This window comes from Cryptomeria japonica, chromosome 10 (assembly GCF_030272615.1).
Source record: "Cryptomeria japonica chromosome 10, Sugi_1.0, whole genome shotgun sequence".
Taxonomy (NCBI): Eukaryota; Viridiplantae; Streptophyta; class Pinopsida; order Cupressales; family Cupressaceae; genus Cryptomeria; species Cryptomeria japonica.
The window spans coordinates 99,066,318-99,138,406 of NC_081414.1; the positions used below are offsets into that span (position 1 = coordinate 99,066,318).

The 72,089-nt window shown below is 36.9% G+C and overlaps 1 protein-coding gene across 1 annotated transcript; it reads left to right on the plus strand.

Annotated features, from left to right (window-relative positions):
- Positions 1-26,812: 26,812 nt before the first annotated feature.
- LOC131060674 (dirigent protein 1) lies at positions 26,813-27,346 on the plus strand. The gene has a single exon (XM_059212238.1). The coding sequence runs from the start codon at positions 26,813-26,815 to the stop codon at positions 27,344-27,346; it is 534 nt and encodes a 177-aa protein (XP_059068221.1).
- The last annotated feature ends 44,743 nt before the right edge of the window (positions 27,347-72,089 follow it).

The window sequence follows — 72,089 nt, forward strand, 5'->3', positions numbered from 1 at the left end:
TCAATCATGACCATTGAGCACACTACATTAAATGCAATAGTCTTGATCCAATCTCCATCGTCCATTTTCCACCGATTTCATAGCGGCTGATAACCCATCATACGTTATCACCGTTTACAGACTTCACACATTCCTGAGGTAGATAGGAACAATCTCCTTCATGCAAGATCCTTCATGCGCACAAGGCTTACGTGGCAACACAATCTATTCTTCATTACCATGCTAACTCATCACACAAAGTCACCGATTGAGCCACACAAGCTTGAAGACTTCAACCAAAAACCTTGAAGTTAAGACTACCAACCGACAGTCATACAACGCTTCCATGTGTCGGTTCCCATAACCATATGTCGGTTCACCTTGAACAAGCACACCACTTCACTTTGGCACAAGTGTCAGTTCACAGTGCTATACCAGTTCTCTTCTTTTCATCATATTGACATCAATGACAACACACAATGTCATTATGTCCTCATACCAGTTCACATAATGCCAACAGTCTCCCCCTTTGGCATTGAAGGCAATATACAAAGATATCACTCCGCTTCACATCTTCTCCCCCAATTTCTGCACATATATTCTCTACTTCACATCTTCTCCCCCATTGACAACAATGCCAAAGTGGAGGCACAAGCTTCCCTGTTCCATTATGCTTCTCCCCTTGAGGAGTAGCATTCTTCAGCACATCAATCCAAAATAAATTTGACTATGCAATACCTGGCTGATGTGGAGCATATGCTTTTAGTTTACCTCCTGAAGGGGAAACACCCCTAATTCACCTCTTAAGTACATAAATATAGCCTTTGGGAGGGACTTGGTGAATATGTCTGCTAACTACTCCTTACTGGAAACATGTTCCAGTGCAATCTCTTTATTCTGAACCTTTTCCCTCATGAAATGATACTTAAGCTCAAAGTGCTTGGTTCTAGAATGTAAAATCGGATTCTTGGAGATATTAATTGCACTAGTATTGTCACAAAATATACTTACCGGTTCAGATATAGGAACTTTGAAGCCATTTAATACATACTTCATCCAAATCATCTGTGTGCAGTTCATGAAAGCTGCAACATACTCTGCTTCTTACTCATCCATGAGACCAGTCTACCCCCAAGAAAGAATGCACCATCGGTTGTGCTCTTCCGGTCATCTACATTACCAACCCAATCAGCATCTGTGAACACTTTGAGGTTAAAATCATTATTGTATGGATACCATAACCCATAGGCAATAGTTCCTTTCAGATACCTAAGAATCCGCTTGACTGCAACCAAGTGGGATTCTCTTGGACTTTTCTAGAACCTTGTCGTAATGCCAACTGCATGTGCAATATCCAGTCCGCTATGCACTACATAATGCAATTTACCAATCATTGATCGGTATTCCTTCTCATCAACCAATGCTGAGTCATCTTCTTTAGATAGTTTACAACTGGTCACCATCAGAGTACCAACCAGTTTGCTATCTTCCATGCCAAAGGTCTTGAACACCTCTTTGACATACTTGGACTGAGTGATAAAAATTCCTTGTTTAATCTACTGGATCTACAATCCAATGAAGAATTTAATCTCCCCTATGAGTGACATTTCAAACTCTTTCTTCATCTCATCTGCAAACTCATGGCTCATCTTGTCATCAACAAATACCTCACAGATCAGGATCTGATCTCCTTCACACTTAAAGTAGATATTGCTATCTTAACTTGTTCTCTCAAATCCAATCTTCACAAGATGGGAATGTAGCATACCATGCTCTAAGTGCCTACTTTAGACCATATAAGGCTTTATGTAGCCTACATACCATGTCACTATCTTCAGATAGGGAAAACCCATCTGGTTGCTCTATATATACTTCCTCTTCAAGTAAACCATTTAGGAATGCAAATTTTACTGATAACTTGATGATGAACCACTAGTACCAAACCGGTACTGAGAGGGGGGGGTGAATCAGTACAAACACAAATACAGTCCAAAACCAGTTTGATAGCAAATACTCCAAACGACTGACATACAGGGATACCTTTTCCACACAGACTGCAACTGATAAAGCCAAGAGTGTCTAAAACAAGCATTGACCGGTTGATCACTTAGCTTTTCACTTAACTCAAAACAACACTACCATTTCACTTTTATGCATGAACAGGTAAACTATCATCTGATCATTACAACAGTTAGTTCAGTATGTTTAATAGACAGGCATAAAACACAGAACCATCATATGCTCAATAGGTAATAACAAAGCATCACAAGATAGAAGCATCACACATGACACACATATTTTTCACATGGAAACCCAACTAGGAAAAACCACGGTGGGGATGAATACCCACAAGTTTCTTTTGAACTCTTTTGAAGTCCGCTTTGTTAGGAGCCTTGTCTGGTTAAAGACATTACAATAGGTTCTGCTAGGAACCGATCTTGTTAGGGATCACCCGGTTAAGGGATGGCTATAATACCTGGCTAAGGGTTAAACCCAGTAGGGTCACCTTGTTAGAGGATTTCAAGAACTCAATAGCTAAAGGATCTCCAGAGCTCTATAGCTTCTCAGAACTCATTAACCTCAAGTTACCCGGTTAAGGGATTTGAATCAAGCTTGTTAAGACCACCCTGTTAAGGGATTTTGAATCAAGCCAGTTAAGGCTACCCTATTAGGGGATTTTACAACTGTTGAAGTGGTTAGAGATCAACAGGAATTGCAATGATCAGTTAACAACACTCAATGCTAATGCAGATCCATTTAGGCTCCTCTTCTCCTTCTGCACATTCACTTTGCAAGTATCTCTTCTCTCCTTTGGTCTGGCAAGAATCACATATCACTTCCCTTGGATACACATTCCAAATTTTGCCAACAATCCTAGAAAGAAACACAACATCGACCTTATAGGAAACAGACAGGTCAGTAGCAAAAACTCTAAACCCTAAACCTGTTAGGTTAAGCAATTCAAGTGGTTCCATCTTGACCATTGAATCATACTGCATTAAATGCAACTATCTTGAATCGATCTCAAGACATTCTCCATCATCCATTTTCCACCGATTTCATGGCGGCTAATAACCCATCACGCGTTATCACCATTTGATAGACTTCGCACATTCCCGAGGTAGATAGGAATAGTCTTCATGCAAGATCCTTCACATGCACAGAGCTTACGTGGCAACATGATTTGTCCTCCATTATACTGCTAACTCATCACACGAAGATCACCGACTTGAGGTACTCCAATTGGAAATCCTGAAGTGGAAGCTACCTACCAATCGGTAGTCATACATTGCTTCCATGTGCTGGTTCCCATAACTACATGTTGGTTCACCTTGACATGCCAGTTCACCTTGAACAAATATACCGCTTCACTTTGACATATAAACCAGTTCATACATATGCTAGTTCCTCTCTCTTTTCGCCTATCACATGTGTCGGTTCACACCATGTCACATATTGACATCAATGACAACATACAATATCATTATGTGTTCATGCTGGTTCACATAATGCCAACAATCTCCCCCTTTGGCATTGATGGCAATATATGAAGATATCTCTCCACTTCACATCTTCTCCCCCATTTGCTACAGATATCTCTCTCCACTTCACATCTTCTCCCCCATTTGTTGCAAATATCTTTTTCGCTTCACTCCTTCTCCCCCTTTGACAACAATGCCAAAGTGGAGGCACAAGCATCTCTGGTCCATTATGCTGCTCCCCCTGAGGAGTAGCATCCTTCAACACATCAATCAACAAAAATTTGACTTCGCAATTCCTAACTGATGTGGAACAATTACTTTTAGTTCACCTCCTAAAGGGGCAACACCCCTAATTCATGTCTTAAGTGCACAAATGTAGTCTTTGGGAGAGGCTTGGTGAATATGTCTACTAACTGCTCCTTACTGGACACATGCTCCAGTGCAATCTCTTTATTCTGAACCTTTTCCCTCAAGAAATGATACTTAAGCTCAAAATGCTTGGTTCTAGAATGTAAAACCAGATTCTTTGATATATTGATAGCACTTGTGTTATCACATAATATACTTACCGGTTCAGATACAGGGATCTTGAAGCCTTCAAGTACATGCTTAAATTGTCTGAGTGCAGTTCATGAAAGCTACAACATACTCTGCTTCCGCTGTAGACTGAGAGATACAACTTTTCTTTTTACTCATCCATGAGACCAGTCTACCACCAAGAAAGAATGCACCACTGGTTGTGCTTTTCCGGTCATCCACATTACCTGCCCAATCAACATCTTTGAACACTTTCAGATTGAAATCATTGTTGTATGGGTACCACAATCCATAGTCAACTGTTCCCTTTAGATACCTAAGAATCTGCTTGACTGCAATCAATTGGGATTCTCTTGGACTCTTCTGGAACCTTGCAGTAATGCCAACTGCATGTGCAATATCCGTCTGTTGTGCACTACATAATGTAACTTACCAATCATTGATCGGTATTCCTTCTCATCAACCAGTGCGGAATCATCCTCTTTTGTCAATTTGCAACCGGTCACCATTGGTGTACCAACCGGTTTGCTATCTTCCATGCCAAAAGTCTTCAACACCTCTTTGACATATTTGGACTGAGTGATAAAGATTCCATCTTCCATCTACTGGATATGCAGTCCAATGAAGAACTTAATCTCTCCTATGAGTGACATCTTAAACTCTTTCTTCATCCCATCAACAAACTCATGACTCATCTTGTCATCTCCTCCAAAGATAATGTCATCAACAAAAACCTCACAGATCAAGATCTGATCTCCTTTAGCCTTCAAGTAGATATTGCTAGCTTCACTTGTTCTCTCAAATTCAATCTTCACAAGATGGGAATTTAGGCACTCATACCATTCCCTAGGTGCTTGCTTTAGACCATATAAGACTTTATGTAGCCTGCACACCATATCACTGTCTTCAGATAGGGAAAACCCATCCGGTTTCTCTATATATACCTCCTCTTCAAGTACACCATTTAGGAATGCAGATTTTACATCCATCTGATATACTTTGAACCTTTTAAAAGCTGCATATGCAAGAAGCCTACGAACTCCTTCCAATCTGGCTATAGGAGAAAAGGTTTCTCCATAGTCTTCTCCTTCTTCTTGAACATATCCTTTGCACACCAATCTAGCTTTATTCCTTATCACTGTGCCATCCTCATTCAACTTGTTTCTGAACACCCATTTGGTGCCAATGATATTTTTATGCTCTGGTCTGGGTACCAAGGACCATGTATCATTTTTCTCTATCTGGTCAAGTTCCTCTTCCATTGCCTTGATCCAGTCTTCATCTTTATGAGCCTCTTTGAATGATTTAGGCTTGAATTCAGAGATCATACATGAGTTTTCTTTGATCTTTCTTCTTGTAAGGATTCCTACATCCTTATCTCCTATGATCTGCTTAGGATCATGATTCAGCTTGACATACCAAGGAATGGTCTTAACTGGTTCTTCTTGCTTTTCTTCTTCATCCTCATCTTCATCAGTATCAGCATTCACCGGTTCAGGAACATTGTTATTGGTACTTGGTTGACTAACAACCGGTTCCTAGAAGGTTGCAACTGGTTCATTTACAGCTTGCTCACTACTAGTTTCCTCAGCTTTCTCAGAGGATTCATCGACTCTTACATTGATACTTTCCATAATTCTCTGAGTTCTATTGTTATAGCACTTGAAGGCTTTACTCTTGGTGGAATATCCTAGAAATATTCCCTCATCACATTTAGCTTCAAATTTTCCCTGATGTTCACTCCTCTTGATGTAACATTTGCTACCAAATACCTTAAAGTAGCTAACCACAGGTGTCTTACCGGTCCAATACTCATAAGGAGTTTTGTCCTTACCTTTTTTGATGAGTACCCGGTTCATAGTGTAGACTGCAGTGCTCACCGCTTCTCTCCAAAAGGTGTGAGCTACCTTTCCTTGAATCAACATGGTTCTAGCTGCTTCAACCATAGTCCAGTTATTCCTCTCTGCTAGGCCATTCTACTGTGGAGTCCGGGGGGCAGACAACTATCTCTTGATGCCAAATTCTTCATAATACTTGTTGAATTCACTGGAAGTGAATTCCCCTCCTTGATCAGTTCTGAGACGCTTGATCATTTTACCGCTTTCCTTCTCCACTAATGCTCTGAAAGCTTTGAATTTCCCAAAAGCTTTAGACTTGTCTTTCAAGAATGTGACCCACATCATTCTTGAGCAGTCATCAGTGAGGATCATGAAGTACCTATCACCATGCACACTTCTAGTTTTCATAGGGCCACACAAATCAGTATGTACAAGACCAAGCAAGTTGTCAGCAGTGAAAGATTTACCTTTAAAAGTTGAGGAAGACATTTTCCCCAATTGACACTCTCTACACAAGGTATTATCTAGTTTGTTTAGCACCGAAAACCCTCTAACTACCTTGATCTTACAAGCCTTTACAATGTTATCAAAGTTTATATGACAGAGTCTCCTATGCCATATCCAACTATCATCAAGCTTAGTCATAAGACAGGTACTTACATTTGCATTCAACTGAAATAAGTTACCTTTGGTCTACATGTCGATGGCCACCAATTTACCATCTTTTCCTTTGATTTTGCAAACTCCATTCTTGAGTTGTAGAGTGAGGCCACTGTCATTTAGCTGGGCAACACTTAGAAGGTTGTGTTTGAGACCATCAACCCAGTACACATTGTTAGCACTACTCTTTCCATTCAAAGAGATGGACCCTCTGCCTTTGACCATGCATGGTGCATCATTTCCAAAGCGAACCACACCACCATCATACTCCTCTAAGGATAGAAACTATTGGTATTTTGGTATGGTTTTGTCATTGATGTCAACACTTGCTAAGTACACCTACTTTGGAGATCCAGCAACATTCACCAGCAAACAGTAAACTGTGCAAATAGTTATTGGTATATGGTTAACTAGCAAGATATAATGTTCACTGGTACCTGCATTGACATGGAAGACACTTGGTAATGTCGAAGACATAATGTGGACACTTTACTTTGAAGTAATAATCATTGGTATATTCTCATTTGCATATTTGCTTTTACCGGCAAATAGGTCCAGGTTATGTAGGGTTACACAGGCAGGTTTATCTTTTCCAGATTAGCATGGCACACTATGGAGATGATTTATTATTGTTGTAAATGCATTAAGCCGACATGTTCAATCGGTTATTGCATCGGATATTGTATTGATTGTAAAATATTTTTATTGTAATATCTTGTAGAGTTGACCTACTAAATTGATCTTAGGGTATGGTATAAATGTAAGATCTTATTTGTAAGATCAAGTGTGGAATGCAAAAAAAATATAAGGAAGGGTATATGCGAGATCAAGCAAGGATATACACGAAGACATCATTTGAAGGTGAATTTAGGTTTTTGTAGAAGCATATCAGCATTACACCGGTACTGAATCCAGCATATGAAGATGCTATTTTGTGCAGTACATTCTCATTGGATTTAACCATCCAACTATAGTCAGTGTGACTCCCATTTGTGATTGAGCAGTGAGCTCTAGGCTGTTGGCCTTTCTGCATGTGCAGACCCCTCTTTGTACACTTACTATCTGTAGTAGTATCATCTCATTGTGGGTAAGGTTTCCCACCATGGTTTTTCCCCTTACAGGGTTTCCACGTACAAATATTGGTGTCATGTGTTGTGGATGACTTTGTGCTTATGTTTCATGCATTAATTCTTATCGGTACAACAATTTTCTATTAACATTGTCTACTGACATACTTAATTAATTTACCGGTATCAAGCATTAAGTTGGTTAATAAGTTTTTGGTTTGAATTTATTAAACAACTGATTCACCCCCCCCCCCTCTCAGTTGTCTCCGGGACCTATAGAAACTTGCTCTGGTCACCAGTCATATGGTGAGAACAGCCATTGTCAATGATCCACTCATTTGAATTATCAAACTGGGAGACAAGAGCCTTCTTGTCTGCCACATCTTCCTTTACAGCAACAAACACAATGTCTTCATTCTCTTCATCTTCTGATTCCTCATCTGTGACACCTTCATCAACTGCCACAAAATAGTTTCTCCGATTTCCTCCTTTGAATTTCTTGAACCTTTCCAATTTATCCTTGTTGTCGCTATTAGGATAGTTCAAAGCAATATGTCCTATCTGGTTACAGGAAAACATTTCAAAGGGAGCTTACCTTTGTATTTACCAGTTCCTTTTGGAAATTTCTTGGCAAGAAGAGCTTCAAATTCCATCAGAAACTCCTCATCATTCATTTCTCTACTCTGACTATGTTCCCCACTAGTGCTAGCCTCTTTTCCTTTTCTAGATGGTATACCAGAGGCTTTAAAAGCTGATTCTATCTTTTGAACACTACCATCAAAACTATTCAGCTCATAGGCTATCAACTTGGCTATAATGGAGTCCAAGGACACCTTAGACTTGTCTATTGATCTCAGCTCCTGAATAGTAGCAACCCTTATTGCATAGATCGGCAACAGGGATCTCAGGACTTTGCTTACCACAGTGGAATCTTCTATTTTACCACCTGCACTCTTGATTTCTCCAACAACCATTTTGATTCTTATTCGATACTGTTGAATGGTCTCTCCTTCAACCATCTGCATGTCTTCAAACTTCCCTCTTAGGCTTTCTTCCTTAGCCTGTTTTACATGCTAATCACCACCATAGATATTTTCAAGAGCATCCCATACCTCTTTGGGATTTGCCTTGTCCTGAACATCAATAAACTCAATGTCAGATAGACTACTAATGAGGGCTTCCATGACTTGCCCATTTTCTTGTATCTCTCTCTTTTGGTCATCGGTGAGATTACCAGTAGGAACAACATATAAATTTTCAACATAACTCTAGTGTTGAACACCCATGCTTCTAATGAATATCTTCATCTTGTCTTTCCATATACCAAAATTTTCCCTGTTAAACTTTGGACCTTCCCTCTTCATCATTAGATTGGGATCTTTTCCTCAAGCGGTTAAGCTTACAACATAGAGGACCTAGAGGTGCTCTGATACCAATTTATAACTTAATGATGAGCCACTAGTACCAAACCGGTATTGAGAGGGGGGGTGAATCAATACAAACACAAATATAGTCCAAAACCGGTTTGACAACAAATGCTCCAAATGACTGACAAATAGGGATACCTTTTCCACATAGACTATAACGGGTAAAGCCAAGAGTGTCTAAAACAAGCATTGACCGGTTGATCACTTAGCTTTTCACTTAACTCAAAACAACACTACCATTTCACTTTTATGCATGAACAGGTAAACTATCATCTGATCATTAAAACAGTTAGTTCAATATGTCTTATAGACAAGCATAAAACACAGAACCATCATATTCTCAACAGGTAATAACAAAGCATCACAAGATAGAAGAATCACACATGACACACATATTTTTCACATGGAAACCCAACTGGGAAAAACCACGGTGGGGATGAATACCCACAAGTTGCTTTTGAACTCTTTTGAAGTCCACTTTGTTAGGAGCCTTGTCCGATTAAAGACATTACAATAGGTTCTTCTAGGAACTGATCCTATTAGGGATCACCTAATTAAGGGATGGCTATAATACCCAGTTAAGGGTTAAACCCGGTAGGGTCACCTTGTTAGAGGATTTCAAGAACCCAATAGCTAAAGGATCTCCAGAGCTCTACAGCTTCTCCGAACTCATTAACCTCGAGTTACCCAGTTTAGGGATTTGAATCAAGCCTGTTAAGACCACCCTATTAAGGGATTTTGAATCAAGCCAATTAAGGCTACCCTGTTAGGGGATTTTACAACTGTTGAAGTGGTTAGAGATCAACAGGAATTACAATGATCTGTTAATAGCACTCAATGCTAATGCAGATCCGTTTAGGCTCCTCTTCTCTCCTTTGGTCTGGCAAGAATCACATATCACTTCCCTTGGATACACATTCACAACTTTTTCCAACAACCCTAGAAAGAAACACAACATCGACCTTATAGGAAATAGACAGGTCCATAGAAAAAACCCTAAACCCTAAACCTATTAGGTTAAGCAATTCAAGTGATTCCATCCTGACCATTGAATCATACAGCATTAAATGCAACAGTCTTGAATCGATCTCAAGACATTCTCCATCGTCCATTTTCCACCGATTTCATGGTGGCTGATAACCCATCACACATTAGCACCATTTGACAGACTTCGCACATTCCCGAAGTAGATAGGAATAATCTTCTTCATGCAAGATCCTTCACACGCACAGAGCTTACATGGCAACACGATCTGTCCTCCATTATACTACTAACTCATCACACGAAGATCACCGACTTGATGTACTCCAACCGAAAATCCTGAAGTGGAAGCTACCTACCAATCGGTAGTCATACAATGCTTCCATGTGCCGGTTCCCGTAACTACATGCCGGTTCACCTTGACATGCCAGTTCACCTTGAATAAATATACTGCTTCACTTTGGCATATAAACCGGTTCATACATATGCCGGTTCCTCTCTCTTTTCGCCTATCACATGTGCCGGTTCACACCATGTCACATATTGACATCAATGACAACATACAATATCATTATGTCTTCATGTCGGTTCACATAATGCCAACATTTACATCCATTTGATATACTTTGAAACCTTTAAAAGCTGCATATGCAAGAAGCATATAGACTCCTTCCAATCTGGCTGCAGGAGCAAAGGTTTCTCCATAGTCTTCTCCTTCTTCTTGAGCATATCCTTTACACACCAATCTGGCTTTGTTCCTAGTCACTATGCCATCTTCATTCAGTTTATTTCTGAAAACCCATTTGGTACCAATGACATTTTTATGCTCCAGTCTGGGTACTAAAGACCATGTACCATTTTTCTCTATCTGGTCAAGTTCCTCTTCCATTGCCTTCATCTAGTCTTCATCTTTATGGGCCTCTTTGACTGATTTAGGCTCAAATTCAGAGACCATACATGAGTTTTCTCTGACCTTTCTTCTTGTAAGGATTCCTGCATCCTTATCTCCTATGATTTGTTTAGGATCATGATTCAGCTTGACATACTGAGGAAAGGTCTTAATGGATTCCTCTTTCTTTTCTTCTTCATCCTCATCTCCATCAGTATCAGCATCTACATCTACTGGTGTAGGAACACTATTACTGGTACTTGGTTGATTGAGAACCGGTTCCCAGAAAGTTACAACTAGTTCATTTACCGCTTGCTTACTGCCGGTTTCCTCAGTTTTCTTAGAGGTTTCATCAACTCTTACATTGATGCTTTCCATAATTCTCTGAGTCCTATTGTTGAAACACTTGAGAGCTTTGCTCTTGGTGGAATATCCTAGGAATATTCCCTCATCACATTTCACATCAAATTTGCTCTGGTGTTCACTCCTCTTGATGTAACATTTGCTACCAAACACTCTAAAGTAGCTAACCATGGGTGTCTTACCGGTCCAATACTCATAAGGGGTTTTATCCTTACCTTTCTTGATGAGTACTTGGTTCATTGTATAGACTGCAGTGCTCGCCGCTTCTCTCCAAAAGGTGTGAGCTACCTTTCCTTGAATCAACATGGTTCTAGCTACTTCAACCATAGTCTAGTTATTCCTCTTTGCTAGGCCATTTTGTTGTGGAGTCTAGGGGGCAGATAGTTTGCTCTTGATGTCATGTTCTTCACAGTACTTGTTGAATTCACTGGAAGTGAATTCCCTTCCTTGATTAGTTCTCAAGCACTTGATCCTTTTACCGCTTTCCTTCTCCACTAATGCTCTGAAAGCTTTGAACTTTATAGAAGCTTCAGACTTATCTTTCAAGAATGTGACCCACATCATTCTTAAGTAGTCATCAGTGAGAATCATGAAGTACCTATCACCCTGCACACTCCTAGTTTTCATAGGACCACACAAGTCAATATGCACAAGATCAAGTAGATTGTCAGCAGTGAAAGATTTACCTTTGAAGGTTGAGGAAGACATTTTCCCCAATTGACATTGTTTGCACAAGGTATTATCCGGTTTGCTTAGCACTAGCAATCCTCTAACTACCTTGATCTTACTATCCTTCACAATGTTATCAAAGTTTACATGGCAGAGTCTCCTATGCCATATCCAACTATCATCAAATTTAGCCATTAGACATGTACTTATATTTGCATTCAACTAAAATAAATTACCTTTGGTTTGCATGCCGGTGGCCACCAATTCAACATTCTTTCCTTTGATTCTGCAAACTGCATTCTTGAATTCTAGAGTGAGGCCACTGTTATTGAACTGGGAAACACTTAGAAGGTTGTGTATGAGACCATCAACCCAATACACATTGTCAGCACTACTCTTTCCATTCAGAGAGATAGACCCTCTGCCTTTGACCATGCATGGTGCATCATTTCCAAAGTGAACCACACCACCATTATACTCTTCCAAGGATAGAAACTTGCTCCGGTCACCAGTCATATGGTGAGAACAACCACTATCAATGATCCACTCACTGGAATTATCAAACTGGGAGACAAGAGCCTTCTTGTCTGACATATCTTCCTTGACAACAACAAACACAATATCTTCATTTTCTTCATCCTCTGACTCCTCATCTATGACACCTTCATCAACTGCCCCTAAATAGTTTCTCCGGTTTCCTCCTTTGAATTTGTTGAACCTTTCGGATTTGTCCTTGTTGTTGCCATTAGGATAGTTTATAGCAATATGTCCTATTTGGTTACAAGAAAAGCATTTCAAAGGAAGCTTACCTTTGTATTTTCCTGTTCCTTTAGGAAGTTTCCTAGCAAGGAGAGCTTCAAATGCCATCAGAATCTCCTCATCATCCATTTCTCTGCACTGTCTTGGTTAACCACTAGTGCTAGCTTCTTTTCCTTTTCTAGATGGTACAACAGAAGCTTTAAAAGCTGATTTAGTCTTTTGAACATTGCCATCAAAACTATTTAGCTCATAGATTGTCAACTTTGCAATGATGGAGTCTAGGGATACCTTAGTCTTGTCTATTGATCTCAGCTCCTGAATAGCAGCAACCCTTATTGCATAGACCGACAATAGGGATCTCAGGACTTTGCTTACCATAGTGGAATCTTCTATTTTACCACCTGCACTCTTGATATCTCCAACAACGGTTTTGATTCTCATTCCATACTGTTGAATGGTATCACCTTCAACCATCCGCATATCTTCAAACTTCCCTCTAAGTCTTTCTTCCTTAGCTTGTTTTACATGCTCATCATCGCCATAGATATTTTCAAGAGTATCCCATACCTCTTTGGAATTTACCTTATCTTGGACATCAATAAACTTAATGTCAAATAAACTACTAATTAGGGCTTCCATGACTTGCCCATTCTCCTGCATCTCTCTCTTTTGGTCATCGGTGAGAGTACCGGTAGGGGCAACATAGGCATTCTCAACATAGCTCCAGTGCTGAGCACCCATGCTTCTAATGTATATCTTCATTCTGTCTTTCCATATACTAAAATTCTCTCTATTAAACTTTGGACCTTCCCTCTTCATCATTAGACTAGGATATTTACCTCAGGCAGTTAAGCTTATAGCACAGAGGACCTGGAGGATGCTTTGATACCAATTGATAACACAATGATGAATGAGTAGTACCCAACCGGTATTGAGAGGGGGGGGGTGAATCAGTACAGACAAAAACACACTCTTGAATCGGTTTGTCTGTAGACACTGTGCATTGATAGACAAACAGTGAAACCGGTCCTCAAACAGAGTACAACTGGTAAAACCCAGAATAACTGAGACAAGCATAAACCGGTTGACACTTATCTTCTCATACAATCTAACACTTCATTTCCTTTTCACCCTAATGCATGAATAGGTAATCTACCATCAAAGATATACATATGAGCAACTAGATCAACAAGATTCACCGTTTGACAAAAAACAACAAAGCATCACATGAAGAAGACATCACACATGATGCACATATTTTTCACGTGGAAACCCAACAGGGAAAAACCACGGTGGGGATGAATACCCACAAGCTTGTTTTTGAACTCTTCAGAAGTCCACTCTGTTGGGAGCCTTGTCTGGTTAAAGACTGATACAATAGGTTCTATTAGGAATCGATCCTGTTAGGGATCACCTCGTTAAGGGATGGCTAGAATACCCGGTTAAGGGTTAAACCCTGTTAAAGGTTACCTTGTTAGAGGATTTCAAGAACTCAATGGTTTTGAGTCACCCTGTTAAAGGATTTATAGCAAACCTGTTAAAGCTACCCTATTAAGGGATTTCTCAACTGTTGAAGTGGTTAGAGATCAACAGGTATTACAATGATCTAGTAACAACATTCAATGCCAATGTAGATCCGATTAAGCTCCTCTTCACCTTTTGCACTTACACTCTGCAGGTATCACTGCTCTCCTTTGGTCTGGCAAGAATCACGGATCTCTTCTCTTGGATACACACACACAACTTTTGCCAACAACCTCAAAAAGAATCACAACATCGACCTTATAGGAAAACAGATAGGTCGGTAGCATAAACCCTAAACCCTAAAACCTGTTATGTTAAGGAGTTTAAACGATTCAATCCCGACCGTTGAGCACACTACATTAAATGTAACAGTCTTGATCCAATCTCCATCATCTATTTTCCACCGATTTCATAGCGGCTGATAATCCATCATACGTTATCACCGTTTACAGACTTCACACATTCCCAAGGTAGATGGGAACAATCTCCTTTATGCAAGATCCTTCACGTACACAAGGCTTACATGGCAACATGATCTGTTCTTTGTTACCATGCTAACTCATCACACAAAGTCACCGGTTGAGCCACACAGGCTTGAAGACTTCAACCGGAAACCTTGAAGTTAAGACTACCAACTGGTAGTCATACAATGCTTCCATGTGCCGGTTCCCATAACCATATGCCGGTTCGCCTTGAAAAAGCACACTGCTTCACTTTGGCACAAATGCTGGTTCACAGTGTTATACTGGTTCTCTTCTTTTCATCATATTGACATCAATGACAACACACAATGTCATTATGTCCTCATACCGGTTCACATAATGCCCACACAAACTACTTGGGTTAAGTGGTTACACTTAAGAGAACATTGTTACAACATGACACACCACATGTCAATAGGGATGAGTCCTTTCCGAGCCTTGTATGGCTATGAGGCCACAAGCTTTGGGGAACTAATAACCCAAGAAAGCAAGGTACCAAAAGCACAAGACTTTGTTCAACAGAGTAGGGACATCATGAATACCTTGAAAGAGAATTTACAACAAGCCCAAAATCAGCAAAAGATCTATGCAGATAGGAAGCATACAGAATGGACATTCGAGATAGGAGATCTAGTGTTTCTAAGACTACAACCATATAAGCAATCTTCCCTCAAGAAGAATGGGGCTGAAAAATTGAAACCCCGGTTCTATGGGCCCTACAAGGTAATTCGAAGGATTGGAGAAGTAGCTTATGAGATCGAACTTCCCAAAAGAAGTAAAATACATAATGTGTTCCATGTCTCCCGACTTAAGAGGGTTCTCGAACAACACTTGGTTCCATGCAGTGAACTACCCCCCCTAGATGACGAAGGGAAACTCATGTTGTACCCGAAGATCATTCTAGATACGCAGAAAAAAGAGCTCAGGAACCGGACCATTACCGAATACCTGATAAAATGGAGGAATCTTCCAAATGAGGATGCTACTTGGGAAAAAGAGGAAGATCTAAAAATGCTTGAGGACAAGCAAATTTGAGACAGAGGGACTGTGATAACCCTACCTCACTATCCGATGTAAGCCTTATAATGATATAATAAATTAAAAGATAATTATTAAAATGATGTAATATATTAATATATTATGGAATTAAAATGATGTAAGACACTTATCAAAATGATGGAATTTATTAATTAAGCTTGAGGAAGAGAACCTTGTTGCCCTGATGAAAAATATTGATATCTTTTGTCTAGCATCTGGTAGTAAACTTGCTTTAGACAAATCCAATCTTCTTGGTTGGGAGGACAACCCTCCAGGCTGGCTTACAAAATTCTCTCTCAATTGGTTGGGCCCAACATAGATTGTAAAATATCTATGTATTCCCTTCTCCGTCCTCCCAAATTTAAAAGAAATGTGGGAATGGGTAAGGAACAAGATAGATAAGAAACTCTCCATGTGGAATAAGAATTTTCTCTCCTTGGTTGGAAGATTCCAGGTCTGTCAAAAAATATTGGCCTCTTATAATATCTATTTCTCATCAGCCTAGCTATTTAAGAACTACCAATTTAATCATGTCCAAAAGCAGATTAGGGAATTCTTATGGTCAGATGGCAAGGGTACTAAGAAACAACATGCAATCAAGTGGGAGTGGTGCACTATGAATAAACTATTTGGTGGGATGGGGTTGAAAGACTTAAAGCTACAAGGCATTGCTCTTGCTTCCAAGTGGATCCTTAAAGCCATGGAAGGTAATGAGCCATGGAAAGTGCTTATAAGGAATAATATTATATGCTCTATCCCTAAGAAAGCTAAGAAATGGAAGGACCTCCCAATACTTGATAGTCTTTGGGTCAGTTTGAGGTAGCTCTGGCTGGGTCTACTATCTTCAAGTCCCTATGGAAGGCCTGGGAACATGCGAGACACTTGATGAATATCAAAATTGATGGCACTAAACAGGGGAATATTGTTGATGATAGAACAATATGGTGGAACTTATTTCATAATGGGAAGTCATTGGCCACTCTCCAAGGCTGATCTGCATTGAAATGGCATAATAGGGGTATAAAAAACTTTGAACAACTATTTACAAATAATCAACTCAGATCGTGGGAGGAGCAGCAACTCACCTTTTCTATCCCGAAATCCCAAAATGGGACATATAACGTTCTTAGAATGACATTATCCTCTGCTCTTCCCCCTCCCACTCCCCTCTCCCTCACCCCCCCATGACTGCACTATACTGGATTGATGGCACACCTCTCCCTTCCTTAAAAGCCAAATGCATATACTCTACACTCACTAAGTCCGATACCATTTTTTTGCACCTTAATAAATGTTGGGACCTAAACTTGGAACCGAAGACATGGAAAGATTGTCTGAGTAGGTTTTGGATGGCCCATAATGAACCAAAAAAACAATTCTTTGGCTGGTGCCTACTGCTAAATAAACTCCCCATAAAAAATAAGAAAGGCGCTTTAATAAGTTGTAGAATATGCAAAGTGCCTGAATCTGTAAAACATATCTTCTTTGAATGCCATTTTGCTAAAGAAATATGGAGACTATTTGGTTTTAACTTAGTATCTGTTTCTCTTGATTACATAGATTTTATTCTAGGCTATATCAAGGGTTGTAGGAGAATTGCAAATGTCTTTTGGTCTTGTTTTTATTTGGAAGTTCTTTGGCTCATATGGAAGTATTGCAATGATGACATCTTTAATAGCAATACCAGGCAACTCACTGAGTCTCTTAGGAGACTCATTGCTCATTCTATTTCCATGCAGGTCATTATTGTCCTTAAACTTGACTCAGACAAGTTTGACAGGTGGATCAAGGAGGGGGCCACTATGGTGTACATCTATAAACTATCACACGGATTCATATGGGAGAGGGATGAACCAAGCAAAGTAGATTTTGAACAAGCCTCGATGGCCTTCATGAGGAAAATGGATCGTAGACATATGCATATGGAGATCATTCAGGAGGAGGCTGACCTGATCAATGAGCGCACATCCCATCCCCATAAGAAAGATATACTTGATGGTCGGGTGGAAGTGTGGCAGGAAGGAAGTATGGGCTGGGTGGCATTGCTCCCTCCATTGGGAAACAACAGCTGACCAGATGCTGAAATCTTAATTCCCTAGCTGATGCTTAGTATATTTTAATGTTAATTTGTCTATAAGTATGTATATCAATTGTAATCATCCTTGATTTTGGAGGTGCCCGTTAACTGTGTATTTTGTATATGCACCTCCTATTGGTGCCCCGGCTAATGCTGAACTCAGTCTTTTTGCTGATGCTATGTTATGCTTTTTTGATATCTAATCCAAAAAATTGATGGAATTAAAATGTTAAATAATATTAATATATTATTTACAAGGAATAAATTATTACATTTTAAGATGGGGAAGTACATTAATATATTTAAATATATTAGAGAGGGGAATAAATTATTATATTTAAAGTTGGGAAAATTACATAGATATATTTAAATATATTAAAATAGGCAATGGTTTACGAGAAGGTCACGTGGACCCCCCTCCCCCCCCCTGTGGGAAATGGTGGGATAGAAGATGCAACATAGGTTGCGACTACCATCACACCCTTTCCCTCGAAAGAGAAGTGGTGTGATGGTAGCCGCAGCCTAGGCCACGACCCGTCACACCCCTTCCCACATAAGGGACCTCGTGAAGGGTCATGTCTATCCCCCCAGGGTATAAAACCCATACAACCATAGAACCAGAGGGTACGGAAGAGGATAGAAAGGCTGCTACGTGGTAAGAAGGAAGGTAAGAAAGCTACGACAACAAGTTATAGTAAGTTTGTATTAATATTTTATTATATATGTTAATAAATATATATAAAGAGCATGATATTACATATGTTGATGAATATTAATAAATATATATAATGAACATGATATTACATATATTGATGAATAATGAATACTTTAAAACATATATTAATGAATATAGTAATGAACAGTTTAATACATATATTAATGAATATAGTAATGAACAGTTTAATACATATATTAATGAATATAGTAATGAACAGTCTAAAACATATATGAATATAGTAATGAACAATTTAATACATACGTTAATGAATGATTTTCAGATGCTAATGAATATGTATAGACATATGTTAAGAAATACATATCAATGAATAGTTAGGAATATAAATTAATAAATGTGAATATTTGATAATGGACATTTTCTGAATATATGTTATGGAATACATGTCGAGTTAGGAATATGTAAATGTGAATGGAAATTAGTAATCAATTATGAAAATGTAATATAAATGTGATTATATGATGGAGGCTTAGGGAGGAAACTCCCTTAACCTAATGGAGGGATTATGATAATCCTTGGTAGGCAGTATATACTAAATGTCTATATGCATATATATGGCTTGGTTGACTAAGTTCATCCAAGAAGAGACGGATCTGGTTAGTCCCCTCTGGTAGACTTGGATGATGAGATGCATCATCCAAGGAAAGGAATTGACATATGTTCATTCCTTGGATGGCTTAATTACACCCAAGACATGAATCGAATTAACCTTCAATTTCTTGGATGGCTTGGGTGTAAGAAATTACATCCAAGATAGGAATCGAATTAACCTTCGATTTCTTGGATGGCTTGGAACCAAGATGGGTTCCAAGAAGGCGAGTTTCACAACTGCCTAAGGACATGTCCCAGTACTCCACTTGTATCCTTTTTATTAAATAAGAATTGAGATTAGCATTAATTGAGTAATTCAATTTTATTGCAAATTAGATTAGCTATATATATGTATATTTGTTGTATCTCTAACAATTTGTTTTGCAGGACAGTGGTCTCTAACTAGTAGGGACATTATAGTGGTATAAGAGCATAATCCTGCCAACCTGTGGGAAGGATTCTTAGTTTATGATCATATATCAGAGAAATAAAGGCGCGAAAGCAATGGCCGATAAATTCGCCAAACAACATCAGACGTTCATGGAGCAAACCAATGAGAAATTCGAAAGAATGAGCCAATTGATCCTCCAATGTACAAATAGAAACAATAGAGATATTCCAAACCCTAGAAGAGAGACACACTCTAATCACGCCAATAACGAACGATCTCCTCAAAGTTCTAGATTAACAATCCCCAAATTTCTTCCTAGAGAGGAACAAATAGAGAATTTATTGTAATCAAGATCTAATTATTTAAATAACTTTATGTTTGAACAATAACAAAAATAAGACTAGAGGATAAAATTTTAAGCACAAGTTCTCTATATTTTGTAATTATACCAAGAACACATTATGACATCATGGGTATCTCTTGTTTGAGAATCGAGCTAGTATGAGAATAATAAGATACACAATTTAAGTAAATTGAAGCCATGACATTAATAATATCATCACCCCTAATATTATGAAATATGTATCATTACATGAATATGTGAGCTATCTATAACTTCCATCTTTTTGTTTAGGTTTAAAGACTTTAAGGACATGGAAGTTGCTTTGTATTAAGATTTTTTTTCATGCTTTATTTGTAGTTACACTTATCTTAAATCTTGGTCAGAAGTTGAACCATATACTCTATTCCTATTATTTTTAGTAAATCATGAAGATGGTTCCTTGTATTCATCATTTTGGATTTGAATTTGTAATATAGAAAAACTTGAATTTTCTCTAGGATAAAAATCTTCAAAGATAACACCAACTCAATAAAAGTGTAGAAAAAAACTATTTTTTTAGAAATTGATTAAATAATAAATAAACACTCATTTCAATATCATACATTAGATGATGTGTATAAAAGTATCATTTGATGGATGATAATTTATATTACTCTCATCTCTTAACTAGATTATGATAATTATGGTTAGGGTTGACTCTAAAGTAGTGTGTCCATCTTGTGGAACATTTTGATTTTTACTTGAAATTGTATTTGTTTTTAATGGTGATCTAATTTTAGAGGAGTTCTAAATAAGAGGGTTTGATTTATGAAGGCTAGATAGAACCCCTTATATAGAAACCCCTAGGCTTAAATGAAACTCCTAAAGGAGTCTCCTCCACACCCATCAAAATGTTGACAAAAAAATTATTTTCTTCACCTTTTGGGGAACCAAAGCAAATCATTTAGAAATGTTATTTTGTAAGCATGTAGCCCTTAGTATTAGCTTTATAAAAATAAAATATGTGAAATATTTTCTTCAATATCATTTTATTTATTTATAATGATTGTAGGTCTATTATGAAAAAATAAAGACACATATTCAAGGCTTTTTTACGAGGTGAAAAAAATGGAGGCTCTTGCAGTGTCTGTTTTGAAAAAGATTCCCACTCTCCCAACATTTACTATCTTTTCTTTTGTTTGTGTCTTTGTCCTTTCACCTAATGCCCTTTGGTTTTGTACCAACTATGACTCCCTCTACCCCTGGGATACCCTTTTCAATTAGGTTTGGGCTTAATTCCTCTACGAATCCTATGAGTTTGGTGGTGATGATGCTTTCACACTAACTGCAAATGGTGTAAGGGATTTTCCCTCTATGAAGCCTTCTTCTTTTGGTTGACTTTATGGGTCTTTGGTGTTGGAATCAATGAACACTGAGAGGGGGGGGGGGGGTGAATCAGCATTATGCAATTAACAACTTTCTTAACATGATTCTTAAACCACCAGATACAAATGAATAAAAGCAAAGTGCATAAACTAAATGTAAACAAGCACAAAACCATAACACCATAATTTTTATGTGGAAACCCAGAAAGGGAAAAACCATGATGGGTTTGAGACCCACAATATTATAATACTGTGATCAAGAGTATAATAATATTACAAGAGGAGAATGCACATGCATTCAGGCACAATGCCTAGAGCTCACCGCTCAATTACAAAAGAGGGATACAACCCAAGAGGACTCACTATCCTACAAATGATTACAAATGATAACAAAATGTCTGAACTGATGAGTAGCATCTAAAAATGCCAAAATGCAGTTCCGATTAAGTGCAAAAGTTCTTCTTCCATTGTTCTATCGCACTACCTTGTTCTTCACTGCTTTGTCAAATACCAAAGCACCAATCCAATGATGGTGCACATTAAACTGCGCACAAACGCTCATACAACCTTCGTACACTCACATATCTTTACAAAATGCTCAAATGAATTGGTCTTATATATCTACACCATTAAATTAAATCCATTCCATGTCGGCCTGAAAATTGCATAACACACAACATGAAACGTGTAATAATAAGTCGGCTCAATCCAATTACAAATCCATATGCGGACCTAAAATTTTTTTGGCTCAATCACCTTGAACTCAAAAACAATCATTGAAATTATCCCAAAGATTCTGCATAATACGTTACACCAAAATAACTCTATTCTTCTGGATACGGGATCATCAATCTTGCACAAGAATCAATACCGGAGACTAGGATTGTGAAATAAGCTGTCTTGAACATCCAATCACCTAACTCTTCCATCGCAACCAAAACTATGCAAATGGAACTTATTTTTGCTCAATGTACTCATACTCAGCCGCATACTGTATTCCACCTTCTAGACTTAAGCAAAATGAGAATCAAAACTTCCGGTAGAACAATTTTACATATACTGGATGTGATATTTGAGTTGAGTTGCCATGAATGACAACCCCAGAACATTCCTCATGCACTAATCGCTATCGGTACAATGTCTCTTGCCAACATTTGGTTGGTCTTGTGGGTATTGGGCCTCCCCCTCTAAGGACTTTTTCTACTACTGGTGGGAAAAAATTTGCTTGTGTTGCCAGTTTTGTTTCTCTTCATCCTTCCAAGGGGAAATTTCATCCTCTTACTTGTGCCAATACCTCCCCTATTGTGGTCTGTAGCCAAGATGATGTGGAAAATGTAATTTCTACCAACACTGTGGCTTGGTGTGTAGATTTGTTGGTCTTTGGCATGCTCTCATAGATCTTCATCAATGGGTGATGGATTCTTGGAAGCCCGTAGTTGCTGGTAACATTGAGTGTTTGCCTTGTGCTAAAGGTTATTTTATTGTTGTTTTTGTTTCTTTTACTACCCATGATTTGGTGTTGAGCAAGGTGTGGGCTTGAGTTGTTCACTCCCTCTTAATCAAACCTTGGACAAATGCCTCCAACTTTCTTACTAAACCATTCAGTGTGTGTCTGGTGTAGGTTCATCTTCCCAATCTTCCCCTTCATTTTGGAGAATGTTTTGAAGCCATTGGCAACTCTATCAGCTGCTTCTTGAAGGTTGATGAGACCAGCTCCTCCATGGGTCTTTTTACCTTTGTGCACATTCTAATCAATATTGACATCTCCATACCTCTTCCTAGGGATTTGGATCTCATGGTTGGGGATAGGCCATGGACTCAATCACTGGATTATGAGGGTCTCCCCTTTTGATATCATCATTGCTTCTCTATCGATCACTTGGCCACAATTTGTTATCTCTCATGTCATAAAGGTGTTGCCACTTGGTGGAAGGACTTGATTGTCTTGGCTTCTGATTCATCCTCTGATGATTGCTTACAAGTTGATGATGATGACTCCCAAGATGGTGTTCCACCTCTTGTTGCTGGTGTGGCCTCTTCAAGTCGTATGGATACTAATTTTCCTCTTGCTACTGATGTGTCCCCCTTTGGCCCCATGGACCCTACCCCGCCCATGGCTCTTGGTTTTCTCTAACCCAAGTTGGTGGATAACATATTAATTGCTTAGCATTATGCTCCTTTTGCTGAGATTCTCACTAAGAGGATATCCCCTCCTGCTCCCATTTTTTTTAGGGTGTTCCAAATGATAGTATTGTCTGGATTGTTGTTCGTCAATGGAGGAAAGATTGTTTTTTCTTCTCTTCCCAAACTCTTCCTCAAGTTTTGGGTGAAATTTCTACCCACCCTTGATACGGGTTGCTAGTTTTTTTGCTAGTGTGATGTAAGTGGTTTGATATGGCTTGTGTTGTCAACTTGGTCTATTCTTGACTTGTTGTAAGCAACCTTTTTGGCTTGTCTTTGTATAGGGTTAGCATTCTTGTTTTGCTGCTTATTATAATAAAAACTAACATTATAATATAAGACTTAAAAACCACAATCCACTCCACATAGATGTTTAAGTTTCGATAAAAAACATAATTTTAGTGCATATCATAAGATAAATATGTTACATAAAATTATAGGTCTAAATTTTTCGTTAGTAATAATTCAAAAAATAATAATAAATAAAACATTTAATAAGAAATAACTAAAAAGTATCCACGTAGCAAATATTGGAGTTAATTATCTAATGCCCATAAGATATATATATTTTTTTGTTTATGGTGTAGTTATGCATAATAGACTAATACTACAGAATAAAAAATAATACGTAAGTTAAAAATTGATTTAAAAAATTATAGACATAAAATTAAAATATATATTTTTAAAATCATAGCTTAAATCTACATAGAGAATGCCACAACTTATAAGTTTATATCATTACATTCTTGACCATTTTTTTCCATTATAATTGACTACCTCTTAGCCAATGTTGATAGACCTAAAGGTTCCACAAAATTTCTTGGAACATTTGTCACCCATCTCGACATTAGAGTAACATCAGTATAATGAAGTTTATAAGTCCAAAGAACTTATATTTGTATGATGTGAATGGTCAAAGAAATTAATGGCTTAATAACTTTGAAGATTCTTCCTTGCATTGTATAATCTTTTGTTTGCCACATTAAAAAAAAACAATTTGATTAGGGGAAAGGAACTAGTAGTTGTGCACCCGAACTTCGCGCTTCTCAAAATCCTACTTGGAAATTTCAAATCACTCTAATTTTTTTACAGCAGCTTACTTGGTAAGTCCCCTGCTTATAACTAAGGTTTCAGGGCCACATCATCAAATATGATGCCACATCAGCATGCTTTTTGCCAAGGTGTCCAAATCAGCCCCCCAAAAAAGTGAGACCAATAGACATGCAAAAGAGACCCCAATAGTTGTGCAGCTGACATGTCATCACTTAATTAGTTACTTTTTATAATATTAGTACATTTCTTAACAACTATTGGTACATTTCCTAACAACTGTTGGTACATTTCCTAACAAAAATTGATATTTTTTGTTTCAAACAATAGGTTTTATTTGTTCAATTTTTGAAACAAAAGGTATCAACAACCCTCCCAACAATTCGTACATGCTCAACTACTTGGTCCTTTCCCCTAGGTATTGTCAAAATCAAATACCCTTCATTTTTCAAAGCATCTAGAATGCTCTCATTTGTGAAAGCATCCTTTTTCAAGTGGTAAGTGAACACAACTTTTGGTGGTCTCCTGAAAAATCACGAGGTATAGTTTGAAGTATTTAATGTGTGAAAGTGACGAGACCTTCAAGCATTTAGCTCACCAACCAAATGATTAATGGCTTTAAATGGTAGAACATTACATTCCAATGGTGGTGTATTGGTGTTATATAAATATTTCATTATAGGCAATATAAATTTAGGTGTTAAATAAATGTCATTATTGATTGTTTGATAAATGTTGTTAGGTGTAGAAGTTGAGAAAATGAAGAAAATAGTATGGAAATAAGAATAAAAATGAATCTAACTTCAAAATTTTATTGGAAAATTATAAACATATGTGAATCTAGTGTGCATATGATATGGTCATGAAATGTTTAATTTTGTTCTAATTTTTTCTGCTTGTTCTAGTGGATTCTTCTTATTAATTTGGTTGATTTGTAAATGAGGAATGAAGGGTTGAGATTGATTTGAAATGAATAACTTAGATTGATTGTGAGGAAAAATTAAATTAAAATTTAAGAGAAATGTGAAATTAAATGATGGCAGTGGGTGTGTGAGTGTTGAGATTTATTTTGCTTAAATATATGGTTGAGATTAAAAATTGATTTGGATTTTGATAGATAGTTATTGGAAATGAATGGTTAAGATTTGGGATTGAATTCACTTAAGATTGATGATTTGGATATAATAGACATTAATTTTGTGTAAATGGATAGTTGAGATTAAAACTCAACTTGAATTTGGATAGATGGTAGATGGGTATGAATGGCTAAGATCTAAGATTGACTTCATTTAAGATTGATGATTAGGTGTATATGGATACACTTGTAATTAATGTTGCTTCTAGAAGTTCTAAGTGTGACATCTTGTACTTGCTCCAATAGACTTTTCTTATTAATTTGGGTGAGGTGTAAAGATTAATTTATAAATGAAGAATGAAGAGTTAGATTGATTTGAAATGAATGATTAGGATAAGGTAAGAAAAACTTTTACTTATTTATTCTGATGGAGGGTTTTAAGTCAAATCCTCAATGCTAGAGCATGAGCTATAGTCTAAACCTCTTCAACTAAGAGCCAAGGATTTGAGGGTATCCATTCCACCAAAGTTGCTCAAGGCACACTCTTGACCTCATCCCCTATAATGACGAGACCTTGCACTCAGCAAGACTTGGTTCTTGGTGGCATAACCATTCAACTTCACCAACAAACCAAGGGCCCATTATTTTTTCATTTTTAATTTGACATTAGGAGAAAGGAGGAATTGCATGTTGGCATCCGGTGTATGAACCATTAGAATTTATTCGTCTTAGTGGATGGTTGTGTCAAACCTAGACTCATTTAACTTCCTAATACGAGAGCACAAGCCATAGCTTGAACCTTTTTGGCATAAAGTCAAGGATTTGGGGGTATCCATTCCACCAAAGTTGCCCAAGACACGATCTCAACCTCATCCCCTATAATGTCGAGACTTTACACTCAACAAGACTTGATCCTTGGTGGGCTTATTTATAACCATTAGCAAACCATGGGCTTATTATTTTTAAAAAATTTAAGACAAAGAAGGAATTAAATTTTTATAATGGATGTATGAAATACTAGAATTTATTTTGTTTAAGTGAATTAAAAGTTGAGTTGAATTTGGATAGATAGTAGGAAAATAAATGTCTTAAGATTTTGAATTGACTTCATTTAAGATGGATGATTTGGATTAAAAAGTAATATTTAATTGATTGTTAATTAAAATTAGATGGTTATGATAAATCTGATGATTTGGATGGTTATAATAATCACATTTAGACTTAATGTCAAAAACTCAAGAATTTTGTTTAAATACTTGATGGCTATCACAGTCCACTCCACTCCACCCAATAAGCTATTTTGTAAGCAATGGCCTCCCATTACAACAAGAAGTTAGTTTTACTGCTATTGCTTTTAGCAGCCCCTGTAATCGAATTCGGGTCTGCCAGAAAAAAGAAATTGAAGAAGACGAATCTGACATTTTACATGGAAGATTATCAGACGGGGTCGAATGTGACTGCAGTGCCTGTTGCGGGCGTAAATGGGACAAAAACGGGAATTTTGAACTTCTCGGCTGTTTATGTGATCGACAACAGATTAACAGAAGGGCCGGAGAATTCTTCATTGGAGATCGGCAGAGGTCGAGGAATGTATACAAATTCGGCCTTGGATGGCACTGATCTTCAGCTGGTGATTTCTGTGGTGTTTAGTAACGGGAAATTTAATGGTAGTACGCTGCAGATTCAGGGGTCGGATCGTGTTTTGTTGCAGAGGCGAGAGGTTTCTGTAGTTGGGGGAACAGGGTATTTTAGATTTGGCAGAGGTTACGCCGTTTTGGAAACGGCTTTCCTTTATGCCTCAACCCTCAACATTGTGGTTGATGTCACTGTGCTTCATTACTAGGCTCCATGGAAGGGAAATGATTCCATGGAAGAGAAATGATTCCATGGACTCTTGAATAATTGATGTTTTTAATATTTTCGTCGTTATGGATGATGGAAATTTGACATCTTTAATAATAATTTGGGAGGATTATGAAGTGGTAATGTTGTCGACTGTAGTTTGTGTCTGTGTGTTCTTCTATTTTTAGTTGCTTTTTTATATTTGTTTAAGATTTCTGTATAAAGAGGCAGATTGTAAGGAAATCTTTGTCTCTGATTTCTATGATCAACAGCATCTCACGAAGATGATTTGTATTCTATTGAATGAATATAAAGTTATACTAGCTGTTGAACAGTAATTTTTATATATTTATCGCTATTTATCAATTTGAATGAATATGAAGTTTTACTAACTGTTGAACAGTATATTTATCGCTATTTAGCAAATTCATTTCCTCCCTAACAATGTTTATGGTATCTTCAACTTGTTTGTTGTAAGCAATCATAAGATCTTCCTGTTGGAAGTATCACAGTTCTGAGAGGGGGGGTGAATCAGAACTGTATTGTTCTAATAAGAAACTCCTTCTTAAATTTTTCACTAAGCAGTTTAAAACAGAATATTTACAGTTTATGCAGGAGAAGTGTAAGCATTCATCATAAGCATAAGGAAATGAAATTCACAAACATGAAGAAACACCAAATTTGTGCCGAGTGGAAAACCCTCCAAAATCTCATGATTTTGTCATAGGGAGAAAAACCACTCCATGAACCTGTATCTTTTATTCATTCCAATTCTTTACAATCGGCAGTCACTACTGCTCAGAAATTTAACACAATTTAACACAACTCATATACATATACAAATGTGCATATATCACTTGTACATGTACACAAGTTTATGATAAAACTTTCAGACCCGCTAATCTTCAGATACATATATATATATATATGTTTTTTACACACACATACGTACATGCATCTAAAGATTACAAGTTATATATGAACTTCGAAACAAAACAGTTACATATTTCTAACTGAACCAGTTAGAATTTGTTTAACAATCTTCCTCTTAAAAAACTTCAAAAGATCTGTTTCAGATTACGAATCTGTTTTAGGCGAAGCTGATAAACATTAATCTTCGTTTGAGAGATATTCGAAGACAGTTTTCATAACGGCATAACTGACTGAAACATTTACATATTTCCTTTTGCTTTGAAACAACAAACTTTTAAATAGTGCCCTGGGTTTAAAACCCCAAAAGATTTATAAAACACTGCATAGCCATATATCGATTTCGAAACCCTCTTTAGAAGTGAATCAAGAACATAACCTTCATACCTGTGAATTTTACGATTCTGCCCAAGAAACCGCATACCTGAGACACAAGATTCTGTCTGGCCTTAGGAAGTTTCTTCCTTCTTTCATGCGCTCCAGATTCTCATACAGAGCAAAACGAACATATAAGCAAACTTGTATTTTCACTGAGTAAGATAAATGCATAAACCTGAAACTCTATGTGAAATAGACAACAAATAATGAACCTGCGTGAATCCATCGATCAATTCCCTGTTTCGCACAAAGATATCTTGACCCAAATTATTACCTGTCTGATTTACAAAATGAATACAATCTTTCAAAATGCAACAAAACTGTTTGCTCAGAGTAATTCGATACCCACAACCTCAATTAGGTTTAACAAAAATTTGGAGTCCGCCATGCAAAGTCAATACTTGGCGAGAAAGGACTGACAATAATTAATAAACTTGTCAGTTTACATTGGTCTCAAATAAAACTGCCGACAAACCATTCAGACTTTTCAATTTTTCACTTTACACAAATACCATTATATATTCCTTGTCACGTCAATGCCACATGTAACATTTTGCCAACAACGCATGCCACGTATTTGCCGGATGACAGATAATGTAAATAGTTAACACTTCCTCCTTCAGTATGACATTGAACTCCTCACTAAGATCCAATATACTCATATCTGAGTCCATTGCATCTTGTGGCTGCCAACAGTTGTATAATCTGATCTTTTCCACTGTAAAGATCATTAAGTTTTGCAATAGATACATCTTTTCTAGTGTTCTATAATCTGATCTTTTCCACTCTAAAGATCATTAAGTTCTGCAATAGATGCATCTTTTCTATTCTTAGTCGTTATTTCTTAATGCTGCACATTGAAAGCATGACTGTTCATGTAAGAAGAGAGAGTAGAGAGATTCGAAACCCTACCTTCCTGGAAAACATAAACATAACCTCGCACAAATCAACAGGAGGTAGATCTTCTTTTCAATCCAAATTCTTCTATGTCCTTCTATCCTTTTCGATGTATTCCTCATTACAATCATTTTTCATTGTACTGATCTTTGAAATAGGATTTTCAAGTTAGCTAAGGAGATAAAGAAACACAATTCAAAATAGGTCTTCACTAAGCATTCCCATAATGGAAAGGAATGAGAAGTGGATCACACCACGATGCAACAAAATGTTATCTAAACGCCACAATCATTGGAGCAAAAAGATAGAGAATCCAAGGTCAACCAAACCTGAAATGATCATATCTAAAACCACAACTTTGGCACACACTAACATGTGTCAAATCAGAATAGCAAAGATAAGTACATGAATAACACAAATCTAAAATCTTATCAACAAAACTAGCAATGCGGAGGAATGCAGAGCTATGCAACTTCTACAAGAAAACATCATTACTTCAAAGACTTCTGGAGCACAACTTTTTGGACCTTCAAAACACAAAAGTAATATCTCAAAGCAATATCCAATAACATATCAACACATCATGAACAAAAATGCAACATATTAGTATTGCTAAGAAAAACCAAACACTGAAACAAAGAATTAGTATGTTAACATCAATAAAAACCATACTGATACATCAAATGTCTTCACATTTGCAACATGTGTTGGATAATTGTTTCTTTCACTTTACATTGCTTATTTTTATTCAAAGTAATTTTGCATATTGTATCTTTAGGGTTTTAAAGATATTTCCTATTAACCAATCATATCTCAAAGTTTTTATCCATATTGAATGTTGCTTTATCATGATATTTGTAAGGAAGTACATTACATATGTAGATCACATAAAAGCTTTTGTAGACAATGGTAATCCTAGAGACGACATTGGAAAAGCTAAAACTTGTACCTCTCTTAGGGTATCTCATGTGAATGAAGAAAGAGTAAATACTTCTATCAATGATCTCTCCAATGGAGAGAAAGCATTGAAGAGAAACATGGCACCATCTTCTTCTCATACACATACCTTAGTGCAAGGGGGGCAAGATCAAAATATTGGTATATCAATCTCTCTAGATCCTCCTTAGTCTCCTAGAGCTTACCTTAATCATCAACATATTTGTATAGAAGATGATTTTATGCATTTTATTCATGATCTATCTCCTCACATAACATTAAGTAAAGATGAAGCCTTAGATGATAAGGACCTTCCTTCCCAACCTATCAAAGAGGATATGAAAAATGATGATAGAAAGGAGAATCTTCCTACAAAGGATATTCCTTCTTCATCTAATTCTCCCTTGATCCTTCCATATGCTCTTAAACTAGAAATTTTAAATAATTTCATGACAATGGTCCTTCTTCACAATTAAAAAGTTCCTATAGGAGTGACCTTATAACATAATCTCAAGACAAGGTTATAATGGCAAGTGCTTGGAAAATATGAACAGGGAATCAAAGTCCCTATAAACCCTCCTATACAAGCTAGTACAAAAGGTCTAAGACATCCCCATCATTCACCTATGGATGATCTCCTTAGGGTGCAAAAGCTTAGGTAGTATTTTGCAAAACATAAACTCTATCATCCATCTAAAGGTGCTTCTTCCTCAAATAATCATTTTTGCTCATATCATCAAACCCAAGATCATCATCTCAATGATTGTCCTAATTTTTAAAAGGGAATACAAGGACTCATTGATACTGGAACTTTCAAAATAATAGAAAACAATCCATCTCCTTCTATTACCACACCTTGTCTTACATCTCAAGAGGCGGAACCAACCCCAATTGACAATCAATAAAAGTTAGCTACAAGAATTTTTTGGAGATTGAAGTATGATAGGAATATTGTGTTTCCTTCCCTAAAATATACTTATAAGAATAAGGAAGGTGATGAGAATCGTCTTTTCAATAATTATTAGTCTCATTCTACTAAAAATTGTAGAGCCTTTAAAACATTTGTTCAAGACCAATATTCAATTGAACTTGCATAGCTCTTACAACCGATCAATACTCCATTCACCCTATCATTTTGCTCCTCATCCTATGAAACTAGTAATTTTACTTCATTAGGGGCTCTTTTTCATGAGTGGTGATGTTTTTTCAATAACAATCATACTTAGGGCAGCAACATAATTCTTCCTTGTCTCCTCACTTGGGGAGAAAGGATAGTATATTCAATTCTCTCTCTACTTTTTGAAGATTACCTCTTGTTTAGAGTTTCATTGTGCATATCTTGATGTCTTTTCTCGCATGGAATTCTTCCTCATGTGAGTACATGCGTGTTCCTTGTTAGGTCCTTCGCTTGAAGTGCTACATCTTCTTATGTATAATTTATCTTTAGAGGTTGTGTAATCCGTCTCATTCTCCCTATGGTTGGGGGGAATTTGTTTCTTCTATCCTTTCTAAGGATCCATTTTTCCTTTGTTGAGTAGTGTTTTCTTACGATATGATGTCATTCCTTGTGTGAAGTTGTTTGTTTGCTCAAGGATTATCTCTTCTACAAGATGTGTATCCTTGTCTACAACCTCTTCTTTGGCAATGTATATCTATTATAAACAAACCTTTCACTTTAGGTCAAACGTGTGTCATCCTTCATCAAGAATCCATTTAATTAGATTTTAAAAATTATGAATGATTATTTTAATAGTAATTTTATTTTTATATAAATAACATTTAGTTTAAATAAATAATAAAATTGATAAGATTTATTCTATAAATGATTTTATGTTTTTAAAACATGTTTCTGAATATTACATATCCCTCTAGCTCTCATATTATTGAGTAACTTCATCTATTATTGAGAAAGTGGTAGAAAAAGCTTTTGATGTTGAAAAGAGGAATTCATTCTACCATTTTATTTTTAAATGCTTATCTCTTGAAAAAAGAAAAGATCTTATCTAACTTTTGGTTCTCAACCAACAATTGAAGGGATCTTAATTAGAAAAGAAAATGTCAAATTAAAATTTTAATGATAAATATGTTAGTTTAGAGGAATTGTGTTATTTTAAGGAGAATTATGAGAAGTTGGAAGAAAGGATAGAATCTCTAGAGAGGGCTTCAAATTAAAGGCAAATTGTAGGGTGGTCAATATTAGTAAAATTACAATTAAAAATTTTATGTAGAGTTCAATAATTCTAATTAGGCTAACCATGGGTCCAGAATTGATAATAATATGAAGGGGCTGAATTCTTTAAACTCTAAGAAACTAGAATTTCTTGAACACCATCTTGAAATACTCTTATTAAGGAAGAGGGATGTAGACATCTATCTATCTTCTAAATCTTGGCTATGGTTTAGTTTGATAATAATATGGAGGGGCTCAATTCTTTGAACTCTAAGAAACTAGAATTTGTTGAACTACTTTTATTAAGGAAGAGGGATGTAGACACCTATCTATCTTCTAAATCTTGGCTATGGTTTAGTTTTTAGTTTTTTAATGGTCTTTGATCTAATTAGTTTTATTTTGTTTGTTCTTTTTAAGTATTATTTATCAATTTAGTGCAATAATGGGAATTGAGTCTTGGTGGCCGCTTCGTCCTTGAGTTCAGTGGCGCAGAGCTTTTAATCTTGGTGGTTGCTTTGCCAACAAAATGTTTTAACGGCAACACTACATGTCCGAAGACATTTTAACTTTTCTTTTATTGATTATATCTATACTAATTTATAATAATATTTTAACATTTTTTATTATATCTATATTAATTTATAATTATATTGATAAAAATATAATTTAATTAATATTATTAATAAACTATAATTAAAATTAAAAAATACATCATAATATAACTCTTCACATATGTATATATAATATAATTGTATTATAAAAATTTTAATATATATATTGAAAAAATACACCACAATATAACTTCATTTTCTCTATTATTTAACTTTGTATGAACTATCTCATGTGTGTGTATTAAACTAAGTACTCCGCACATGCATTCAAATCCTTCAAAAATAAGAATATATTGTTGTAAAATTACAAAAATAAACTCAAATAAAAATAACTAAATTAAACTTTAAATCTATAAAAAACAAAAAATAAAAATACTAAATTAAACTTTAAATCTATAAAAAACAAAAAACAAAAATATTAAACTCTGTAACAAAGAAGCAAAAACAATTTGATCTTTATTTTTATGATAAAAAATATGAAAGACTTTAGCTCATCCCAATATCATTACTCATATTAATGATATGTAAAAAGTAAAGATATGATAGACCATGTAAGAAGCGTAAAAAGTAAAGATACAATAGATCGTGTAAGAAGCGTAAAACAATTTGATCTTTATTTCTATGATAATGAAGATGAAAGACTTCATGTCATCCTAATATCATTCCTCATATGTAAAAATTAAAGGTATAATAGACTATGTAAGAAGAAAAAACAATTTGATCTTTATTTCTATAACAAGATGAAAGACTTCGGCTTGTCACAATATCATTAACAATAGACCGTGTAAGAAGAGTAAAAAGTAAAGATACAATAGACCGCATAAGAAGCGTAAAACAATTTGATCTTTATTTCTATGATAATGAAGATGAAAGACTTCAGGTCATCCTAATATCATTACTCATATGTAAAAATTAAAGGTAAAATAGATTATGTAAGAAAGAAAAAACAATTTGATCTTTATTTCTATAACAAACAAGATGAAAGACTTCAGCTCGTCCCAATATCATTATTCATATATAAAATAAAGATATGTTAGACAGCTTAAGAAGCAAAAACAATTTGATCTTTATTTCTATGATAAATAAGATGAAAGACTTCAGCTCATCCCAATATCATTATTCATATGTAAAAAGTAAAGATACAATATACGTTGATGATACAATAAACCTTGATGGATAGACAAAAATAAAAACTTACACAATAGAATTCAGAAATAAAATAGTGACAATAAATATTTTCTTTTGATACCCAAGACAATGAATTCACAATAAACAAAACTTAAAAAAAACAGAAACTAGCTCCCCCCTATCTCCATATATACACAAATCAACTACTACTGAAATCACAGAACTCCATGAACAAGAAGAAATGCAATTCAAAGATATTCTAAACTCCAAAACTCTTCCTGACTTTTTGGGCAGCATCCTTCACAGTGTGGCCAGTTTTATCCATCTTGTCTGCAAAGAAATCCTTGACCATATTAGTGCTGTGTTGAAGCCTGTGAAAGACACTCTTGTCTTTCTTCTTCTTCTCCTCTGCCTCATATTTGGGCATGGTGTCCTCTGAGAAATTAGGGTTTGCCACATGAGAGCCCCCCTCAATATCTTTCTGTGCCATTTTTGATCACCAACTTCCTCCACAAACTTGTATATATCTTCCTCTGCCTCACTCTAATCTTTTAGACAACGTACACGTAGCTCTCCCCTTACACGTTAGAATGACAAGAAGTGTGCGTGGCAGTAAACCCAAAGGAAACGATCTCACAGATTTCTACACCAGATTTGCCACACAAATGCTTACATCATATTGCAACTTGAACCCTTATAGAGGGCTACTACATCACAACTACTACTATTAATAGAACCAAATAGTTCTTATGATAAGGCCTAGAAGATAGGGGCATAACCTATACAAAGTTTCCCCATTATGTTATATTGTCTTTAAGGATCAGACATATATATTAGTTCATGGTTTATCTAGGAAGTCCTTCCTGTTGTCTATAATTTCTTTTTTTTTTCTATGAAGAATTAGTTGATTCTCATAGGAGTGATCACAATTACAAACTAAACAAATTCAATGGTTCTTTTGGTTTGATGTTTGCATTGTTCCTTATTTTAGCTAGTCATATGAATCAAAAACATGATTTAGGAGCCTATAATTACAACAACATACATGAGCTTGACACCTTTTCGTAATGAAAACCTTGATCCAATGATAGCTTCATCCAATATTACCCTCAATCCTTCCTCCATTGTGCCCTAATCAATGCCTCTAGCATTGCTTGTATTATTTTTTTGCTTCCCCTACTTCAAAGAAAACTACCAAAAATATGAAAGAAACATTGGTGTTGACTGTAAACCTATGATTCATCACCACGAAATGGTCTCTATAGGTGATGATGACGATATTGGCCTTGAAATCATTTTCCAACCTTATATATGAAACTTCTCCAAGAAATGCTATCTATTGTTTCTTTCCCAATGACCATATTTTTGTATCCATTTTGTTAAGTAGCTCTAGAAAAAAATAATATCAAGTTCTCAAATAAAGACCCTTAGAAAGTACTAGATATGCACCATGTATTGATTTATCAAGAGCCCTCTTGATTCTAGCTTGATATCTTGCATGTATAAAGGTTGATCTATTAGGATTATCGATAATGCAACAACCTATACCAAAAAAATGTGGTTAGTGCATCTTTCTTAACAAGAATTCACAATTACCATATGATTATTTAGCAAGTTGACGATGATGTGGTAAGTGAGGAATTGGTCATATTTTTCTTATGGCATTCACAATTACTAGTGAATTTTTTTTCAACAATTACTTGCTTTACTCCAAATTGCTCATAGAGTTGTAATGAAACAACCTATCCCACCTTCATACACAAGTATTTAGCAAGTTGATGATGGTGTGAACATGGATATTGTTTAACTAGTTTACAAGTCGTAAGTCCTATTCACACTAGTCTAGTTAAGTTTAGTTGGGGTACACATGTGATACTTATCACTTCATGTCACATACCATAAGATCAAGAAACTTTTCATAATCTTATGTTGTCCTTTGTCTCACCTTCATCTATATAACCAAAGGTATCTTAGCATGATTACACATGATCATTCTATTTGTATTATTTAGTAGGAATGCAGTTTGTTCTTGCCATATTGATCTTCTCATTTTTAAGATTTGCATTAGGCTTCTAGATCTTGGGTAGCTCTCTCCATAGTCAAATATTACATGATATCAAATCATGTTGAGTGCTTTTGGTTACTCTTTTTTGGAGATCTTGAGTGTAGATGTTTGTGGATTTTGAAAAGTCAAATATGCTCTTTTCTTACATAAAATGGTTACTTCAAGGACAATCATAAAATTTTGATAAAAATAATAGATTCTAAGGGGTTCCTCTTTGTGGCTTTGTATTGGAGGTTCATATCAGAAAATACTAGTCCAAATCCAAGCTCATCGGTGAGTTTAAGGTGTCCAAAAAAGTTAGTTTAGCCTTTTGATTTGTCCAAATTGGACATGTTACATTAGATTTACAAAGATTTAAAGTTGAAAAGTGATTGTTAGATCCAAAAGGTAGTTGTAAACTTGAAGTATTTTGGGTCAAGTTGAATCCTATCATCACATCCAAAAGGCCCGAGAGCCTAAGGATCAACTATAAATTCATCAAAATCAGACACTTTTTCTCAACCTATTGGAGAAAATTTTTTCTGTCATTAGTTATATGGATTGTACTACAAGAATATTTGTAGAATATTCTATTAACAATGATATCATTATTGTGCAACACTATGATAACATTTGAATCAGGTATCCAATTGAAGAACTGTTTGAAGTGCCAGAAATCTTGTGAAGCGATCTATCAACATATAACCCACCACACAAGATATAGACACTTTTGGGCCATTTGGAGCCTCTAATCCCTCAATATTGACTCTGAAACTTTTGTTCGTAACTGTCAAAAATGAAAAATTTAACATCTTCAAATATAGACATGATCTTGCAACAAAAAATTAATGGCATGCTTAACTAGCCAACTCAAAGCTTTGGGAAAAATTTTGGACCAATTTGTGGTCAAATGATAACTTACTAAAAATAGTAACCTTATGTATATACAAGGTTGATACATCATTTTCCTAACAAGTGTAGCATCATAAATTGATAACTAGTCCAATTTACACCTCATGTTTGTGCTCCTACTTTAGTGTGTCATATCTCCATCTCCTGTCTAGGTCCGATTTGATCGTATTGTCCAATCCTAATGTCATGAATAGTATTTGGTGGGTCTCATCTTGGAGGTCCCTCTCCCATTTCTCTTTGTATCAGTCATGTTTGTCGGAGCACCAGGGTATGGACCACCCTGGCCTGGGCCAAAATTCCCTAAAACACCTTGGTCCCACTTAAACATGCCCCAATTTGAAATGGGCCATGTACTTTATCTCCCGAATGGCTTTTGGTCCCCATGGCTACACATGATCGTTGGAGGTCAGCCTAATCGGTAATATACTAAGGGAACCCTATGTAAAGACATCATACCAATTCACCTAGATGAATCAATTGAGAAGTATCCATACCTAATATTCATGCATCCTTGAAGCATCCATCACTAAGCATCTTCAAAGATTCAAGGTTGCATATTCATCCATCAAGCATTGTGGAGAAAAGTTACATCAATATTCATGCAAGCATGTGTCTGATTAGGGTTTTTCATGTTCATGTGTTTGTCATGTCATTACATTCAACATTTGTGATTACATTCAAACAGAATTGCATCATCATCAATAATTGCAGATCTGAGGTATATTTCCTTAACATTTATTTTAGTATTTGCATTGTTTCATTCAAGGCTAATTCCTAAATTAGGGTTGGAATCAGGAAAAACCCTATCCACAACATATTTCCATCTCTTTCTATGTGAAAGAAATGGGTATAGGAGTTGTATTTGGGAATTTCAATAGAGTCGACAGTGATGAACAAGTTTAGCTTTCAATGAAGGAAAATTCAGAGGACCAAGGTAGATATGTGCTACCTAGTTCTAAAAAATTATGCCAAATTTTTGGGAATAGGTTCTGAATCTATTCTTTTGCTCGAATCCCATTTTGTGGCTAAATGGGACATTTGTATCATTCCATATTCATCAATTTGCTTCATTTATCTCTCATTTTCCCCTAATTCCACAACTACATTCCTAATTGAAAAAAGAAAGAGTATTATGATTCCCAACAAATGAATCCAATCAGAATCGCATCCCTTCCCTTAGGTGAAATAAAACTAGATTTATTGGGTTCAATCCTCTTTCAATTTATTTGGTTAAAATTTAGATTATTAGTGGTTTTATTATCTTAATTGGTGAAACCTTAATTCCAAATTTGTATCACATTACATTTTGGTGAACCTAACTCCATGCATGCTTATTTCTGATTTATGGTCTCATATATGATCTATAAGCATTTGAACAATAAAGTTTGTTCTCATAGATCATAAGTACATAAATTTAGAGGTTAAATTCATAAAAACTCTAATTTATTTTAATAAATTTGACTTGTGGGTTGCATAATTTTTTACTCATATTTTCAAATATGATTTTAGGCATTCCTAATTTAGCATTTACTAAATCTAATTTGTTTTCCATTTCACATATGATTACATTGTTTTTTACTTAAATTTATCAAAACCATGTGTTGTTGAATATCTCAAACAACTGAGAGGGGGGGTGAATCAATTGTATATTAAAATTTATTTTTCTTTTCCCACAAAAATAGATATGGTAAACTAATCTCAAATTACTTAACCTTTAGTAGATATAAACTTGAAAGATCATACAAATGAAACACTAGATATGACATGGAAAACCCAAGAAGGGAAAAACCACAAAGAATGTTAATTCTCAATATGAAAACACATGTTAGGGTGACACCAATTAAGATAATTTTTACAAAGATGACTCACTGCCAGAATGCTCACAGAAGGTGTTCTCATTGCTTGACTAAAACCACTAGAAAAAGAAAGAGGTCTCAGGGCTCACAGCCTAGAAGAAGAAGAAAGAAACAAAGAATCTGCCACTGAATCACGTAGCTAAATTTCTGGAAGAAACCTTAGGCTCACTACCACTAACTTACCAAACACCATCAACACACAACCATATTGATCATCCACAACCAAACATAACCTCGCACAAATCAACAAGAGGTAGATATTCGTTTCAATCAAAATTATTCTATACCCTGCTATATTTTTCTATGTATTCCTCATTACAATCATTCTTCATTTATACTGATCTCTGAAATAGGATTTTCAAGTCGGCCAAGGAGATAAAGAAACACAATTCAAAATAGGTCTTCACTAAGCATTCCCACTGTATACACATAAAAATGGCTATTAGCGATTAAATAAATATTTTATATTTATTTAATATTTATTCTTCTATTAAATAGTTAATTTGAAAAGATTAATTTATTTAATTCATTTCATGTCTTTCTATTAATTAATTTAATTAAAATATTTTATTAATTAATTCATCTATCCTATTCTTCTGATCAATTAATTGAATATCTAAATATTTAATTATTCTTCTAATCAGTTAATTAAATATCTAAATATTTAATTATTTCCTTCAATCATTCGAATATCTAATATTTAATGGTCATTCTTCTATCCTATAGTCTCAAATATTAAATAATTTCTAAATTATTTAATCTCTTATCCAACTCACCTTCCATCTCCACTTCATCTTTCTTTTGCCAACTCATCCATCATGTGGCTAAATTAATTCAACAAAAATAAAATAAATAAAACATTTATTAGCCACTTATCTTCAACCTCCAAATTTAATGAAATATTGTGTACGTACACATATTTCATAACCTTCTTCTATATTCTCTCCAACATCCCTACATCTTAGGAAGGACTTGAGTCCACTTGTCCTCTCATGCCTAAATCTTCTCCAACCATCCCTAGATTCTCTCAGTCAACAAACCAGTCAAGGTGAGATGAGTGAAACTTGTCTTCTCCTTCCCCCTTTCTCTCAACCTTCACCTTTTCTCACAACCATCCAAATCTGTAGATCTGATCATGACCGTTGATCTAGGCCACATCATCTTATCCTCTCAAAGTCTATAAAATCACGAGTTTGAGTTGAGAAAGAGTTAGTCTTCAAGTGAGTTTTCAAAGCTAATCATTTGTGAAAACTTATGCATCCGTGAGTTTTAATCTTGAAGCAAATAGCATAATCATTTAGCATAGTCATTTAGCATTGCATATCATAGTATCAGTTAACATTCAGTTATCAGTCCATTCTTCATATGCTATCTTGGAAGCTATTAGTGCTTGTCTGAGAGCACACCATCTACAACCAGGAACAATGGAGTTAGGACACAATGAGACATAAATCATGAAGGTAATAATAGTGTTTTTATTTTATATGTATTTCATGTAATTTCATTGGTTGAGTTTGAATTTCTTGTAGCATTTCCTTTGTATTTTGTGAAACTAATATGTTGCGGGTAGTATTTTGATAATGAAATTCAAGTCGACACATTTTGATGCCCACCATGGGGCTCAGAGCCTCGCATATTCTTTCTAATATCCTATCTAATTCTCGCAAAAAGAAAATTTAACACATTTGTAATACAGATTCATGTCTATGTGAGTTTTGACAACGCTTTTATTTGATAGGTTAGCGTTTTTGTCCTTCAGGTTACCACATTTGTCATTTAGGTTAGCGCTTTTGTCTATAAATCAACACATTTAATCTTTAGAACAACGCTTTTTTCCTTCAAGTTCACGCATTTGTTATTTTGGTTAACGCTTTTATCAGAGAATTCTCGCTTCTTAGTCTGCAGAGCAGCGTTTTTGTGTTTCAGGTTAACACTTTTGTCCTTTGGGTTAGCACTTTTGAGGTGACAATGCATTTGTTAGGATAGCGCTTTTATTTGCAACTGACATAATTTTCTTGTAGGTCCAAATGTCCAAGAACTTAAATTTTTCAAACTACTAACATGCATGTGCAGGGTTATTTTTAAAATAAATTTCATGCATTTCCTCACCTAGTTAATTAAGAGTTCTATTTTGGAAAGTAACAAATCATGTCATACTCATTTAGCTTAACTAAGGGGGATAAATTAACAACATGCAACTTGCATTTTTGAGTGACTTCTTTAAAATAGTTGCACATAGATTTACAAAAGCTAAAATAGACTCGTGTTTTCCGTGCTTGATGAAGTAGTAGGTAAGTATGCTCTCACCATCATACGGTGATCAGAAAACTGGACCTACTTTCCTTTATGTATAACCTTTAGAGGGTCTGCCTTCTCGAGCTGCCTTGAGGGGGCCAGTGAGAGGGGAATGACCTAAAGTGGAAAGGGGCTAATACCGAGTCCTTCCAATCCACTCTAAGTAAATCGTGTTGGTGACGAAAGTCACAAGCAACATGTGTTGATAAGTTCATACCGACACTATGTTTCCCCATAAACCCTATGGAGTGTAACCTCTATAGGCTGGGAACCTTATGTATTTACAGAGCTGAAAGTGTCGCATGTATGGCCACATGACCGAAAGCCTTTACTAAAAACCACTTGTACTAGTTTCCAAAATCCTTCTAGTTGTTGGCGTAGGAGGTCAAACCTCTGAAGTGGCTCACACACATATGGTTCTTAGTAGAGATATAAAGTTTGCCATGGGGAGTTTTCATGGAAACTGGTGCTTGGCTGCCCCAGAGAAGTGAGTGTTGAGGGTGGAGCCAGTGGGGTCAAGCATCCAAATATCTACTTTGCATAGCGTAGCCTCAGGGGAAACCCCATGTGAGATTCAACAATTATTGTCTCAACCTACCATAGGATTTGTACTCACTTGTGCATTTTGTTTTTTCAAAAACATTGTGCCTTCTATGTTTATGACATGTTCAAAATGGTCAAAAATTTGAGAAAATCATCATCTAAAAAATGAGCGAAAATCCAACAACTTGCTGAAGGATTTGAGAAGAATCCTTGAAACATAATCAGAATAGCGCTTTCAAACAACAAAATTGTTCTTTTATCCCATAAGTTAACACTCTTTACCACAAGAGTTAGCAGAAAAGCTTTTTCACATCTAAAAAGCATATCAAACCAAAATGTCAACATCAGTATCAAAACACTTCTTGAGTAGATTTATCTCTAAACTATCACACATTTTCAAACTAGTTTAGCAACTGGGTCACTAATCCAATAGGCTATTTTTGAAAGGTTTCCATAAGCATAAACATTCAACAAGCTATTGATTCAAACATTTTAAGTGCAAAAAAAAATCAACATCATTGTCAAGTCTCTCATCAGGATATATCAAATCCTCTATCATGAAGCTTGATTAATTCATCTTGTGTTCATTATCTTGGATATATCTTTCCTATTTTGAACCTAGGTCATATCAAAATCAAAATTGCACTGACATTGGAATCAAACAAACTTGTAAACTATCCGATGCTTATATGAATTTTAAGTATCGCCTTAAGAAAAGAAAACCCGGTTATAAAGCTACCCAGAAAAGAATAAGATTCTTGTATATCAATTGCAAGATCTTATTAAAACATAGGACATTCGTACACCATTTTCGTCACTATTTACGTGGCTGCGGGACAGAGTTTGACGGAGAAATTTTGCAAGGATGTGCTTTTCAACAAAGAGACGCTTTATCACAATGAACAAACAATAGTGGTAAAATCAACAAAGCATATCTTCCTAAACCAATAATCACTTATTGAGTTGTCCTTTGGAAACTTCAAAATTTTTGAAACAATCACATTTCGGTTTGGACTAGAGCTCAATACGAACAACTTAGAAAACAACAAAAACAAATGGAGGAAGAAGATAATCCGATATTCCAAACTTTTGGGTATACCGTTGTTGACAAAGAAGCAATCAATAGCACCATTAGAGACCTTGAGAAAGATTTCAAATTTGATAGACTAATGGAAAAACTATTGGCAAAACAAAAAGAGAAATATCTTTTGATGTTGGCAAAATCAGGAGCTAAATTGCCACAAGACTTTAACATAGAAAGTTTGAAACAAGATGCGAAGACAAGTAACACCCAAAACGCAAATGATCCAAATAACAAAGATGTAAACAAAGAAAGTCATGAAGAGACAAGAAAAGAACAAGATGACACAAGGGTATGTGCACCAAGTTGTGGTACCAAAAGGGGGTCTTAAGATGCCACTTTTTTTTTTTTCTGAAATCAGCAAAGTCTGAACTTCAACGACAAATTGAAGATAGTTACACTCCAAATTTGAAGATGCAACAAGAACAAGAGTTAGAGTGCTTCGAGTCTACTTTCTAAACTACTTTTTTTTTTTTTTAATGGTGGAGATTAAGGGCTTCAAAAAGGGGGGCCACAAAAAGTGGTCCTATTTTTATGCAAAAGACATTACATAGCATTTGTTGTGGCCCCCCTAAAATGTTAACTTTTTTTTTGAATTTTTAAAATCGCTTCAGTGAGAAATTAGCTAACACCTTGAAGTTTATGCCAGATTTTTCAGCTAATTTTTTAATGAGTATATGATTTTTTACTAATTTTTGAAGTGGACACATCCTGAAAAATAGAAATTTGAGCATGCTCCTCCCTAAAATCATTGAAAACTAATAAAAAATCAAAACTTTTTTTTTTAAAATTGTGTATCATGGAGTCTAGTTTCTAAAAATGTAAGTTTTTTCAAAATCTGATGAATGTGTAAAAATCTATACCCAAAATAGTGCATGTTGGTTTTTGACAAAAAATAGACACACTGACAAAAGAAATTATAGATGAAAGACTTAACAAAATCAAAATTTGAAATAAATTACATTGTTGGATAGCTAAGAGGGAGCTCAAGTTTACCACATAATTTTTTTAACTTCATTGAAACACATGCAAACCTGATGGAGAGCACGACCAAAAATATGTTAAAATTTTTAATGTTTTGATAAAAACACATCTCTAGCCTAAAATGGTCGTCCAAACCTTTGGGTTGGATGCCCAAGGCATATCCAACCTATAGATTTGGTGTTTCCCAAAGCGGGCCATTTGGCGCGCGCCAAATGTGATCCATATTACACATTTGGCACACACCAAATAGGGAGAGCACCAAATGTGTACATAGAAACCCCCATCTCACCTCTCCCTTCTCTATCTCCCTTCCCTCGTAGTTTCATATCTCTCTATGAACTAGATCTCATATTCTCTCTCTCCCCTTACCTCTTCTCAGGCTCTTCATTCTTATAGATGCATACTCTTCTTTGTCCCTCCCCTCTCTAGCTCTCACAATTCTCTTATTCTCCTATCCCTCGAGCTATGTCCCTCTTCATCCTTACACCCATCTAATTCCCTCTCTCACCTTTCCCTCAGTTTCTTCCTCACTCCCTCCTCTCTCTAGGTCCTAAGGGGTCATAGTAAACCATATGACCCCTTAGGACATAATATGACCCCTAACGACACCTAAGGGGTCATATGGTGTCCTCAGGGGTCATAGGACACCATATGACCTCTTAGGTTACCATAGGACCCATAATGACACCATATTCTATCCTAAGTGGTCATAGGACACCATATGACCCCTTAGGACACCATACAACCCATAACGACACCATATGGTGTCTTAATGGGTCATAGGACACCATAGGACCCCTTAGGTGTCGTTAGGGGTCATATTGTGTTCGAAGGGGTTATATGGTGTCCGATGACCCCTTAGGATACCATATGACCCCTTAGTAGACCATATGGTGTCAACATCGTTCGTATGGTGTCCTATGACCCCTTAGGACACCATATGAGCCCCTAGTACACCATATGGGGTCACTATTGTCTTATGGTGTGTGATGATCCCTTAGGACACCATATGACCCCTTAGGACACCATACGACCCATAATGACAACATAAGGTGTCCTAAGGGGTCATATGGTGTCTTAAGTGGTCATAACACACCATATGATCCGTTAAGACACAATATGATCCCTAATGACACCTAAGGGGTCATATGGTGTCCTATGACTCCATAGGACACCATATGACCCCTTAGGACACCATACGACCCATAACGACATCATATTGTGTCCTAAGGGGTCATATTGTGTCCTAAGGGGTCATAGGACACCATATGACCCCTTACGACACCATGTGACCCCTTATAACACCATATAGTGTTGTTATGGGTCACATGGTGTCTTAAGGGGTCATATGGTGTCCTAACGGGTCATATAGTCTCCTATGACCCCTTAGGATACCATATAACCTCTTACAGGTCGTTAGGGTTCACATTGTGTCCTAAGGGGTCATATGGTGTCCTATGATCCCTCAGGACACCATATGGTGTCATTATGGGTTGTATGGTGTCCTAAGGGGTCATATGGTGTCTTAAGGGGTCATAACACACCATATGACCCATTAAGACAAAATATGATCCCTAACGACACCTAAGGGGTCATATGGTGTCCTATGACCCCATAAGGCACCATATGACCCCTTAGGACACCATATGACCCATAGCGACATCATATTGTGTGCTAAGGGGTGATATGGTGTCCTAAGGGGTTTTAGGACACCATATGACCCCTTACGACACCATGCGTTATAGGTCATATGGTGTCCTAACGGGTCATATAGTGTCCTATGACCCCTTAGGATACCATATAACCCCTTACGTGTCATTAGGGTTCATATTATGTCCTAAGGGGTCATATGGTGTCCTATGACCCCTTAGGACACCATATGGTGTCATTATGGGTCGTATGGTGTCCTAAGGGGTCATATGATGTCTTAAGGGGTCATAACACACCATATGACCTGTTAAGAAACAATATGATCCCTAACTACACCTAAGGAGTCATATGGTGTCCAATGGCCCCATAGGACACCATATGACCCCTTAGGACACCATACGACCCATAACGACACCATATTGTGTCCTAAAGGGGTCATATGGTGTCCTAAGGGGTCATAGGGCACCATATGACCCCTTAGGACACCATATGACCCATAACAACACTATATTATGTCCTAAGGGGTCATAGGATACCATATGACCCCTTACAACACCATACAACCCATAACGACACCATATTATGTCTTAAGGGGTCATATGGTGTCCTAAGGAGTCACAGGACACTAGATGACCCCTTAGGACACCATGTGACCCCTTAGAATGCCATATAGTGTCGTTATGGGTCATATGGTATTCTAAGGGGTCATATGGTGTCCTAACGGGTCATATAGTGTCCTATGACCCCTTAGGACACCATATAACCCCTTACATGTTGTTAGGGTTCACACTGTGTCCTAAGGGGTCATATGGTGTCCTATGACCCCTTAGGATACTATATGACCCCTTAGAACACCATATGGTGTCATTATGGGTCGTATGGTGTCCTAAGGGGTCATATGGTTTCTTAAGGGGTCATAACACACCATGTGACCCGTTAAGACATAATATGATCCCTAACGATACCTAAGGTGTCATATGGTATCCTATGGCCCCATAGGACACCATATGACCCCTTAGGACACCATATGAACCATAACGACACCATATTGTGTTATTATGGGTCATATGGTGTCCTAAGGGGTCATAGGACACCATACAACCCATAACAACACCATATTGTGTCCTAAGGGGTCATATGGTGTCCTAAGGTGTCATAGGATACCATATGACCCCTTAAGAAACCATACGACCCATAACGACACCATATTGTGTCCTAAGAGGTCATATAGTGTCCTAACGGGTCATAGGACACCATATGACCCCTTATGACACCATGTGACCCCTTAGAACACCATATAGTGTCTTTATGGGTCATATGGTGTCCTAAGGGGTTATATGGTGTCCTAACAGGTCATATAGTGTCCTATGACCCCTTAAGATACCATATAACCCCTTACATGACATTAGGGTTCACATTGTGTCCTAAGGGGTCATATGGTGTCCTATGACCCCTTAGGACACCATATGGTGTCATTATGGGTCATATGGTGTCCTAAGGGGTCATATGGTGTCTTAAGGGGTCATAACACACCATATGACCCGTTAAGACACAATATGATCCCTAATAATACCTAAGGGGTCATATTGGGTCCTATGACCCCATAGGACACCATACGACCCATAACAACATTATATTGTGTCATAAGGGGTCATATGGTATCCTAAGGGGTCATAGGACACCATATGACCCCTTACGACACCATGTGACCCCTTAAAACACCATATAGTGTCATTATGGGTCATATGGTGTCCTAAGGGGTCATATGGTGTCCTATGATCCCTTAAGATACCATATAACCCCTTACGTATTGTTAGGGTTCACATTGTGTCCCAAGGGGTCATATGGTGTCCTATGACCCCTTAGGACACTATATGACCCCTTAGGACACCATATGGTGTTCTAAGGGGTCATATGGTGTCTTAAGGGGTCATAACACACCATATGATCCGTTAAGACACAATATGTTCCCTAACGACACCTAAGGGGTCCTATGGTGTCCTAAGGGGTCATATGGTGTCCTATGGGGCCATAGGACACCATATGACCCCTTAGGACACCATACGACCCATAACGACACCATATTGTGTCGTAAAGGGGTCATATTGTGTCCTAAGGGGTCATAGGACACGATATGACCTCTTAGGACACCATACGATCCATAATGACACCATATTGTGTCATAAAGGGGTCGTATGGTGTCCTAAGAGGTCATATGGTGTCCTATGGCCCCATAGGACACCATATGACCCCTTAGGACACCATACGACCCATAATGACACCATATTGTGTCGTAAAGGGGTCATATGGAGTCCTAAGGGGTCATAGGACACGATATGACCTCTTAGGACACCATACGACCCATAACGATACCATATTGTGTCCTAAGGGGTCATATCATGTCCTAAGGGGTCATAGGATACCATATGATCCCTTACGACACCATTTGACCCATAGCGATACCATATTGTGTCCTAAGGGGTCATATGGTGTCCTAAGGGGTCATAGGACACTAGATGACCCCTTAGGACACCATGTGATGCCTTAGAATACCATATAGTGTCGTTATGGGTCATATGGTTTCCTAAGGGGTCATATGGTGCCCTAACGGGTCATATAGTGTCTTATGACCCCTTAGGACACCATATAACCCCTTAGGTGTTGTTAGGGTTCACATTGTGTCCTAAGGGGTCATATGGTATCCTATGACCCCTTAGGACACTATATGACCCCTTAAGACACCATATAACCCCTTACGTGTCGTTAGGGTTCACATTGTGTCCTAAGGGGTCATATGGTATCCTATGACCCCTTAGGACACTATATGACCCCTTAGGACACCATATGGTGTCTTAAGGAGTCATAACACACCATATAACCTGTTAAGACACAATATGATCCCTAATGACACCTAAGGGGTCATATGGTGTCCTATGAACCCAAAGGACACCATATGACCCCTTAGGAAACCATATGATCCATAACAACACCATATTGTGTCCTAAGGGGTCATATGGTGTCCTAAGGGGTCATATGATACCACATGACCCCTTAGGACACCATACGACCCATAACAACATTGTATTGTGTCCTAAGGGGTCATAGGATACCATATGACCCCTTACGACACCATACGACCCATAATGACACCATATTGCGTCCTAAGGAGTCATATGGTGTCCTAAGAGGTCATATGGTGTCCTAACAGGTCATATAGTGTCCTATGACCCCTTAGGATACCATATAACCCCCTTATGTGTCGTTAGGGTTCACATTGTGTCCTAAGGGGTCATATGGTGTCCTAAGGGGTCTAATCTTTTTAATTTTGGTTACAATTTTATTTTTATTTTCTTTCTATGATGTGCTACAAGACAGACTGTACATGCTACCAGATGACTATGATGTGTTATTTAACAGATCTGATGCACTATGCTATTTTTCGAATGCGCTAAGCTGATTTTCGGATGCGCTGCTCTGTTTTTCTCTTGCACCGAGACCTACAGGAAAATATTAGTGGGATGATGCACTATAGTAAAGACTTGACGCGCTACAAGATGGACCCAACATGCTGAACAGTAAATAGGATGCGCTAGGTTGTTATCCAGATGCGCTAGGGAATGCTTCCCATGCGCTGATTCTTATTTTCCGCATACCTGCAAAAGGGGTTAAATTCAAAAACCGATTTGATATATGGGGTCAGGCCCCACGGTGGGTGCCAGAAATGTATGTAGGAAATGCGGGTCAATAGAACTTAAAATGCGAAAAAATGAAGCCTAAGGAGCCTTGCTCACACACCCACAGGACTTCTTGGTGCAAGTTATGGAGTCATGAAGAATGACTCAACTTCCCAAGGTTGGTTCCATGGTTCTCTATCTCACAAGGTCTCTCAAACCAATGTCTTTACTCTCATATCACTGAGCAAAGTGGTTTAGGGATGATAAATGCAAGAACGAGGGATGCTTTGGTTGATTTTAAGATGAAATGCATCCTAAGTTATGCATGATCTTACAAATGCAATAAACTAGATTATAAGATGACAAGATTAGTAGCAAGACTATCCTAGCATGATATACTAGTCTATGATTAAGCTAAATGATAAGGAAAATACTCTAAGCATGCATATTTAGATTAATTCCTATTTAAAAGAGAGGCTAAATGATGAGCACAAATGATATATTAGAGCTTGGATGGATTTTAGTATAAGTATGATGCTAAAGACTTGGATCCTTAAAATGGAGGATGGAGAGCTCTATTTATAGAAAAAATAGGGCAATGGATGGCCAGGATTGAAAGAGGTAATCAAGGGTTGAGTTTGAAAGTTGGGAATCCATGTTTGCAATTTGCACCAATGAAATGGTGACAAATGTCAACATAAGGTTGGGTTGAGAAGAGAGGTAGGAAGCATTAAATCCTTGAGAAGACCTCATGGTTACCTTAGGGGGTAAGGGTTAAGGTTAGGTTAAGGTTAGGTTAGGGTTATCCAATGGATAAAGGTTTTATCCAAAGGATAAACTCTTGTGCAAAGGATTAAGGACTAACTAGGGTCAAAGCAATAAATGCTTGATGAGACCCTTGGGTTACATGGAGATTGAGTTTAGAGAAAGTCTCTAATCATGGAAGAGGGTTGAGTTAACCATTAATGGTTTGGAAGAGAAAGTTGTTGGAAACTTGAAGCCTTTAATGGTTATCAAAGACTTTAAGTGTTTGAGAAGTGACTTCCCCTTGTTTAGGGATGTGGCAATATTTAGGAGATGGGTTAGGCTAAATTAGAAGTGATTAGAAGAATCTAGAAGGGGTTAGGAATAGGGTTTAGGAGGCAAGTGGGAGATGTAGGATTTTGCAAGTGGATGGAGAAATAGGATTTAATTGAAATAAAGTTAATTTAATTCAATTTGGTTGGGATTCCTTATTTAATTAAATGTAAATTTAATTAAAAGGTTTAGAAGAATAGATTTTAATCAAATAAAATGATTTATTCAATTAAATGATCCAAAAGGGGGTTAATTGAATTTAATTAAATAAATTGAGTAATTTACTTAATTAAATAGAGGGATGTGGATAATTTAATTAAATTAGATTTAATTAAATAGAGAAATGAACATAAAATATTTATTTAGGAATATAGTCATTTTTATACGTCTACATTTTGCCCCTCTTTGAAGTGACGTGTGTGCACATGTTAATTCAAAGAAAATGATGTGTCACTAAAATTTGATTATGATCAATGTTGTTTTTAGATTTTCATGTCGTGCCCCAGATTTGATAAACGATGTTTGATAATGCCCCCTCGAGAGATGAATCAAAATTTGGAAAATTTGATTTGATTTGATAATTGTGTTTGCATTGTAAAATTTTGGCTATGTTGAATGCTAAAATTGATTCATCTCTCGATACTGATGTGTGCGAGGATACGAGGAAGACCATGAGTGAATTACATGTTCAATCCCCTAACCCTAATTTCATTTTACCCTATAAAAGGGGAAAAGTGCATTGTTTTGTCTCCTTTGTGCTTGTTGACTTTGGAGAGAGAGACTTTTGGAGAGAAGACAAAATGCCTATTCCATATTCTACACATCGATTCGAGTGCGGTCAAAGGTACAGGAGGCCTGTCGCATATGGACCACCAGTAAGTCAACCTGTTTGACCCCTTTTTGATTTTTTATTTTATCATTTTTGGTCACATTTTGAATTTTAGCATGCGGTTTTTTCATTCTAGCGCATATAGGTAGTCAGTTAGCGCATATGAAAACTTTCACAGTGCATGGGGTGCTAAATTCTGGGTAGCATCTGAAAACTTAGGGTAGCGCATCGATTTTTTAAGTTAGCGCATTAGGGACACAAGGTAGTGTAGAGCATTGAAATGGTAGTGCATTGGGTAAACCTAGCGCATTGGGTGCATAGGGAGTCGCATGGGTAGGGGCAAGTAGCACGTAGATCTGACCTAGCGCATAGGATTAGATAGGTGGCGCAAGCATGGGCTAGGTTAGTGCATGGATAGGTTTTAGTGCTTAGGGTGGATTAGATAGCGCATTGGAAGGAACTGGTAGCGCATAAAGTCAATCTATCGCATGGAGTGGATAGGATAGCGCGTGGAGAAAACAGGTTAGCGCATGGGATAGGTTTAGCATGTAGCCAAATTTAGTTAGTGCATGTGGTACGTTTTGTGAGATAGGATGATTTGTGAATGAGGAAAATTTGTATGATAAGGTTAGTTTTGCCAGGATAAGTGCAATTTGTTTGTTTCTGTGTCTGCTGTCATGGTTTTGATAGTTGGTCCAATATGAGTGTTGATATAACTTGGTTTGATTTGCGAATTTTCAAGTTATTTATAGATATTATTGATATGAACTTGATTTGATTTGCATTGTTTCAAGTTGATATATGTGAAGCTTGAAGTGTGTTACAAGCTGATATTATTGTGGAACTTGAGTTGTGTTACAAGTTGATATGGGTTGGAAACTTGAGTTGTGTTACAAGTTGATGTGATGTGGAAACTTGAGTTGTGTTACAAGTTTGATATGATTTTTGAAAACTTGAGTTGTGTTACAAGTTGATATGGATGGATATGATGTAGAACTTGATTAGATTTTCAAAGTTTTCAAGTTTTTGATGTGATTTTGATTTTGATATCTATGTTTTGATGGGGAAACTGATATTGGACTTGTTTTTCTATTTGACAGGAGCGATTGGGAGTGGTTCAGTCGTGCGAGCAGTTCCCAAGACCATGGGCATTGATACCATGGCTGCCATAGGCTTATCTAGACACTATTGATAGATGTGGCCTGTCTTCCCTATTAGATATGCCTCGATTTACTGTGAACTAGGGTTTACTTACAACGCTTACAGAGAGATGGCACAGTGACATGAATACCTTCCACTTTGCCACAAGGGAGATGACAGTGACCCCAGAGGATTGTTACCGGATCTTGCGTATACCTGTAGTAGGTGCACTACTACCTTATGAGCAGTCAGAGGAGGGCGGGACAGAGGCACTTCGCCAAATATTTCACGATGATACAGTGTGTGGATATGAGATCCCGTGATAGGAGTTTCTGGATTTGGACTATGTGCCTCTTCCATCGGTACTGGCAGGCTTTATAGGTGGTTTTTTATGTCTCGACCGTAGGTCGAAGGGATTATCTGTGGGATGGGGACTGGTGCTGGAGGAGATGGTTACACAGGGCCGCAGGTTTGCATGGGGATTGGCTATGCTAGCCCATTTGTACAAGGACTTGCATGAGGTAGTCTACCTAGGTTACGATAGTTTGTCAGCTGGCATGACACTTTTACAGGTATGGTGTTGGGAGCATATTCCTACAGCTAGGCCATTGGTGGATAGAGATAGGCCTGTTGGGTGTGCATACACATATGGGTATAGGGGGTTAGTTGTCCAGCAGAAGCTAGGGAAGTTGGAGCATTGGAGGAGGGTATTGGATGACATTGATACGGTCATATGGCAACCATATATAGGTTGTGAGGTTTGGGCTGAGGATAGGCTAGAGATGCCATACGTCTTCATGACTCAATTTTTGATAGGGCGAACCCCTTTTGTGATTGAGAGATTCTTGGTTACTAGAGTTTTACGACAGTATGGTTGTCAGCAGGGGATACCATAGGGGACTTGTTTGTATGCGCATCAGAGGCAGGATATATTAGATTGGGGCCTGACTATTGACAGTGCGGCGACTGTAGAGGAGTTTGTGCAGTTAGTGGGCCAGATATGGGATTATGTCCCAGAGATACTAGATGTTGGTATGACAGATGAGTTTGCCAGATTGTTTGCAGCTCATGTCGTGGCGAGGATATTAGATCCAGCGGAGATGTGGCCCACTTTTGATGATGATGAGGATGAGGGAGATGATGGAGGAGGTGGAGGATACCAGGGGAGGAGAGGAGATAGGGGTAGAGATGGCGGTGATAGAGGGGTGTAGAGAGTAGTTCAATGAGCTATGATGGATAGAGGGAGAGGAGGACTGGCGATTGGAGCAGGGGGTGAGGGGAGAGTTGTAGAGGTGATAGCAGTGGTGGGAGGGATTGATGAGCTGAGATGACCAACTCAGAGGAGGAGGACTGATGTGCTACCTCCACTAGCACTGAGGACAGGGGGAAGGATGTGGAGTGCATCTTCCCAGGTACCCCTTCAGGTCCAAGTTTCAATGCATCGAGAGGATGCTCATATTAGGACCCTACAAGTGACAGTGCAATAGCTGCATGCACAGGTACTAGCACAGAAGCGTCAGATTACACAGCTGACCACCGAGCGCGATACTGAGATAGAGCGACAGGGTCGAGCAGAGGAGCTCGCAGTGAGCTTGCAGAGAGCAACATCAGGTAGTCTGATGAGAGACACCTTAAGAGAGCTGGCTTTGAGAGCCAATGGGGGAGAGTACTACTAGCACCATTATGAGGATGCAGTGCCTAGGGAGTGTCAAGTACAGAGTTTCACACAGTCAAGATCAAGTTGATCTCGAGAGACTGGTTCGTGGTTAGAGAGTAGAGGCGTGATGGGGCCTCATAGACAGGATCCTCCTGGAGATCCAAGGGCTAGGACATCTGTGTCGAGACCGTCTCCCTCAGGAGATAGTCACTCTTGAGAGACATTGTTTCCATTGTATTTTTTATCATTATTTTTGTTGTATTGGTCATAGACATGACAGATATTGTATATTGATCATTTTTTGATATATATACGACACCATTTTCTGTGATCATGTGATGCATTATGGATTTATGCTTTTTATATGTTTGTGCTTATTCTATGATGATGTAATGCTTAGATAGATGTATGTGATGTGAATGCATGATGTTATGAGATGTATCTTGAAAATGAGATGTATGATATGATATGTTGTGAGATGTATCTTGATATGCAACTCTTTGTAAAATGATATGCAACTAATTGTTTTTGAGCATCTTCATTCTGCATTTGTCATCCGATATAGCCACATGTTATTTGCTTTCGATAGATATATCATCATTGAGCATTGATTGATCTTGGGATATGTTGAAAATTTATACAAGTATAATGGTATAATTGAACCATGATGACCTGAGAAAAATTTACATGATGTTTGATTTTGCAAGATAGCACAAGCGTCAAGGTATAATTGAACTAGGATGACCTGAGTGCGGATTGCATATAAATAGACAAGATTAAACCATTTGTATGTGTAAAGTGGAATCATGTCTTCAGTGATGTGTTGAATCACGTCTCGAGACAAGTATTTACACAGTACAAATGATCGCCTCACAGACATAAAAGTAACAAAATATTGGAGTTTCCTGATGTTTCTCTAGCTTGAAGCATTGTGGAGAACAATGTAGAGAATCCAATAGTTCAAAAAGTTCAAATGCGAGAATAGTCAAAAATTTATGCAATATGCAAACATTTGATACTTCAGAAAATCATCCATCATATTTCTTTTTTTGATTCCTTGGGTGATCGATCAATGTTTTTCTTTATGCGAGCCTTTGTTTGTTGGATATGATGTTTTGAGTTTTGCAAATAGTTTTGATGGATTGAACATGTTGCAAGTTTTAGATGGTTATTGCCCCTAGCTAAGTGTACCTCTCGATGTGGATATGTACAGTGATTACCAAGCCATGGTGAGATGTGGTGAAAGGCTAGATGGAAAAATCAGGATAGTGACTATGCTAAGTATGTCCTAAATGGATATTTGTGATAAAATGTCGGGTGATGGCCGATAGTGCTTTATTGTGAAGATAAGGATATGGATATAGATAGAGTTGTTCTTTCACAATAGCGCCTGTTACTAGGTTTTCACCAGTTGCTTTTATTGTACCTTTTTATTTGCTTTTCTTTTTTCTTAATTTTCTGATTTTTTTTGTCTTTTCTGTGCATTAGACTACTCAAGTGTAGTATTTCTTTAGATGGATGTTGTTAGTTGGTTCGTCGAGCACATCTCCTTCTGAAGTTGTTAGCTAATAAGAACCTGATCCGTAGACTGATATGATGACATAGGGACCTAACCAGTTAGGTTCAAATTTCCCTTTCTTTTCCCGATCTTGCTGATTTATAGGATTTTCCTTGAGTACTAGGTCACCAATTTTAAAAATCCAGGGAATGACTTTGTGGTTGTAGCTTTTGCACATGCATTGTTGATAGGCTTTGAGATGAGTATAAGCACGCTAGCATCTTTCATCCAATAGTTCAAGTTCTTGCAGTCGGTTAACTTGATACTCTTCATCTAGGATTAAGCCTTTTAGAGAGACTCTGAGAGATGGAATTTCTACCTCCAGTGGTAAAATAGCTTCTGATCCATATATCAATGAGTATGGTGTAGCTTTGGTAGGTTTGTGAATGCTATTTCTGTATGCCCAAAGTGCTGGATTAAGCTGTACATGCCAATCTTTTCCTGCATCATTCACTGTTTTCTTTAGGATTTTCAATATTGTCTTGTTGGATGCTTATGCTTGACCATTCCCCTATGGGTAGTAAGGTGTAGAGAAACAATGTTGGATTTTGAATTTTTCACATAGTTCTTGGACATCTTGGTTTTTGAAAGGTTGTCCATTATCAGTGATGATGGAACTTGAGATGCCATATCTGCAGATCAGATAGTTAAGCATAAAAGAGGCAATTTGTTTCCCAATCACCATGGTCATGGGGACTACTTCAATCCACTTGGTAAAGTACTCTATTGTAGTTACAATGAACTTGTGTCCATTTGATGAGGAAGGATGAATTTTTCCGACTAAGTCCAAACCCCACTAACAAAAGGGCTAGGATGTTGTGAAAGGCTGCAGTTCTTGTGCTGGTGCATGTATCAGATTGCCATGGATCTGGCATTTAGGACACTCCTTGGCGAAGTGGTAAGAATCCTTTTCCATTGTAGGCCAGTAGTATCCCATCCTTAGAAGCTTTTTTAGCAAGAGTAGTACCACTAGAACGTGTGCCACAGATACCTTCGTGAAGCTCATGTAAAGTCGAGTCAGATTCGTTACGATCAAGGCAACAAAGAAGAGTACCATCTAGACCTCGATGGTACAAAGTATCAACAGTAAGGGTATAACAGGCAGCTTGTCGGATAAAGTTACATTTTTGGTTTCGGGACAGGTCAATGGGTAGGATATTGTTCTGAAGATACTCATATATCGGTCCATACAATGGAGAGTCTGAACCAGTTAAGGCATAGATAACCTGGGATTCCAAATGGTCATAGGCTAGGGAGAACAGTTGCTCTACTAGAAACTCGTAATGACTCTGTTGTTCTAGAATTTGTAGTAATGAAGTGATAGTAGCCATTGCATCGGCTGCTTTGTTGTTCAATCTTGGTATTTGCTCGAAGGTGATGTGTGCAAAATATTGCTTGAAGTCATCCACCATTCACTTCTAGGGGAGTAGCTTGTCATCCTTTGTTTGATAGTCATTGTTAATTTGATTGATGACTAATTGTGAGTCTTCGTAGACTTTCAACTCTATAATTTTCCATTCTACGACCATTTTGATGCCTATAACTAATGCCTCATATTCAGCCACATTATTTGTGCATGGGAACATAAGCCTATATGATCTTGGTATAGTGTGTCCTTCCGGAGTGATAAATAGAATGCCAGCACCTGAACCATGTTGTGTGTAGGATCCATCAAAGTATAGGGTCCATTGTTTGGTAGAGATAGAAAGAACGTCCCTGTCTGGAAATTCAATCTCCATAGTCTGTTTTCCCAGTAGTGGTGCTTCTGCTAGTTGATCTGCAATTGCTTGTCCCTTGATAGCTCTTCACTCCATATAGTGGATGTCAAATTCACTGAGAATCATGACCCATTTAGCCAATTGGCCAGTAAGAGCGGCTTTGCTGAGTAAATATTTGAGAGGATCAATTTTTGCAACTAGCTTGATTGTGTGAGCTAGCATGTAATGTCGAAACTTTTGGGAGACGAAGACTACAACCAAACATGCTTTCTCAATAAATGTGTAATTGAGCTCATAGCCGTTCAATGTCCTGCTGATATAGTATATTGCTCGTTCCTTTCCTTGTTGATCTTCTTGTGCCAATAGTGCCCCTAGAGAAATGTCTGATGTGGAAATGTAGAGAATAAGTGGCTTCCCTGCTATCAGTGGTACTAGAACTAGTGGTTTCATCAAATACTGCTTAATTTGATAGAAATATTATGCACACTTGGCTTCCCATCTGAACGACACATTTTTATGTAGCAGATGATTGAAAGGTAGGCTTTTATCTGCTAGTTGGGCGATGAATCACTTGATTGATTGGAATCATCCTTGTAGCGACCTGAGCTGGCTGATGTTCTTTGGTGGTGGCATCTCCATAATGGCTTGTACCTTTGCTGGATCCACTTCAATTCCCTTTTCTGAGACTATGTAGCCTAGTAACTTGCCTTATGTAACCCCAAAGATACACTTCTTAGGGTTGAGCCTTACTTGGAATTTCTCCAATCGATCAAAAATCTTTCTTAAAATGCGTAGGTGTTTTGCTCTAGTGAAGGATTTAGCTAGTATATCATCCACATAATCTTCCATGAAGGTATGCATCATGTCATGGAATATTGTTGTCATTGCTCATTGATAAGTTGCCCCTGCATTCTTTAAGCCAAAAGGCATGACATTCCAACAATACGTTCCCCAAGGACAGGTGAACACTATTTTATCTTGATCCTCTGGAGCAATCTTGATTTGGTTATAGCCTGAGAAACCATCCATTAGTGATAGCATTGCATGGCCTACTGTGAGGTCTACAATTATGTCAATACTTGGCAAAGGAAAGTCATCCTTTGGACAGGCGTTGTTGACATCTCTAAAATTTGTGCATATTCTGATACTGCCATCTGGTTTTGAAACTGGTACGATGTTGGAAATTCATTCTGCATAGTCGATGGGTCGGATGGATTCGACATCCAATAGTTTCTTTAGTTCAGCTTTGACCATGAGTGCCACATGGGGATTCATTTTTCTCAGTTTTTGCTTAATTGCCTTAGCTCCTGGAGCCATAGATAAGTGATGCATGATCAATTATTGATCGATCCCGGGCATATCTGTGTATGCCCAATCAAAGTTGATTTGCTTTTCTTTAAATAATTTGGCAAATTCTAATCTTTCTACTTCTGTCAAAGATTCTGCAAGGTGTATATTTTTGGCTGCTTCTGTAGTACCAATGTTGATTGATTGAGTGGGCTCAATCAATATGGGCGATCACTCATGAAAATGTTCAGGAAGTGTGTCAAGTCTCCCATCTTTAGGTGCCTTAAAAAGGTTTTCACCCTCAGATGTGTCCTTTATTTTTACTTTGTTGTGATCTAGAGCTACCATTGACTGGTTTTCAGCATCAGATCTTTTATTTGGTTTATTTTTGCAACTGAGAGACTTGGCACTCCCTTGGTTGCAGACATCGTTACTTTGTTCACTGGTAGAGCCTGTTTCCAGATTGACGGTACATAGATAGTGAATAATATATTCATCGTTTGGGAAAATTGGTATATCATGTATTTCGGGTTTGTCCCAGTCGATGAGGTCAGGAAAGACAAGTGGTAAGTTATTGTTTGGTGGATCAAGTTCTGTTGCGGTAAGTGTCAGGATAGAGGTTTCATTCTGATTGGTTCGGGTGTTAAAGAAGTTCAGGATTCTGTCGAGGTCTTTGATGGTATCATCCTCCGTATAGACTTGTTCATAATGTTTCTACTTGCTTTCCTTAGCATCATAGATATTCTGTGGTTCAAATTCAGGTAGTCTAATTTCTGTGTTATGCTCTTCTTGAAAAAGGGATATGGAACTAGTATTTTCAGCGGTATCTTTAGTATCATTTGAGTAGCTACCCCATTCATATTCATTGGAATTAGTCTCAGAGTTATCATCCAAGATCTTTTCAGTGCTATAAACAGGTATGTTGTATGGTGAAAATAGATCTTTGATAATTGATACTATTTTACTGGCTTGTTTTGATTCTGCGTCAGATCCTGCTTCTATTCTTTGCATTTGTTCATAGACTATTTCTTCCCGGGGAGGAATGATGTTTCCCTAAGGTGATTCTTCTTTGTTGGATATTTGTTCGTGAATATGAGCTACTGCCGTAGATGTTGCCTTTTTGTGAATGATGGGCTTCTCCTAATGTTTCTTCTATTCTTGATGTTCACATTCCTTACGGATTGTCTCTGCTGGCTCAAATAGTACTTCTTGCCAGGATTCTTCTTTGTACTTCTTCTTTTCTTTCCACTGAGGTTTTTGATATTTGTGTGGTATTATCTTTGGTAGTAGAGTGAATTTAAAGCCCAATCATTTTTTTTCTTTACTAAATTGTGAAGGAGGATCCAAGGGTTCTGTGACACCTTCCTGACGCTTACCAATGGGTCCTTTGCCATTGTATCCCATTTGTTGCATGATTAAGTAGCCTTTTCCATATAGGTGTGTGGGTATAGCTATTTCCACAGTAGCTTCTCTATCTTCTTCCTCCTCTTTGTATAGCCAACTAAGGATATCTTTTTCCTTGGATTCATGTGCTAAAGTGCCGAGTTGAATGAATGTGCCATCGAACTTGGTGATGGGCTGAGTTGCTTGATGTGTTGATGCTGTAGGTAATCCATGAAATCTAGGTGATGTGGGTAAGTTGGTCAAACACATGGGTTCCAAAGAGTATTCCCCCATGCCTTGTTCTTTGATTTTCATTTTCTGCTTGAAATCTCTAGGTAATGATTTAGACTTTGCTTGTTGGAGATCAGATGCTACGGGATTTTGTTTCTCTCTATTATGCAGGACCAAACTGTCCTAGGCTGCCCCCATTGCATTACAATGTTGAAATGGATTGTGATCAGTAGATATAGAAATCTCCTGCCCATTATAGGGGAATTTGACACACTGGTGATATGTAGAAGGTACTGCTTGCATTTCATGTATCCAGGGTTGACCCAATAAGATATTGTAGGTGAGGTCTATGTCTAAGACCTAGCACATAGTATCTTTTTGTATTGGTTTGACTTGAATTGGCAACACCACTGTTCCTTTAGAGGATCTTTCTTCATCATCATATGCCTTTATGGTATCTTTTTGCGGGGATCAATAGACTCCTCTGAGAAGCCTAATGCACATATAAGTTTTAAGGTACATATATTAAGCCCAGCTCCTCCATCTATCAATACTCATTTTACTCAGTGCTAATAGACGATGACTTTAATATGGAGAGGAGTATTATGTGGATGACTTAGTGAGATATTATCATTCTCTGAAAAAGTGAGATTATGAGGCCCTGTCATATGAGTGACCATGGCTTGGAATTTGTTCGCATCCAGATCTTGAGGTACATTTGTTTCTAATAACACTTGCTCCAATATGTCTTTGTGTTTTGGCGAAAGTTTCAACAATTCCAGTATAGATATTTGAGCAAGAGTTTTGCGCAATTGGCTGACTAGATCATATTGAATTTTGTATATAGTGCTTGTTATTGATGTATGTCCTTTCAAGACATATTTTTGAGCCCTTGTTGTTACGTTGACAGATTCATGATCACGTTGATCTCATATTGTGATGACATTGACTTGATTGTCTTTAGCTGATATATAATTGATGGTGTTATTGTAGATGTGATTGATATGAGCTCCACGTGTATCGTTCAAGGTGGAAGCTCCATCTTTGTTGTAGTTTGGAAGAGGATTCTTAAAGGCTCCATGGTCACCATTTGTCTTGAGACCATCTACCGTCAAATCGCCTCTATCAATCATGTCTTGAACAATGTTTTTCAGCCTCATGCAATCATTTGTTTGATGACCTTTGTTGCGATGAAAATCACAAAAGTGCGAGTCATTCCACCAAGGTGGTTTGATTTGTGGTTCATATTTGCTAATTGCTGGTAAAGAGATAATTTTGTGCCAGTGATTGTCCCAATGGTGTGTAGACACATTTTTGGAAATTGTTGGTGCCACCTCATAAATTGTTATTAGGTCCTCGATTTGTGGTATTGTTTTGAACATTGTTGGTGTTGTTTGTGTTGGGTTGACCTTGATTGGTATTTGGTGCATATGTGTTAGCGTCTGGGTTGGCACCTTTGGGGTTCTTTGTAGCTTGAGGATTTCTTGATAATGCGAGCACTGGTTGTTTAGATTTTGGATCATGTGATTCATTGGCTCCTTTGTTTCCATTGTTTTTATTTTGAGTCCAGAATGTAGATTTGTCTAAGTTGTTGTTATTTTGGTTGTTGTAGTTTGATGAACCTATTCCTTTTTTGAAGAATTTGAGCGTTCCTTTCTTGACACATGCTTCTTCTACTTGAATTTCATTTTCAATCAGTTTAGCGAAGGACGGTATGCATTGGATTTTAAGCCTATAACTCATCTCACCATTCAAGTTGTCGATGAAAATTTCCATTTTCTCTTTTTCAGGAATATCTTGAGGATATCGTGAAACCATACATCGCCAACGTTGAAGGAATACCATGAATATTTCATTATTTTTTTGTTTGGTGTTACAGATGTCTAGCATGGTTATAGCATGTTGAATGTTGTAGGAATATTGAGTGATGAATTTATTAACTAGTTCATCAAATGATCTAATAGGAGGTGTGATTTTGGATAACCATTCCATTGTTTGTCCTCCAAAACTTCGTGGGAATAACCTCATTAGATAGGTGTCACCATGAGAAAATTCAAGACTCATGGTGCAGAATTCTCGAACATGATCATGAGGATCACTTTTTCCATCATATTTGTCAAATTTTGGGACGTCTGAGTTTGGAGGAAAAGGGACCATGTGCAATCTTCTGTCAAAAGGATAAGGGAAATTTTTGTTTAATGAGTACCGTGCTATTGTTCCTTGTTGCATGTCTTGCATTTGTCTTTGTAACATTTGCATTTGTTTAGTAAGGGAAACCAAAGGCACATTGTTTTGCCGAGGGAAGAGTTATTCCCTTGCATTAATCCTGGGTTGACATGGTGTATGGAATGGTATATTTTGCTCGGGGATGTGTTGCTCAGGGATGTTTTTCCCTGGTGTATTTTGTTCTAGTATGTTTTGTTCAGGCATATCTTGCTCAGGGCCGTGTGCTTCCCCTTCTCGTTGCCATTCTTGATATTCGTAATGTTGAGATCTTGTTCTAAACATGTCTATGTCAAAGTCTTCAGGAAGTTTAACTCCTTTTCTTGTAAGCATGAGTAGGTACTTTTCCTTGTCATTTTCCATGAGTCTTTCCACAAGTTTTTGGAATGAAGCGCTTTCTTGGCATTCCTAAAGAAGTTCTTCAGAAATTTCAGTATCCTCTAGGTGTGGACCTTCCAAAGGATTTGATAACCTCTGATTCATACTGGATTCTACTTGTGCGTCACTTTGTTTGTTTTGTTGAGAGTGAGTAACAGACATTTTTTTAGTAGAAGCTTTACGTGATAAAGGGGACAAAATCCTCTTCGATATGTTGCTCGGGGGTTGGTGGTTCAAATCGAGGTATGTTGTAAGTGATGCACTCGTCCTGAAAGAATGCCAGATTGATCTTTCCTCCACGGTTTATGATTTGACTGAATGCGGATTTTTGACAATATGCCCTAGTCTTCAAAGGCTCCTTGTCAAATTCATTGGATTTGTTTTGGATATAAAGTTTGACATGATGAAGGAATGTTCGATGAGATTTGAAGAGTTGATGATTGATGTATAAAAATTTATTTCTTTTGACAAATTTGGAAAAACTTGGTTATTGTTTCTTCAACTGAGTGTTACGATAAATATTCTTTCTTCTCAGAATATGAGGATTAGTCATGCATAAGTGATTAATGGTTTCCTTTGAGTTTTTTTGGATTTAGTTGATCTTGTTTTGAAGACTCAAGTTTTACTTTATCAAAGTGAACGTTTAGATGCTCCCTCACGACAAAGCGTGTCAAATGATATGGATAAAGTTTCCCGATATGGAAACTTGATTTGACAACTTGAGGTTTTGAACAAGTGTTTGGGATAAAATCTGTGAGATGATAAAGGACCTACTCGTCACTTGTGATGATGTTTCTCAATTTTGATAGGATAGATATGTTTATTGTGTGACCAGTTTTGGATTCTGGAGAACTTTTGTTTGACTAGAAATTTGTCTTGAAAATAGCTTTTAATGTTCTATTTCTGATACTCTGTTTTGACGAAAATGAAGTTGATGAAAGGAGGTTTTCAAAAATGTTTTCAAAATTTTTCAAATCTATCTCTGTTATGCCCCCTGTTTTTCTGATTTTGATCACGTGCTAAAGAAGAGATATGATGCACTACAGAAAGTTTTCAATGTGCTAAGGAAAAGACCACACGCGCTAGGCTGCACCCGGCTACGCGCTAATTGGTTTAGACTATTTTCTTTTGTTTTCTATTTTGCTAGAAATGTTATGCGCTAGTATGGGCCTGCGAAGTGCTGACTGATAAACTTTATGCACTAGTTTTTGACTCCTACACGCTAAGCTGATGCTTCCACGTGCTAGACTATTTTTTGGATGCACTAAGTTATGACTGTGGTTTTGGATTCTTGATAAAGCACTACTATTAAGACTTGACACACTAAAGTTCAATTTCAATGCACTAAAAGATAGTTCACATGCGCTAAGAGGTTGTTTTTATGTGCTAGACTACCCTGATGTATTGATTTGGTTGTTTTCTGTGATTTTTGGATCTTTGTTTTGAATTTTTTAGTGTTGACAGATGATTTTCTGAAGTAACAAATGAAAGCATGACACCAAAGAGATAACCATCTTGCTTAATCTAACAATAAGTGTATGTTCTATGAGGATGTGTTCAAATCCCCAATGTTTTAATAGGTTTGGATAAATAATACACTTCAAGAAGACTCTTTATTTAAAGGTCATAAGTAATATCATAGCCCACTAGTCTCGATACTCCGTCAGCTCAAACAGCCATGTCACCCCCTAGAGGGCACCTATTTTTTTCCCTTTTGCCAGAAATTAACTCAAAGTGAATTGCTTTACAATACAGTAGTTATCTTGGGAGATATATGGTGAGTAATCTTGGGGGCGGATTCTTCCCCACCCTTGCACTATGATATTACAAATGTCTGGTCACTAACTCGGCTCAAAGTTTCTATTTCTAAGGTTTGTAATCAGGCTTCATGTTCGACTGTCAGTGATAAACTCCCTTAGGAGGCTTCCCAACCTTTAGAACAAAGGCTTTACGTATCTCAAGGATACTGGGGGAATGCTAATTGCTGCATGCAACCATTGAAAAGGACTTTCATCACTTTCCACCTTTGATTATAGTGGGTTGGAACACTTGGCATCAAAGTCGTTTCCCACTTAGGTCATTCTCTTCACACCGGCCATGAATGGCTTTAAGAGTTTTTCAACCCCTTGGGAAGGTCGACCTGCTAAAGGATGTAAATGCTTTAAATGACTGAAAGCGTAAGAGTAGTATAGCTTTTTTATCAACCAGTTAAGGGGAGAGCATATGCCTTCTACTTTCGAGACAAGGCAAACAAGGTTCTTTTTACCTTTCAAGTCAGTGGTTTTCTAAGATCTATATGGAGATGTTGCTCTACGAAAACATGGTGTTCTTTTTATGTCTTTCAAAGCAATGATTTTCTAGTTTATTGAAAAGAAAAGGTCAACAAAGCAAAATTTTGATCTTGGTCAACAAAACAAAAGCAATGTGTGGTCAACAAAATAAAGCGATCAAAAGGGAAAGAACTTGCCTCTTTGATTGTAACTGACTTTTGTGACATAGTGTTATTCTTTACTTTGCCCAAATTAAAATGAATCTTTTTATGCACCAAAGGATGGTGAAGTTCCCTTTAAGCCCTTTGCAAAAATGAGAATTTGTTTTGTTCTTTTTAAAGCCCAAATTAAAAAATTTCCTTCTAGAAAAGCAAGAAAATTGTTGTTATGGTTCATTTTACAACCCAAAGTAAGGTGAGTCCAATTTCATCCAATAAGCATTAAAATAAATCTAAATTTTAACTAACTTTAACTAAGCTAGCAAAATCTAAAACTATTTGTAATCCTACAAATAAAATCCAGCTCTACCTGCAAGAAAATGTCAGAGTCCTGCAAAATTTCAATCAAATAGTTAGGAAAATATGGGTTTTGGTGGACTTCTACAAGTCTAATCTTTTTAATTTCAGTTACAATTTTCTTTTTATTTTCTATCTGTGATGCGCTACAGGATAGACTGTATGCGCTACCAGATGGTTGTGATGCATTATTTAACAGATCTGATGCGCTATGTTGTTTTTCGAATGCGCTAAGCTGATTTTTGGATGCGTTGCTCTATTTTTCTCCCACACCGAGACCTACAGGAAAATATTAGTGGGATGATGCACTATAGTAAAGACCTGACGCGCTACAAGATGGACCCAACGCGCTAAACAGTAAGCGGGATGCGCTAGGCTATTAACCAGATGCGCTAGGGAATGCTTCCCACGCGCTGATTCTTACTTCCTGCGTACCTACAAAAGGGGTTAAATTCAAAAACCGATTTGATATATGGGGTCGGGCCCCACGGTGGGTGCCAGAAATGTAAGTGGGAAAAGAGGGTCAATAGAACTTAAAATGCGAAAAATGAAGCCTAAGGAGCCTTGCTCACACACCCATAGGACTTCTTGGTGCAATTTATGGAGTCATGAAGAATGACTCAACTTCCCAAGGTTGGTTCCATGGTTCTCTATCTCACAATGTCCCTCAAACCAATGTCTTTACTCTCAGATCACTGAGCAAAGTGGTTTAGGGATGACAAATGCAAGAACGAGGGATGCTTTGGTTGATTTTAAGATGAAATACATCCTAAGTTATGCATGATCTTACAAATGCAATAAACTAGATTATAAGATGACAAGATTAGTAGAAAGACTATCCTAGCATGATATACTAGTCTATGATTAAGCTAAATGATAAGGAAAATACTCTAAACATGCATATTTAGATTAATTCCTATTTAAAAGAGAGGCTAAATGATGAGCACAAATGATATATTAGAGCTTGGATGGATTTTAGTATAAGTATGATGCTAAGGACTTGGATCCTTAAAATGGAGGATGGAGAGCTCTATTTATAGCAAAAATAGGGCAATGGATGGCCAGGATTGAAAGAGGTAATCAAGGGTTGAGTTTGAAAGTTGGGAATCCATGTTTGCAATTTGCACCAATGAAATCGTGAGAAATGTCAACATAAGGTTGGGTTGAGAAAAGAGGTATGAAGCATTAAATGCTTGAGAAGACCTCATGGTTACCTTAGGGGGTAAGGGTTAAGGTTAGGTTAGGGTTATCCAATGGATAAAGGTTTTATCCAAAGGATAAACTCTTGTGCAAAGGATTAAGGACTAACTAGGGTCAAAGCAATAAATGCTTGATGAGACCCTTGGGTTACATGGAGGTTGAGTTTAGAGAAAGTCTCTAATCATGCAAGAGGGTTAAGTTAACCATTAATGGTTTGGAAGAGAAAGTTGTTGGAAACTTGAAGCCTTTAATGGTTATCAAAGACTTTAAGGGTTTGAGAAGTGACTTCCCCTTGTTTAGGGATGTGACAATATTTAGGAGATGGGTTAGGCTAAATTAGAAGCGATTAGAAGAATCTGGAAGGGGTTAGGAATAGGGTTTAGGAGGCAAGTGGGAGATGTAGGATTTTGCAAGTGGATGGAGAAATAGGATTTAATTGAAATAAAGTTAATTTAATTCAATTTGGTTGGGATTCCTTATTTAATTAAATGTAAATTTAATTAAAAGGTTTAGAAGAATAGATTTTAATCAAATAAAATGATTTATTCAATTAAATGACCCAAAAGGGGGTTAATTGAATTTAAATAAATAAATAGAGTAATTTACTTAATTAAATAGAGGGATGTGCATAATTTAATTAAATTAGATTTAATTAAATAGAGAAATGAACATAAAATATTTATTTAGGAATATAGTCATTTTTATACGTCTATAGTGAGCATTTGCATTTGACACCATTCCTAGTAGAGGGGCATTTTTGTCTAAATTCATGTTTGATGCCATTGTTGGGTGATTTCGTGGCACCATTGAGGGGGTGATATTGCTAGTTTAGATTTGAAGTATCATCTCCAACACCCTAGACACAACATTAACTTGTTCTCAGTCCATATTTGCTAGTCCAAATTCAATCCCAACCACTTGTAATATCCCCTTTTGGGATTTGATGTATTCAGTCCCGAGACAATCATTCCAACTTAATACGAGAATTATAATATATTAGTAAGTATAATTTTATCAAAAACTGAATATAGTCTGTTTTAATATTTAACTAAAAAAATTAATCTAGGAGAAGCTTGGGATTTAGAACTTATCTTGAATTAGATAATGGGGAATATGTCACACACTTATTCTAGGCTTGGGAAAACTAATATGAATTGAGCCAACACCATGAGGATAGGGTCAAGTATCATGGCAACTGATCATAATTTGTGAAGACAAGGTTCACACCTAAGTGTTGGCTCTCAACAATGGCACACTTCCAAAATTGTCAGTCTCAAGACTTCTTCTATTGGGTCAACACTCATTGATGGCCACTAGGCCAAATCAATGTATCTAGGCTTCAAACTCCTTACTCTAGGATTGGAGGACCCTACACAAGGTCTATGAATTTTACCATTATAATTATTTTTTAATGGATGAGGATCTATATTATCATTTCCAAAATAGTGTTATGCATATTCACAAAAAGAAAGGTAAGTGGAAAGAGTCACATCCCAAAGTTCAAACAAGACAATAGCTCAAAACAAAAAATAATTATAACAAGACAACTAAAAGGAGGAGGTTAGCCCTAGTCATTTTTTTTGCTCTTTATCTACAATTCTTGTTTTGCATATGTCACTTGAAACTACACTTCTATAACCCTATTGTAGACAATAGGAACAATTTTGTAAAATTAGCAGTAGCACTATTTTTTCACCTAGCTATAGTGAAAGTCCCAAATCATCTTTGGTGGTTCCTTAGTGAGAATACAAATGTGTCTCATGTAGCATAGGAGCTCATTTTCTAAGTGAAAATAAAGAACCTACCACCTAATTGTGAATTTTTGGTATATGTCAAAGAATTCAAGATCTCTAATGTTAAGTTAAGGTAATTCTAATGTTTCCTGCTTGCAAGAACCAAGTGTTGTTATCAAAGATGTAGATGAAAGATAAGTCAAGCAGTCAACAACCTTATCAATACTCCCATTCTTGTGTCAAATGTTCAATTGAAAAAAAATGTTGTACGTACATGGAGCACCTTTGATGATGGTAATTTTAAAACTCACCACAAGTCTACATGAACTGCAAAAGCTCATAATAAGTATGCATGACTATCTCCTTTCCGAAAATGTAATCCTTCCATTGCATGCATACCTAAATGATATTATATATCTCTTTGCTATATTTTAGGTACTTACCGACTATGTTATAAAACATCTTGTTATGGTAAATAGAAAAAGTCTCAGGTGACACTATGTTAGAAATGGCTCACCATTGTAGGTACATGGAGCACCTTTGATGGTCATTTTGCAACTCACCTTGAGTCTACATGAGCTGCAGGAGCTTGTGATAAGTATGGATGATTATCTCCTTCTAATATGTAGTCCTTTCATTGTATCAAGACCTAAACAATAGCATAAATCTCTGTCATATTTTAGGGCCTTTCTTACCTTTGGGGTTGAGTTTATCTTCAACCAATATTTTGACATTTAAAGATGTCATTTTCATCTAGATGTACTGATGATGGATGCTAGACATTACAATTTGTAAAGAACCAATGCTTCTTAGAGTTCTTGATGCCAATTTTTGAACACAATGTGTGTTAAGTATTGATGTAGTCAAATATAAATTTTCTCTCAAAGTTGCCACAAAATTTACTTTTCTTCATTTGTATCTTTTGGAAAAATCTTCCTTGATGACCTCCATGAAACCACTCAAACTGAAATTCACCTCCATCACTAAATCAAGTGGAGTTCCTTCAACTTCTCCTTGGCTAGCAAGATAGCTTTCCAACATTGTTGAACTAGAATTCTAATTTAAGTAGGGCAGACATAATTTTCTCTAATCTAAGAAATTACAAAGAAATACATCTCCAATTTAGAAATATAATCATCAATAACATCTACATCAATTTTCTTGTAAAACTTAGGGATGCCACAACTTACCTAGGCTCTCAAGGGAGTCCAATTGCCAAATGACCTTTGTAATGGGGCCCACTACTTATTTTGGTTACTTCGAAGCATCGACACAAAATGGTTCATCATCCTTGATCTTTGTTTTCCTCAAGCCACCTAGATCAACAACTTGAAGGAATTCGAGGAGTTAGTAGCTAGTTCTTCAATATCATTGAATCTCATCTTTAATTAAAATATCCAATATTTGACTGCATTTGATGGTACATGCAAGAGCAACTAGGTTGTGATAGCACTTATCTCAATACACTAGTTGAGAAATTTATTGTACCAAAAGTAAAAATTGAACAAAATAAAACACAAAATTGATAATTACAATATAGTTGAACAAAATGATCTTTATTTTAATTGAGTGTGTTTACAAAATGGGTAAACTTTGTTGTAGAGATGAATGCCTTCTATTCTTGTTACATGATTCAAATTCAACCACTATATAGCTTTCCAAAAAAGGAAAACTTACTAAAAGTAGTATATTAGGGATCTTGGTGGAACCAAAGAATCATCACACCTGGTACTAACTAGTGTCCTTGGAAGTTGAAATGAGCATTCAAATAAGGACAAACCTAATGGAAAATTGAAAATGTTTATTGAAAAATTATTTATTTGGCACCCCCATTTGTCAAGGCCATAACTCTTGTCTATAACTACCATTAAGATGACTTGAGATGTTTTATACATTAAAACACCACTTCCACTTTAAGCTATCTCTAGAATAGTTCTACTAATGATTGTGGATCGTTTTGGCTAGAAAGGATTAAAAGAAAATCCAAATTATCATGAAACCAATAGATAATGTATATAGAATGATCAATAGATCTCTAGCTGAGACAAATGCCTTGGTGAATCCTACGAAAGTAGGGACCCTCTCCATAGCAATATGGATATTCTCAAAAATTGATTGAATCTCTTGAGCTTGGTGAATAAGACACTAGTGTTCCAAAAGCAAGAATAGGGTCAAGTGAACTCCTTCTCCAATGGATAATTTAATTTTAACGTTTGATGACACATCTAAGAGGGTTGTTAATTACATTTTAAGCTCAATTTCTTAAGGGAAGGAGCACATATGTAACCTAGAATTGCTCCTTTGTCCAATTCTTTTACGCATTTGTAACCTTAAATGATGCTTTTGCACTATTTTTGTATACTTTTGTACAATCTACTTGTGCTTTTATTCAATATCATCATTTTTTAGAAAACTTCCAAATCAGACACACAATCATGACTTTACACCTATAAAATAGGAAACTTTTGGACAAACTTCAAACTTGCAGACTTGAAATTAATACTTGACAACCACACAATTAAAACATAAGAAAAACTTGGAGGTAAGTCATGAGGAATTTAAGTGTGGAATGCCTTCACATTTACTATCTCTAGAGGAATATCAAAATATTTTGTTTTCATCTTCAAAGGTGCTGATAAAAGATCTTCATCAAGTTGCTATATTGGAAGACATATATGAATTTGTACAATATACTAAAGGGATGCAAGTAATTAAAATGGTCCTTGATTCAAATCCTAATTATTATCTACACGCTCAAGATCTCAATCTCTTATACCATTTGATGCAAACACATAAATATTCCTCTACCTAATTAGAAACTAAATAATAGTTAGCACAAATGTATAGATTCTTTGCACACAAATTGAATTGACATAAAGATTACAACAAAATATTTATTCAAATATGCAATTAACAATCTCCATGCACATCAATCCTCTCTACAATACCTCTATCTCTCTTGGCCAATCTTGCTTGATGCCCATACACCTCCACATCCTTGGTCAGTACTTCTTATATTGTATCTTCTCCAATTTGATACCCTTTCATGTTTTGAATTACAATAATTCCTCTAGTGGTTCATTTCACCTTCGATGCCTTTTTAGTTGCTTTTTGTCTTCACATTTAATGTCTCTCCCTAGCGTTTCAATTTTTTAGATAGTTATTGATTTGATCAAACACATGGCAATTATATTTATGGTAGAGTTTCAAAAGCCTTTACGCTTTGATGGATATCATACCCTACTCTATGGCTCAACCTTGCATCTTTTCTATTCTTGTTTCTTGCATATCCTGTCTCTATATCATGTCTTGCACCATCTCTGTAACCTTCCAGAGTAGTGTTATGTTTGATCATTTCCCCCTTTACTAAACTCTATAAACTACAATCTTGTATTTATTTTTAATTGATGATTTCCTACATTGTTTGATCTGCCATCTTGTTAGAAATATCCTCTC

Bases quoted from the DNA above. Each gene is read 5' to 3' on its own strand.
- LOC131060674 (XM_059212238.1), top strand. From the start codon at position 26,813: ATGGCCTCCCATTACAACAAGAAGTTAGTTTTACTGCTATTGCTTTTA.